We start from the raw sequence: 71,846 nt of genomic DNA on the forward strand, positions 1-71,846 counted from the left end.
TTAAGACATTTTGCTTGGGTAGAAAATCCTGTTTGTGATGTCATTAATGATAAAACATTTGAATGTTTGGACACAAACTTAGTGTCTCAAAGATTTCACACTTAGCATGGCCAGGCATTGACCTCTAAGTAGCATCAATTCCTTGTAGCACCTGCCCTCTTTCCCTTCAGTTGCTATGAGGGAGCAGCTCTTTTATGCAGCACTGAGCATGTCACCAGTCCTTGCTAAATTAGCAGCTGGAACATTCTCAATACATTTAGAAAGGTTACAGCAGGGGCCAACTGGCTGGTGAGCTACCAGTAGACTTTCTAGTTTCTGCAAAAGAAATTTGAAAGAATAAGTGTATAATTGTGTCAGAACAAACATGATATGTGTCTAAGATCAAAGACAGCCAGCTCCCAGGTAACATCTGATTAGCCCTCCGGGAAAAGGCTTTAGCAGTACTTAAGACAAGGACTTTGAGCCCCACTGACATCTGGCTGACAAGGTAAATGGACATACATATTGTAGCTTATTTTAGTGTTACTGTGGTGAGGGAGAAGGACAAAGATATTAATTTCTCCATGAGGATTTTACTGGGAGGTGCAAAGGGCCATGCAGTCTGCTGCCCTAATCTCACTGTTTACAGAAGTTGATATGTGAACCCTATCAAAGCTTGTGAAAGAAAACAAATCCAAATCTCCCTTTCTGCATGCTACAGCCTGTTGTAACTGAGCCCTTCTAGCAGTCTTTCTGGCACTACAGATCCAGAATAGTGTGGGGTGTTGGATGGCATTATTCACATGTCCTACTAGCTTTGAGTAATACTGTGACTCTGTCTAAGTCCATATTGTCCTTGTAAGAGACTAACACATTATTTCCTCATTTTTATTGTTTCAGGTCTTACAGCACACTTTTGCAGCCTTCCTCCTTCATTTTCTTTCCAACCCTTTGTTTTTCATGTGGCTTTCCATGGAGTAATTTGTTTTTTATCAATAATTACTCAGCTGTGATTTGACGATTATTTTACTCCAGTAGTGCATGGGTTTCCTCAAAGAAGCTTAAATTCCATGCCATTGAAATGCTGTACAAAATCCATCTGTGTTGGGCAAACCAACCTTCTGGAAAAGCTCTAGGAGGAAATTATCATCTCTGTACTTGTAGATAAATTGCCACAGAGTTTGTTACTATGCCACAACTAGGAAGGAAGGCAAGAATTAGAGCAAGTCATGAGCATCTCTGTCCCTCTCTTGGGGAATTATGCTGCCACAGAGTTTGTTACTATGCCACAGCTAGAAGGAACGCAAGAATTAGAGCAAGTCATGAGCATCTCTGTCCCTCTCTTGGGGAATTATGATATGGTCCTCAGCAAGCTTGACTGTTCATTTGTGTAACAGTGGGAAATTGCTGTAACACAGGAATCAGTGTGAGAAAGTTCAGTGTGAGATCTTATGAAAGGTATTTATTTACAAAATCTTTAAGCAAGTTGATTTTATGCACTCACACTCGTTCTGCTGTAGAGTTAATTCTCTGACACTCTGACACTTGCATATTCTTGATCACCAACCCATAGAGTCCCAGTGGCCTGGCCAGGATCCCTTGAGCTCACAAAGGAACAGGAATGCTGCTGCCACACCCTCACTACAAGCCCTTGACTAGGGACAACAAAGTGGTTTCTGGACAGATCTGTCATTTCCCCTAGTAGGCATCAGCTGGTATCTTTTACCTCAGAATCCTGTTTACTTTGTTCTCCACAAATGATAGGCCAGGATGCTGCCATTGCCTGTTTTTCCCTGTTTTCAACACGTGTGTTTTCCAGGCAGGACAACAGGAAAGGCATATCTGACGCTGCAGCCTTGGTACCATCCTCCTGGGATCATGATCCTGAGTCTTTTGCTGACAGGTCTCTGTGTTGTGGCTGTTTTCAAAGTGCAGGTCTTTGGCCTTGACATAAACAGAGCAATTCCTTAACTTTTCTGCTGGGAATGGTTTTCTGTGTTAACAAATGTCCATCCTTTTAACCCTTTGTTCTGCTGCGCCTGCTGCTGCTTTCACACATTTTCATTCATTCTTAACTCACATCATCCTTTGCTTTGCTGTTACAGATCACTGCAACTGCTGTAGACAGTCCTGATGCCCTTTTATTAGAATTCATAATCTCTCTAAAATATCTAATTTAATGTCCCCCCACCAGTCTTTGATAGCACGCAGAGGAATGCTCTGTTGAAGTGCAAATGAAGCTTGTAAATATAATATATCATACTTGGTGAAAGAAACTTTAAATCTGGGGACACACACTCTATATCCCCTATATCTGCTGAAGCACAGACTTCTTGAAATGCCAAAATATGTGTGAAATAATGAAAACACTGAGGTGGCCAATATCAACAGCTTTAAAAATAACAAAATATATGCCTGCCAAAATAGGAATGGAAAATTGATAGTCTGTATTTCCCATGATGTGGTGGAAGATTTGAACAGACTGCTCCCACTGATGTCATGAAGTTACTGCGCTAAATTTACTGTTAGAAGGTGAAAACCAAACCATTCCTGGTTTAATATCTTTTTGCTTGTTCCCAGCAATGGAAGTTATAGATTATTGCTGACAGGAGGCAAAATGCTGACTCTGCCTTAAACCTTGAAGCTGAGGTTTGTTAGTGCTGACCAGTGCTGGGTATGAAATCGAGTTAGCAGTCAATGTTAGGTGTGCAGCTATATGACAGCAATTAGACACTTTGAAATGTGTCTAATTGCTGTCATATAGCACAGTGAAGTCACTAATCAGTCTTTTGCAGGTAGTTATTAGAAGCTGATCAACTGAAAACTGACCTGTAGAAGCTTGCATGCCCCTGGATTTTAGTGTTTTTTAGCTACTCACTATTGTTTGAAAGTAGAATCTTAAAACCTATTCTTTTAGTAACCTTTTTCTTCTTTCTGTAACTCAATTAATTTGTGACACTAAGAGGCTAAAATGTGTTTCTGTGTCAGTGACTTGCAGCACAGGCCCAGTTAAATGGGATAGCCTGAAAACTGCAGCTGCATTAAGGGGAGAACAAAATTGCAAATGCATGATGCAGTACCTTAGAGAGAACAGAACTTTACTGATCCAGCAGTTTACCCTATGAGTTCTAATGCAGAGGAATGTTTTCCACGGACAGGTATTTGGACACCCAAGAGGACTGGAAGTTGCAAGGCTGGATTTATTAGAGCTGGAAATAAATTTTGCACAAGCTAGAATTGGCTTTTTTTCCCCCTAGCATTGAGATCTATTAAAAATGGAAGTTTAATGTGGTTAAGATGCCACAGAAGAAAGCAGTGAGAGATGCCACACACTGTCCTACGTACAATCTTAATTCAGAATCCTTGTTCATGATCTAGCATGCAAACACATATCCATGGGGTCTGTGACTGTTTTTGTAACCACACCCTTTTTGTCTTTTTCAGAGCTTGGACTGGTCTCTGGTAAAACATTCACCACAACTGTACAGAAGTGCATGAAAACATGTTTTTTAAAAAATTCATTGTGGAAATTTGAGTCAGAAAAATCAGGACTATCTGTTCCTGCCTCTACCATAGAACTCCTATGTATCAATCTAATTACTCCAATCAAAGTGCTCCTAATTTTCTAATGTCAAATATTTGCATAAGTAGTTCTAGGTAGCTGAAACGCTGAGGACTTCAAAACTGCAGCTGAAGTTTGCTATATGTGTCTATACATATATCCTCAGAAATGGTGCTGGTATTGATATCCAAGCTGGCTCTTTTTCAATTAATTCTGATAAAACTGCAGTTCTACGTACATTTATATACATATAATGCAGAAATGTCTATACACATGAACATAGAATCATAGAATTGCCTGGGTAGGAAGGGACTTTGAAGACCATCTTGTTCCAACCCCCCTGCCATGGGCAGAGACACCTTTCACTACACCAGGTTACTCAGTGTCTATACACATGAACATAGAATTGGGTAGGAAGGGACTTTAAAGACCATCTTGTTCCAACCCCCCTGCCATGGGCAGAGACATCTTTCACTAGACCAGATTACTCAGAACCCCACCCAACCTGATCATAAACACTTCCAGGAATGGGGCATCCACAACTTCTCTGGGCAAACTGTCCCAGTGCCTCACCACCCTCACAGCAAACAATTTTTTCCTAATATCTAATGTAAGCCTACTCTGTCAGTTTGAATCCATTCCCCCTTGTCCTGTCACTACATGCAATCTCCATCTTTCCTGTAAGCTCCCTTCAGGTGCTGAAAAGCCACAATTAGGTCACCCTGAAGCCTTCCCTTCTCCAGGCTGAACAATCCCAATTCTCTCAATCTTTCCTTGTAGATGTGTTCTATCCCTCTAATTATGTTGGTGCCTCCTCTGGACTTGCTCCAGCAGATTCAGATCCTTCCTGCACCGAGGACCCCAGCGCTGGATGCTGTACATGTATGTGTGTGAGCTGCAGGTTTTGCAGAATGAAGACAAGCTAGTTTGGGTACCAGTAGCATTCCTGTGGTAAGCACAACCTTCCCTGTCAGTTATAAACCAATTTCTTCAGGACAGGAACACTGGAACTTGCCAGGTAGCTGGTGAGAAATGTTTGTGCCTTAGTGTTTTCTTCAGCCTTCAGAAGTGCTGGTTACTCTGCAAGTCTTGAAGGCTTTCTCTGTCAACTGAGAATGCCCTACCGAGAGGGAAGAATACAGCCTCATCAGAAAATTGATTAAATGTGTTTGCTTAAGACTCCCGTGTTACAGTAAGATGCCCACAAAATGACCACGGAGAAATAGTTTTATTCAGTGCACTTAAAGTGAAACAAGCAGTAGTTTGGAAAAGGCAATGTAACCACTTGGCCATTACACAGTGAACATGGCAAGTACTGAATTTACTATAAAAGTATCCACCAACCAGACAAGCAGAAAGAAAAAATATGACTCCCCCCTTTCTCCCCCTATCCCAGTGTGAACAAGGTTAAGAAGCATTTGTGCAAATGGATATATTTCTGGCTTGGAGCCAGCTGGGGAGAGAAAGCAATTGCTATAGATAGAATCCCAGAAGGTGTAACAGGAGTTGCAGCAGGCTGTTGGAGGCTGAAGTATGTCAAGAACGAGGTTAGCAATTAGTAATTCCAGAGACTTTATTTAAGTGGAGTCTGATCACAGGTAGCAGACTACACAGAATTCTAAACATGGAAGCAATTGCTGGTGTTCTTTCTACTACTTGAGACAGAAAGTATAAACATTTTTAATTTACTAAGAGTAGAACACTTCAACACACATTTAAGGGTCCTGGCCACTTGAGAGCAGCAGACTTTAAATTCCATAGATGTAGAAGTATCTTTTCCTTGTCATTAAAACTCTCATCTCAGAAGGAACATTATCAGAGGAACTGATCTTGATCAAATATGTATTTTATACATGGCATGTTCAATTTTTTAAAAATCCAAAATTAAGTTTACTTTTCCAATAAAATACTATTGGATTTATTTTGGCACAGGCACACAACATCATCATGCTCTCTATTCACACAGTACATACATCTAGCCTTTATTTTCCATGTAAAGAAATACAGGGACAAGCTTTTGGCCAACCTGCTCTACTACAGTTATTTTGCCTTATCTGTAACTCAGCTGGGCCTGCTCAGCATGACAAACACAACTGTATGTAACAATGATGTGTTTCTGAGGAAGTAATATCTTAACTGCTCCTAAATCACTAATGCTTTGAACATTTCACACATTATTTTACAAATAAAAGGTAAAGTTGGGTACAAACAAAATATACACCATCTAGGATTAGTGAAAGAAAAGATCGTTATGGAGGTGGAGGTGTATACCTGTGAAGCTTACAGCAGGCAAAACCAGCCACACCCCCAAACCTCTGACTTATTTGCCCCTAATAATGGTTAACCGTTTTCAGCAATGTATAATTAAGGATGAATAAAATAACTTTGAGATGGAAACCACATTTCTCAAAGCAGCAGTTTTTGTTAATTGAATTGTTATCTTTCTTGCTGCTTCTTGAGCTGAGGCACCCAGTGGTTTACTACAAAAGGAGCCTGTATACAAATGCCTTCAATTGGTGGTTATTTTCAGGAGAGTTTATGTTCTGCAGAAGAGTAAATTAATCTTTTCCCTTTTGAGATAGTTGCGTATTCAGGCCTCTGTGAATTATGGAAAGTGAATTAGGAGGTGACAACTCTTTGTGAAGTACAATTGCACAAGGTACAAGGAGAAAGGACCAAGAAGATTAAAGTGGCCTCTTTTATAACATATTCTTACAAAACTTCACAAAAAACTTAAAAATGTGTGAAGCCATAATGCATTCTACAGAACAACAGTCAGACACAGGCTATCATAAAGGTTTTTGGAAAGACTACAACCTAACTTAATGAATAACAAATATGCCTAAAAATGAGAAATACTTGTTTTAATAATAAAATACTACTTTAAAGTGGGTCTTTAGGCCTTTGATCTGACTGTCACCCATCTTCTTGTGAAGAATATTCTTCTTCAGATCTACAACCTGACTGTCAGGTTGCCTGCTATTTCAACAGTGTAAGCTCCTCAGTCTCCACAATTAGCAATCATTTCCATACTGTTTGCAAAAGTTAAAATAGTTTATGTTGCAAAGCACTAAATTAGATCTAAAAAAAATATGGACTTTATTCTTGTTTCTGTAGGTCACTGAGATGGGTAATCTGCAAAGTTACCACTCTATTCCTCAGTTTCTTCATCTGTAAAATAGGGATAATTATATTCAGTAGCTTTTAACAAACATTTCAAGATATACATAGTTAAGGATTAAGCAGTGTGGATTATCCCTGATGAGTAACACACAGCTGCTAATACACTGACTTATTCACTTTCATATTAGCATCTTTATTTAAACATTTGCAAAACACTCATTTTGTCAAACAGCAACTGCAAAGAGGCTTTTATCCAGCACAAGTGTAATTAGAATAGTAGAGAAGTGATGAGACTTTGAGCTCAAGACACGATATATCTGGCATTTTAACTTCAAGTAACAGCAGTAGCAAAAAGAGTTTCTAATTCAAGTCTGCCCTCCGCTGGCTTTAGCAGAACACTGCTAATAAATTTTGGATCAATAGTGTCTTTCTGTAATGAAGTGAAGGAACTAAATTAATAGAGGCTGATACATTTATTAATTGACACCTTTATTCATCATTTATACAAATTTTGTAGTAGTAGTTACATGACTTGTAATGTTTTCTAAAGTCTCATCTAGGCTGCCCTGTCACATTCATGTTTTTCAGGATTTCAAAAGCCCATCAGTGTATCATCCATATTAGAGTCGCTGGAACTAAAATACAGCATGGGAGGTATCATTCTGCATGTAGCTTTAAAGAAATTTAAAAGAAAAACTACAGAAAAATATTTTGCTTGATACAATTAATGACTCAGATACTGCTGTATGTATTAGTCAAGTACTAAAAGAGACCAGGATAAATCTGGTCTAGTACTCTGTCACTAGAAGCAGGCTGTCCCCTTAAAATATGAGAGGAAAAAAGAAGACCATTTATTACTGTGTTTATTTTAGAAAGAATTTTCCATCACAAATACCACACACAAATAACTCATCTCTAAACTCAGGACGACTCATTTTCCTTTCTATTTTTAAAGTAGGAAGGTAATGGCGATGTGGGGAACTATCTTATTTATACTTACACAGATTCATCTAGAATGATTTCAACCCTAAGGTGACAAGGGTGTCTGAAATACAAAAATCTGTATAATTATGTGCTGGATGATGTGATTGAACTGAAAAACCTCTGGTTCATACATCTTGTCATCTTCATGCTTCGTTACACATAACAGCATTTAATCTCTTGTGACTGCTACCTACATCTAAAATAAAGGAGTACAATATTGTTTCTTCACATGTGTACTTAATATACACTTGAAAAAAAGGGAAAATATAAAAGTATTACAGAAATGGCATTTTATTTGGACCACTTAAATGCTTGGAAATCAGTGTCAGATTCACAGCTTGTACCAAATGTGCCTAATAGAATTTATAAAGCAGAACACAAGGAATTTTCACGAGTTCCTTGAATGTCCTCTGCATCTGCTAAAATTCTTCCTGAAATGGTTCTCATTCAAAAATGAAAGCTTTAGGAGTCCATTAATGTTTTACAAGAAGCAGCAAAATGCACACAACTAATCTGCTGTTATGGGTTTGGGGTTGGTTGGTTTGTTTGTTGATTTTCCTTTTTGCTTTTTTGTTTTTTTGCTGTAGGCAGGAAGCTATGGAAAAGCTACTGAAATCTCATTAATCACTGTAGTGCCTACTGCTACACATCACCCTCTAAAACTGGACTCCAGCATATAAAATTACTAAAATGCAGTTGTTCTGCACTTCTAGGAGAATAAAGTTTGAGATTTTTAATAATCCTCACTGAAAAGCAGCAGCAGTGATTGAAATACTGATAGGCATTTCCCTGGAAGGTAATTTGTTTTCTGTGCAACAGTGGAAAGAGTCTTAGATGAACTTACAGGCACGTGAATCAGGCTGACAATATATAGAGAAGAGACACTAGTGTGTCTACTTGACAATGTTTTGAAATGAGTAAAATCTAAAAACATTTGTCTGGGCTAAATATGGCATATGACTCCACTAAAATAGACAAAGTATGGACAGAAATTGCGTATGAAAGGCAAAAGGGAAGCATTTTAAGAGACTAAATTCTATTAGTAGAATAGTAAAAACTTCATTAACCATGAGTTGTGCTTCATTTAATCTTGATAGCACCAGATGAGACTTGGAAAGAAAGAAAAGAGCTTTCCTTGATCGCCTTCTGGTATCTAGGAAAAGCCTTAATTACTCTTCATTATGATACTAAATTACTGATTCTAATCTTCCATGTGCTGGAAATCTCAAAGAATTTGCAGTGAAATCTGAACTACTGAGATGCAAAAACTAAAGACAGACACAAACGTTGATACTTTCCTCTGTACTGGCTGAATTTCCAGTTTGTGAAAGGCAGCTCTTGCTGCAGCACCATCTTCAGCAGGAAGCTCAGGCAGCACAGGGCCCTGGCAGGGATGTGTGAGCTGCTCCTCACCTTGCTGGGCATGGTTAGGCCCTGCTGAATTAGGAATATGACAAAAGGTTTGTCCTTAAGTTTCTGAAGTCAATTCACCCAAAGTGAACAATGAAGATAAATTAATACCTATGTTCAGTTTAAATAATTAGGTCAACATTTAGATTTACTACAAATTATTCCATTTGCTCACGTACATGACACATTTCCTTTGTTGAATGGGCAGTCTTATTCAAGATCTGAAGATACACATATTTTTACCTTTCCTTTTATGATCTGGACTCTGTAATTTGCATTACAAGTTGTTAAAAACTATAGTAATGACAGCATTAGATTGTGCTATGCTTTTAATTCTATTGAAATTAAAGCTATACTGAATTAAACTTTAATTTACACTTCAAAAAAAAAATCTGAGTTTCAAGAAATACCCTTCTTGTTTTGGAAGTTAGTTATGACAAAAAAATTATACTTAAGTATATATACAGTAAATGAAATTGCATATAATTTGTTTTACTGGGACTTAAGACAAAACCCAGAACAAACTGGCAAAAAACCCACACAACCTGTTTCATGTCTACCTGGCATATTTCAACTCAGTTCTTCTTTTTGCTTTACTTCATGTTTTCTCTTAGTTTATAACCAGAGTTAATTAGTAGCTTGTTGTATACCTTTATCTTGTAAAATCTGAGCATGCATATGAAAGCTCTACTGTAAATCAGTGAAGCGACTGCTGTGCATCAATCAGTTACATTTTCAAGTATTTCATTGTCAGAAAAAGTTGTTTCAGCAGCACTTTTTTTTGTAGTTGGATGCTAAGCAAGACTATTAACACTCATTGAAGAGAAAAAGCAGAATATAGCTTATAGTTAGAATTATTATTTTTCAAATGCTGCAATACTATGTCCTGTATCAGAGAGAAATATTTCATTTTTCTCTGCAAAGACTTATGTTATCAGTTTCATGGTTGTTTCACTGCTTCACAATTTACTAAGGTTGGAATTGGTATAAAGGCAAGTATGCAAGCAAAGACTTTGGAAAATCAGAATATATTATTTGTTTTCCTCACCTTGTTTAAATCATAGTAAAAATTTGCCTAAAATAAGCATCTTTTAAGTCCTTTAAAATCTTTATATATATGTGTTGTTAAAACAACATATTCTTCAGCAATAAAAATTTATTTGAGATCTGTCTACAAAGAAGAAATTTTACATTAATAAAATACCTTTAGAGGAAAATCCTCCTAGAGTTATCAAAACCTTTGCTGCTCAGCTGCTTAAAAAAGAGCTTACTTAAAAAACAATGAATGAGTAAACATGGGTATTAATTTTGGCCTCAGAAAATCCTTTTATCCATCAGATTTTTGCGTATCATTGATTGTTTATAAGGAATCAGATTATTGTTTTCATCCTTGGCCAAATACTGCAATCACAAAAACATGCATTGAAGAACTGTTGCACTTTTAGCAAAACTATATATGGTAAAAGGTAGCAGCATGTCTAAGTGTAACATTTAATTTTCATTATTAGGCAAAGATGTGCAGAATGGGAAAGTCATGCTTCAAACAACACTATAGTTCTGAAGCAGGTAATATTCAATTTTTAAGCACATCAACAGTTCTTCTCAGAGGTCTCTAAAAGCTTTTGATGAGGTTATTTCAATGCTGTCTCACCTCAGACTGCTGTTTCTCCTTCCCTGGCCTCAGAAGCTGTAATGAAAAATAATGAGATTATAACTCCATGTTACCACTCAGTTTTGGTTTATTTTTAAGTAAATTAATTGTACAGTTACTGTAATAAATATACAAAATTACTACACTTTGCCATTTGTTCCTGCCACTCTGATCATTCTACTAATTTTCAGCAATTTTCAGAAAGCAGCCAAGCCCCACACAGCCACCTGCTCACTATGCCTCACAAACACTGGGATCAGGGAGAAAATCAGAAAAGTGAAAGCCAGAAAACTCATGGGTTGAGATAAAGACAGTTTAACAGGGAAAGCAAAAGCTGTGCACACAAGCAAAGCAAAACAAGGAATTCATTCATTGCTGCCCATGGGCAGGCCATCCCCAGGAGAGCAGAGCCCCATTGCATCCAACAGTTACCTGGGAAGACAAACACCATCACCCCAAATGTCTCCCCTTCCTCCTTCTTCCCCCCACTGTATATACAGACCATGATGTCCCATGGTCTGGAATATCCCTTGGTCAGCTGGGGTCACCTGTCCTGGCTGTGTCTCCTCCCAGCCTCTCATGCACCCCCAGTCTCACCAGCATGGCAGTACAAAAGGCAGAAAAGGCCTTGGCTCTGTGTAAGCCCTGCTCAGCAATAACAAAACTTCTCTATATTATCAACCCTGTGTTCAGCATGAGTAGAAAATACAGCCCCATACCAGCCACCATGAAGAAAATTAACTCTACCCCAGCTGAAACCTCCACAGCGACTGGGAATATCACTTTTCTTGGAAATATCCCATATCAGACAGTGACCAGAGTATATCCAACAAGTATCATACAGGAAGTCATATGAAGATTCTAATTTGGACAGAAAAATTTTATATGCATTACAGCTCTGCTTTCCAAGCATGTTTGGAAACTATGCCAAATGCAAGAACTGAAATATACTCACCCCAAACTAATCCAGGTCTCAATAACATTCAGGAGACATTTTAGAATTCTGGTTGTTTTGCACATGACCTAACTGGACAGCCTAAGTCTTTGCTCTTTTAACTGTAGTACTTTCCATTTCTCTTTGTCTCTGTCTTTTCTTGTCTTTGTGAAATGAAAAGGAACATTTCCCATATCAGTGGTACTGCAGAGAAGCAGGGATTTATTAGACTAAATGAATAGGAATACTAAAATGGAATAGAAGGAACATCATTATTAGGGCACAATAAAAATAGGAAGTTTAGTCGTAACAATGAAGTGAAATAGAATGTCTAGTCATAATATACTACTGTTTTTACTGACATCATAAAGATTCAGCCTGCAGTGGAAAGCTGTTGAAGAGCTCTTCCTTATTTCTTGTGCTATTTATACTGATTTATGGTATAATCCTGAAGTATGAAGAATCCACCACAGTGTCTTTGAAATCTAAGTTCCTCCTAAATAGGGTCAAACTCAAACTTTGTTCCCAAGCAGATGAATTTAATGCAGCTTCTTGTCAGTAAATTGGGGAAATCTCAAAAGAGAGATTGGTAAGTGCATAATGGAGGCCTGCAGGAATTTCCTACAAAGTTCACAGTGATTTTTCACAGACTTCAATGTGTCACTGCACTTTGTCTCCTTCATCGGTCTCTGAGTTGCATGTACTGTTGCACGGCTTTTCTTTGTGGTTTGCTGAGATAAAGCTTTAGAGGTCTGGAATTCTTTAAGCTGAAGGGTACCCTTTGCACTCAAAAAGACATGTTAAAGCCATCTGATCCAGTGACATTATTCCCTGAATCCGACACTTCAGCAATTCAGCCTGTCTATAAGAATCTCAATTCCTTCAGTTACCAATAAAAATGGAAATATTTGGCCATTTTACCATGAGTACAAGTGATATTTATTTGCTGTGAACACACTTGTGGAATTATTGTTAATTGAGTTAATAAAACAGTAGGGATTTATGTTCTTGTTGTCCCAGTTGAAACCTCTGCAATTTTGTTTCTGATTTTATTGTTATTGCTGATCACATGAAGCTATAAGGCAAAAGAAATTCAAAGATTTTTTTTTTTGTAACAAAAGACGTTCAACATCTATGGTATCACTAATTCTCTTCTGTCATTCCAGCAACTGGGGCTCTTGTTCTCTTTAGTTAATAGATACACCATTCCAAGTGGTTTTGTCTTCATTATCAGCCACAAGAAAAAAATCAAATAAAATCAAAATCCTTCACAGAAGCGTTACCACAATAACTTACAAACATGAATACTCACAGCACACCCATAAAATCCTACTTCCATCTTCTCCAGGCAGTCACCTCCACCTTACACTACCCATTTCTTTGGGTATTAGGTTTTCTCCCTTCAAAACAACTCATTGTTTCATGCCCCATCACAGGCACATTTGTTTTTAGAGCATAATTGCCAATTATTTACGTGACTAGCGCTGTCCCATGAACTTGCAGGGGGGATGACTGCTGCTCTCCTTCTCCCTTGTCCGAGTCAGCAGACCACCAAAGGACTGTTGAGCTCTTACACCCTCTAACATCCTGGGTGACACAGGAGCCAAACAAAGTCATGGAAAACTTCTGGAGTCAGCACAACCATTCATTGATTTAGTTTTTGTTTTTTTTTTTATTTTGGTGGAGGTTTTGTGGGTTTGTTGGCTAGCTAGTTGAGGTGTTTTAGTGCAAATATGTTATGTTGGAGAGTTTGAGACTATGGATGTGTGTTATGATGAAGTAAGTGCTCTTCTCCAGTCACAATTCTTCGTTTACAGACATCCTTTCACAGCTTCAGTATGTAACACTATGTAGATCTAGACTGGTAACTATACAGAATCAACACTGGTTTATCTGCATACCAACACATACCCTTGTGCTCTTCCAGCACTGATTTTGTTTGTGTGAAAACTGGCAAAGTAATACTAACTTTCTTGCTATTAATTTCCTGTCTTCTGCAGTTAATGAAATAACCTGCAAGCTTTTAGTCAAACATTCAAATTGGCAGACATGAGAAACGAAGGCTAACATGTTTCTGTGCTCTGAAAATTACTCCTTGACTCAAAGTGTGAAGGGAAGAAGAGAAGATCTGGTACATGTGGCACACTTTGGCGAGTGTCCTTTCTCAAGAACACCCACAATAACATTATATGCACTGTCATGTGATACAGTTAAACCAATTCTCAAAGGAGACAGAGCAACTGTTCAACCCTTCCTATCAGGTGATCTGTACATTCGACCTTCTGAATCCCACTTGCACTAAAATTACAGGAAGGAAAAATACCTTTTGAATTTCATTCCACCACAGTGGGCCATATTTTATTGCCATATTTTGTAAGAGATTATTAACAAGCTGTGTGCTGTAATAAACAGTTGGTTTTGTATGTCTAGAAAGAACAAGCTGTAACAGTAACCACAGTGTGAAAACAGATCTTACTTGGCCTTAACTACAAAGGAAAATCAATTTAATACAAACTGCTGAAAAATAGGTTCCTACAAGTCAAAAAGCCAGGTTCAATGGTTTGAGTTCTCTTTTGAGTGTGACAAGCCATTGCTGATTAATGAATGTGCCTCTTGCACTACACTGGTTCATAAGAGTCAATTTGTAATTTTGAATGTTTGTACAATTCTACTTATGTATACTAATTTGAAAAGTTTGACAAGATATACCAAAAATATTGAAATCCAACACAAACCTATGGATAGAAAGACTTGTCCTCTCAATTTTCAGTTAGAATTCCTAGAATTTCCCCACCAAAGGCATGTTCTTTTGGGAAAGGTGTAGGTTTATAGTCCTATGAACTTCATATTGATGTTCATGTTGAATACAGACAGCACTGGTGCGTAACTTTTCCATAGGGATAAGCTATCCCACAAAATCTAAGCCTCTATTTTACTTGTCAGGTATCATTAAATGTGTGTCAGTCCTTGTGACTAGAAATACTGGTGTATCCCATGTTTAATGTGTTTGGAAGCACAGGGCACTGGGACTGCTGTAGAGCAGGAAAGGCTGTGCATTCTGTAACATGACTGGACTTTTGTGCCATGACCTCACCAAAATATTCTTTCATCCCCCACACTTTCATAATTCAGAGTCCATGGCAAAAGCCAGCCATGGGCTGCCAGAACCCCTCATGCTGCCTGCAGTTTGCTACCTGCCTGTACCTGGAGAGCAAGTAGTGAGCTAAAAGCTCCTGTTTTTATCATCTTGAAATGGCAGAACAGGCACCCATACACTGCAAGAGTAAATGGTATATCTGAATAAATAAGATTTATTATATCCCTGGATTTTTTCTTGTCTCTGAAATGCACTGACTTGCTGTTAGTCTTAATGTGACAAAATGGCTACAGGAGTTCAAGTAACTGCAGTAGAACTTTGCTATAGGTAGCAGACATGATACAGCCTGATGGTGTTAGCTGCTGCAACTGCATTAGTAATAGCAGAACCTGAAGACCTGCATCTGGCTTGGATCAGCAAAAGGCAGGAGGTTACCTGAGAAAGAATGAAAACATGGTAAAAACATGATCAAAATTATTGAGTCAAAGGCCTAGACACTACACAGCAAGATGTCATGTAAGTTGTGTCAAACAAACAGTAGCTTGGTGGTTAGGGCACTGCACAGACAGAGGGCACTTATTTATTAGTTAAAAAACAAAATGCCTCAGTGCTTATCTGGGCTGTGAGGTTTTTAAGGACAACAAGCTCCAAGCGCTGTACTGGCAGTTTTTAGGTATCAGGTCTCTCCCCATATTTCTAGTCAAGTTTTCACTCCCTGAACTCCTGGTTTCCATGGACTGGATATATCACACAGCCTGGTATCAAAGACCACAGAATATCCTGAGTTGGAAGGGACGCACAAGGACCATCGAAGTCCAACTCCTGGCCCTGCACAGGACATGCCAAGAGTCACACCATTTGCCTGAGAGCACTGTCCAAACACTTCTTGAGCTCTGTCAGGTTTGTGCTGTAACCACCTCCCTGGGGAACCTGTTCCAGTGCCCAACCACCCTCTGGGTGAAGAACCTTTTTCTAACATCAAGCCTAAACATTCCTTGACACAGCCTCATGGAGAGCTTCATGGAGAGGCATTTCCAGCTTCCTCCAGGAACACTTTTGCTTATCACTCCATCTGTACCCTTCACTTACCAAAGGCACTTCCTACCCTCCAGAGGCGGCGTGTGAGCAACACCTCGAGAGCTCCGGGGAAGAGCAAGCACAAGAGCGCGGCAGGAGCCGAGGCGGGCAGGGAAGCCCACAGCGCTCGTAGCCCCCGCGGCCCCTCACAGCGGCCAGCCCGCTGGGCCGATCCCGATGCCGCTGCCGATCCCTCAGCCTGCGGCGCTGGAAGGCGGGCGGGACAAGCCCGCTGGGGTCGCGGCGGGCAGAGAACCCCCGGCGGGCCAAGGGCACCCCGCAGCCGCCATTTGCTCGGCCGCCCGAGGGCACGGCCAGCCGCGGTCCCCGCCCCGCAGCCGCGCCATGGGTCCCGCCCAGCGCACGGCGCTGCTACGAGAGCGGCTGCGCTCCTCCTCCTTCTCCTCCTCTTCCTCCTCCTCTCTGCCCCGCCGCCGGGATGCCGAAGCTTAGCAAGGAGGCCAAGCAGCGGCTACAGCAGCTCTTCAAGGGCGGCCAGTTCGCCATCCGCTGGGGCTTCATCCCCGTAGTGCTCTATCTCGGTCAGTGCCGGGCGGGGGACGCGCGGGGGCCCTCGGCGGCCATTGCCGAGGCGGGTCTGGGGCGGCCGGCTCCGATGGCCGCTCTCCGCCCCCCGGCCCGTCCGGACGCTGCCGGGGAGCGGCGGGGCCGAGGGAAGGGCCCGGGGCCCGGGGCCGCCCCGCCGCGCTGCCCCCGCCGCCCGCGGCCATGGCCGCGCATGTGCGCAGGGGAGGGCGGGGTTGCCCTTGGCAGAACTGAGGCGGGGTGGCTTTTTGTTATAGTTGGGTTTTTTTGTTTTTGTGTTTGTATGGTTTTTGTTTGTTTTCCCCTTTTTTTTTTGTAAAGAAGTATTTGATCTTCCCCGCTCTACTCGGCCCTAGCGAGGCCACATCTGGAGTGCTGTGTCGAGATCTGGGCTCCTCAGTACAGGAAAGACGAAGAGCTGCTGGAGAGGGTCCAGCACAAGGCCGTGAAGATGATTAAGGGACTGAAACATCTCTCCTATGAGCAGAGATTGCGGGTGCTGGGCCAGTTTAGTGCAGAGAAGAGAAGGCTGGGAGGGGATGCCATTAAAGCATACAAATATCTTAAAGGCAAATGCCAAGAGATTGGAGCCAGGCTCTTTAATGGTGCCCAGGTACAGGATGGGGAGCAATGGCCATAAACTATAACACAAGAAGTTCCACCTCAGCATGAGGAAGAAGTTTTTCGCGTTGAGGGTGGGAAAGCACTGGAACAGGCTGCACAGGTGGAGTCTCCCGCTCTGGAGACATTCAAAGCCCACCTGGACACGTTCCTGTGTCACCTGCTCTAGGTGACCCTGCCTGGGCAGGGGTGGACTAGGGAATCACCAGAGGTCCCTTCCAACCCTACCAATTCTGTGGTTCTGTAATAAAGAGGTTTTTGACCCTTCTCCTCCCTGGAGGCTAATCCTGTGTGAGTGCCCCTCTGGGGAGTGGGCAGAGCAGGGAAGCAGCCAAACAGCAAATGGGGCTGCCATTTAACCCTGTGTCAGTGACTGGGCTGTGCTTTGTGCTGTAGGGAGTCTGTGGTGAGCAGAACGCTGGGAGCTCTGCTTCATGGCACTGAGGACATTGCCAGCCTCTGGCTGAGATTGACTTTCCAGCAACAGGAATACAGGTTACAGTCTCTCTCCCAAAATAGTATGGCTCCTGTTTCCAAGCTGCAGTGGAATGTTAAGGGGATGCCTTGATGTTGTGCCTGGTGCCAGGATATATTTTCCTTGCTCCTGTCATCAGGCTGGTTTGCCATCACTACTGCAGGGTAGTTCTCCTGCTGAGTTAGAGCTGTGTGCCATCAGCCATCCTTGTTAAAGAGAGGCCGGACACTTTTGTTCACTTTTTTTATAACAGGGGGCCCAGGAAGGCTGATCCCTGCAATTCATTTGGCTTACTTTCTGCCCAAACTATTGAGCCTTTTGGGAAAAGCACCTAAACCAGGCAGGCATCTTTGCACTGAATGCAAACATGAAGGAGGGCTGGGAGCTTGATCCAGTCAAATCTGAGAGGTTATTTTGATTAATTGAAGGGAGGGCAGTGCCTGGTTTGAAGGGCTTTGGTTGTTTATAGGTAATAACCAGGAAAACGTTGGTCTCTTCAGCTGTCACAGAAGTGCTTTAAAAACAACTGCAAGCAAAAGAAGTCACTTCAAAAATGATGGAAAAAAACTAATTAGCATTATTAGGTCTTTAATTGCATTTCCATTTTTAGTTTATAAATTACTTTAAATTTCAGCAGTGTTTTGTGACCTAATTTGTTGTTGAAGTTTTGTTTAGATTTTACGTCCATGACAGTATCTGTGGATGTTGGAAAGATGGTCTTTCTTCTTGGTGACATCAGTGTCACACTAGTGACACTAGTACGTTACATTGGTGACATTAAATAAGTTACTTCAAATTGTATAAAACCACCTTACTGTATTTACAGTTGCGCTAACATCAGGGTGCCTAGTATATTTTTTGTTATGTAGCAGTGAGAAATTTAAATTCTAGTAGTTTAGGTTCATATCTCCAGAAAATAAGTGTGCTGTAGCACATCTACATTGCCTTCTTATAAATTTATCTGCAGTAATGAAAGTATAAGCAGATGGGAAGGGGAAGTGCAGATGCCACCTTGTTTGTCATGGACATGTGGAGGTGGCATGTACCCAAAGTCTGCAGGATTAGAAGAACCTCTTCTCTACTAGGATTACTTTTGAATCTGGGAGGGAAGGTGTGACCCCGTGTGTATCAAATACACACTGAACTAAAAATAGGCAAGGAAATGGTCAGCAAATTTGAGCCTGTAGCTTTCTCTGCAAGGCTTTCTAGCTCAGGGCATGTACGAGGAGCCCAGTATGAGAATGACCCATAACTGCACATTGATGGGGTTTTGTTGTATTTTTTTAAACTTTCTTTGAAGTGGCTGCCCTGGTTTTAAGTCAGTAAATTAGAGCAATGCAGTTATGTCACAGAGTGTGGCTGCAATTGATGAATTTTTAAGCTGTGTTGCTGGACAGTGTGGCAGCCAAAGAACTTAGGTCAGGATGTCTAATAGTCTCAGATCATTCAAGGTTATCTTCAAAGAGCTTTTCCAGTGCCTGTGAAGTTAATGGAAGTTTTTCCATTAACCTTTGTGGCCTGTGTTTCAGGCAACATGACATTAATTATTTATTTTCTGTGAACGAGGGAAATAATATACTTTTCCTGAAACATTCACTTATAGATAGCTAGTGTAGTGTTGAACAGTGCCTGAATTGCATTATTCTGTTTCAAGACTTTTATTTTACAGTCCAGAGAGCAAAGATACTTCATATACTAAACCTTCAGCTGCTTCCTAGTAAACATATACTTTAGTCAGTTGGTATATTTGAGTCACTGGGGGCTGGGGATGAACTCTTTGTAGTTAACTTTCATTTCATTTTCCTGGGTATTAGAAAACAACTTGTTGGTTTGCAAGCTTTAATAGTATGTAACTTTCTCCAAAAAGTGCCAATCAGAATAGAAGATTTGAAGTTAAATTGATTTAACATTTAGCATTCTGTTATGCTAAATTGGGTGAACTGTTACTGAAATACTGCTTTTAAGTTGTGTGTCAGATGTCATTGTAGAATTGCCTGCTAGGCCTCAAGGTGCTTACTCTACACCAGTTTTAGGTGTCTTTGTTGGTAGAGCCCTGCTGGGTTGCTTTCTGAACAGCATTTAACATCTGTGTGTGTAAAAGTATGTGTGTCTTGATCTCTGGCATAGATGACTTCCTTCATCTCACACATTTAGTTGATCCTGAATTTTAGGTCAGGTAAAGATGTAGGTAAGACTTTAAAAAAGAAAAGTGTACACTGGTATTTATTTTCTTTGCTTTCTAACCGTTGTGAGAATGTGCATTTTTTATTCAGGTTAGTGCACAGCTGAATCACAATTCTATGTTCAGTATTTTTTTTTTTCTTATTGCTATGTAATGGGCTGGAATAACCTCACAGAGATTTAACTATGTAGGAATCTGCACATACTTGTTTATTTTTATATATGTATATAATGTATGTTTCACTTCAGGTTTTAAAAGAGGTGCAGATCCTGGAATGCCTGAGCCAACTATCTGGAGGTATGTATTGGTTCCAAATGTACGTACAAACCCAGCGCAGATAGTTACTGGTTTGGGTGTTACCCCTGGCCAGTAACAGTTGTGAATGATGCTTCCATCCCTTGTTTTTTATTTTTGTGGTTCTTGTTTCTTTGGAAATTCACATGACAAGTCAGCAAAGTTCTAGTTCTTGGGAAGATGTTTCTCTTAATCTTGCATAGTTTTTGCTATATGGAACTTCCTGTGTCTTTTGCATGACAGCTGCCCTTCTAATCTGTTGTAGAGCTAGTTTGTGCAAGTTTCTGCACTGAACAATAACTTCTCAGATTTCTAGCACAAATTGAAACCAAAATCCAATCTCCTTCTGCCTTTGCAAATGAGGGAATAACACTGCATAAAAGGTGCATGAAATAAAGGCTGTATCTTTCAGTATTAGTCACTGTCATGAGGCAAAGTGGCTTTGGCTCGTGTTGCCTCTTTCTTGTGGGGCTCTTTGTTATGCTGCAATGTTATGGCATTAGTAATGCTTATGTTCTAGTGACATTTAAGTTTTATTGAAGGGCTTCCACGGGTCTAACTGATTAAAGTTTTGGAGAAAGGGTGGTTCTTCTGTCTTTCAAGAAATGCCTTTGATTACTGTGCAGGACCAGGTATTCCTAAAACAAATAATTGATGTACTGTATTGTTTGCAAAGTCATAGATTAACTCTTTGATTTACATAGTTACAGTGATGGAAATCCCATTTTTAGGATTCAGTGATTCAGTAGAAACAGTAGAAAATATGGGAAAAAAAGTAGTAAGATCATATTATAATTTCAGTGGTATCTACTGTTGTCTTAATAACCAAGTTGCTGCAATTTGCTTGCTGACAGTGTTTCTATGTTTAGCTTCACTGGTGGTTTGAGATTTCTTATTTTGGTGTGCATCTGTACTGTGTAAAAGATGTGGTTTGAGTTTCTATGTTTAGGTGGTTTGAGATTTCTTATTTTGGTGTGCATCTGTACTGTGTAAAAGATGTGTTTTGTACCAGAATATATGTACGTAGATACTATGAACAGATGTTTCGTCTAATCTGAGGCTTACAGATGCTCATTTTTGTGAGCACATGTTGGTGCTCTGCGTCCTTAAATTTTACTTTAAAGGTGGCATTATTGTAATATTTTGGGGGCTAGTGTTTCTTTAATGTACATTTCTAGGGCTGTTCCTCCAGGCTTGTGTTTTACAAATATCGATTTAAAGACAAGTACCTGCTGCAAATCTGACTTTGATTTCCTCCCCCCTCCCCTTTCAGTCTACTTTGGGGATGAAGGCTGTGGTGGTCCTGTTGTAGAGGCAGCCGATGGACAGACAGAGTGTCAGAAGATGCGTACATTCCAGAGGATGAGGCCGACACTTAGACCAGCTGGCTCAATCAGCTTGCTAATGCCATAGGTTGTACATACAACAAAATGAAGTTTATATGGACCTAACTTATTTGCATTACGGTGTACTTAAATAAATACTGTTTGAATGGATGCATATTGTTTTTAAGTCTTTGCATAATATAATGTAGTGGTTTATTTATTACAGAAAGCCGTGGTGGGGGTTTTGTTTTGTTGCGTTTTTTTCCAGAATATGATGATATTTAACTCCCATACTTATCCGTGTTAACAATTGCCTTTTTGGGTAAAGATTCCTCTTTTATCTTCACAGTAACCAGAAAATCAAGCTAATGTTTTAAATACTTCAGTATTCCTCAAAAATTCCTTGCCCAAATGTTGGTAAGCCGCTGTGGATGGTTACTGTGCTGATCCACTTCAGGTTTTTTATCTTCTGGATTCTTTTATCTGTGGATACAGTAAGGATTGAGGGATGTGTATGTTTGTGTTTTCTAGCACAGTCAGATACTAAAAAAGGATACTTTCCTGCTGAACTTGCCTTTAAATGATCCCTGTGTTTTCTGGGATTTAGGATGGGGTGGGAGGACACAACAGTTGAGTGCTCTGTGTGTATGTGTATAATTTGCTCTTACTGTAAGAGAAAGTTACAACTGTATAACTGAAGGAAGAAAACAAGTACACTAAACAAGGTATGTGCTTCATTGTTATGCTGAAGTCTTGCTCTTTGGACCATGGTTCTTTTGGTTTCGATTGGTTTTCTCCCTTTAACACCGAAGTTCAAGCGCTTAAAATGGTGACTGGTTTCTGTTAAATAGAAGCTGTTTTGGGTAGATTGCTCTCCCTTCCAGAACTGTGCAGGGTAGTTTGTGTCTGTGCAGTGGTTTTTTAAAAAAACTGTGTTTATTGGCCCCAAATTATCACTGCAACAAAGGTATTCTAGATTTTGGCATGGCTTTTTTTTTAACTCCACAGATTTTTCAGGCTTTTTTTACATTGATTAAATGTTTAAGAATAAGAGATTCCTCTGTTTTTAATGTGCCACGGCAATTCATGGTAAAATCTTACTGTGTTCAAGGGCTCTGATTGGAGAATCAGAGAGAAATGAACCAAGGGAAAACACTTAAAATTAAGGACAAGAATTGGAAAGAAAAAATGAAAATGTTTATGAGAGCTAATGCAAATGAGGATGTTCTTTAAAATTCCATTAATCATGAAAACTCAGTCAGATGTCATGGAATACTGGCATGGCTAATGCTGATAGACTGCTGACAGTGGAGCAGTGCAAGGGCTGAATGCAGAACAGTGTCTTGTGACCATGTATCCTTTTGCTAGTGCAGCTTTTCTAGTGCCTTTTCTCTTACAGTAACTTGAGACTAATGTAACTGCTCACAGTCTTATATTATGAAAGAAATTAAATTTTTGATTATTTTTATTGACTGATCCTAATGGTAATAGTAATGAAATAATCTGTTGGTAGTGGCTTTAATAGTGATTAGGAACATTTTTCTTCTGTTGAATTTTGTGCAGTACCTGAGATACTCAAATACTAAGAGATACAGTATTCAGTGTGAAGTAACTCGTATTTCTCAATCAGATTTTACATTTCACATGGGTGTACAATACCCAAAATGCAGCAGTGGGTGGATGGACCCAAACACCTGCAGAAGTGTTTTTCATGTGCCCTGTTGTATGTCTGAGATTTGGGGATGTGGTTTGTGGGTGGTAACCGCCACATGGTTGCTCTGGCTGCTTTCCAAGAATTATAGTATTTGGCAAGAGGTAGAGAAATAGGGAAGTGTTTCCTCTTTCATTCAAAGTTTTACAAAAGCAGGCATATGTCAAGCACAGGCCAGATTCTGTGACGTCTCTCTGTGATGCTGAAAGTTTTTCTTAAAAATAGTTGCATTTGAGATTTTTTGCGACTTGGAATTACTGGATAAATATTGCATATGAAATATTTACTTTTAGCACATTGGATGGGAAATTTTTGGTAATTCACTGCTACTGAAGTATGTTTCAGGAAAGTTATTAGCATGGAAATCTTGGGTTTTCAGATTGAGGGGGGGAAAAGGTCTTTTATAGTACCTTCAAGTCAAGTTAAATTGAATGTCAGTATGCTGTATAATGTTTTTTGTTTATGTGTCCGGACTTTCATTCCAAATAGTGTTCTTAGTGAAATTAAAAGGTGAGTGAAACTTCTCCTTAAATGAACATTTCTATTCTTCCCTGGTGGAAAAAAAAAAAAAAAAAAGAAAAGAATAAGTATTAATCATTAAATCTTGGTGATTAATTGTAAGGTAGCAAAAAAAAAAAACCCTCCAATTTTCTTCAAGTTTGAAAGTGAAGAAATCTTTGGTATGGATGTTGTGAAGTTACTTTGCAGTTTTTGTCATTTTCACAAAATTTGGTTGTGTTTTTAAGAGCAGATTAGTGGTTTGGAAAGTTATACATTAAAGAGATTCCTGTGAAGAAGATTAATTTCCTTAAGGAAGGTCAGGAAGTATGCTCATTTCAGCAGTACTGGAGTTTTTTTTGGTGGTGCTAGGAGAAGAGGGCAGGTCTAAGGAGTGGGGTGAAAGAACTCTCATGTTGGTCAAGGCTGGGGACTGTAATTAGGTGTTATTAATTTCAAGTGTTCTAACCTATGATTTTTTCCTTTCTGTTTTTCTCAGTAGAACTTGAGAAAATTTTATTTTACTGTCACATGGGTGACAGAAAAGGGCAAATATGAGTTTTCCTGCTTGACTCTATTGATCTGTCACTGCATCAGTGCCGTCTGCAGCCAGGTGCAGATTATTTTCTGTGATGGGGTTTGTGGTGGAGTGAACTCTTAGTGTTGGAATAAAGCCAGTGAGCATAGTTTACTGAAAAATGGGCTCTGGCTCCCACTTGAGTTGAGCTCAAGGCTACAGTTTAGATGTGTGAAATAAAATCATTGATGCCTTCCTGAGTTTGGTGGAGATTGTACTGACTTTGAGGTATCCTGTTGATCGTAGCCCGGTGATAGGGATTGTTTGGCTTTTTACTTTGTGCCTTCAAAGTGGAGGGATGTGGAGTGTGCTTGTGGTTGCCTCAGTGTTAGGGAAATGCCCCCTGTCACTGGAGCCTGTTGGACCTGGTGCCAAGCAGTTGTGCAAGGGACAGAGAGGGAGGCTTGTGAGTTTGGTGGTTTTCTTGGTCTTGGTGTATGGACTGTGGGTCTCCTGCTTAGAGGGTAGAAAAAGGATGGTCAGTTTTGTGTCATCACTAAAGGCAAAAAAAAAATTGCTTTCAGTATAATTTTGTTCTTAATAATTTAATCTACAAAGAAACCTATATGTGTGCTCCATAAACTTTTCAAGGCCTGGCCAGCTGTGAGGTAAAATTAAGGTGATTGGGAATTTGTAATGGGTTTTTAATTTTGCTACAAATTCCTGGTGTAGAGACAACTGGTACAAAGTAACTGTGCTGTATCTCATAGATGTAAAACAAAGGCTGTGTGGGTTTTCTTTCCTTGAATGAATTCATCAACAAGGCTCCTATTAGCTGAACTATAACATTTAAACACACTCAGTCTTGCAGACTGAATCAATGTTCAGAATTTTGTCACAACAGGTCAGTTTTGGTGAAGTATAAAACTTGTCTTTTGCTGCTTTGTACGGCTGTCTTCCGAAATGGCTGTAGGTGACAAAGAGCTGCTTAAGATCTCATCTTCTTGCATTGTGTGGTAAATGAAGCACACATCTAACATAATGGTTTTTATCAGGAGGATTGCTAAATCAAACTGTATATACCCTGGACGTTTTTGGAAATATTTTCTTACAGTGTTGGAATTTAAGCTATGATGATACTGATGATATTTGGAAATTAGAACTCATTACATCTGTTTTCACCACAGGAGGAGAGACCACATCCTGTTAAATGTCATATGACTTATTTATTTTTTACAAATAACGACTTAATTGCAATTTCTAAATACTTTTCCATGATGGTGTGTGATGCAATAGCCATTTCTTGGTTAATCTTGTGGGTTACATACATTGTTTCTTGGTTGTGGTTGTGTTAATTCAGGATTAGAGGATGGGTTAGCTGGAGGGAATGTTTGTCTGCTGTGTGCAAAAGAATATGGCAGGGCAAATCAAATCTCAGTGTTTTGATTCTGATGGTGAATGTATGTTTGTTTGTTTTAAACATTTTCTCAGGAATGATTTTCTCAGGAAGGAGTGAATCTTAAGATTCTGGTCACTGAATAGAAATCCAGATTGCAAAATTTCTGTCGAGTGTTTTCTGATGACTGCCAAAGTCAGTCATGAACATATAGGAGAATTTGGTTCAATATGTTTAATTACAGAAATTGGTTGATTTTGCTAGTAATTTGTGAAGGTGGTACTTCAAGGTTGAAGCCTGCAGAGGTTGCATTTTTTGGGAGTAAGGAGGTATGTAGGTTTTGGTTTTCCCCTTATCAATAAGAGGAAAGCAGTTCATTGAGAGAGATCTGAAATTATCTAATCATTTGACTTGAAAAGCAAGGACTTAGTCACAAGGCTTCTAGTTATATATATGCTTTTTTTTTTTTGCCAATACCGTGACCATGAGGACTTTGATGTATACTACTGCATACTTATATTTCCATCATTTTTTCTTTGAAATTGAAATTGGAAAATATTATTAGTTACAAATAACAATGGCAAACATAGGGGAAGTTTCCCATCAAGCTAAGCTGACCTATTGGCTCCATACTGCTGAAAAGTAATGCTGTTGCCACGCTTTACTGGTGGTGTAACTCTTCCATCTCTTGTTGCATCAGCTGTTGATAAAATCTGTGGAGGCTCTAGAGATGCATGCAGTCTCATTCAAGTAGTTGTTCTTTCTGCCAAACTTTAGTGTTTACACCAGTACTGGGTAGGGAATGGTACTGCAACCTGGGAAATTGGTCAGATCGAAATGTTTTCCACCTTTTTTTTTCCTTTGGAGTTTCTTACACAGTAAAGTATGGTTAAAAAATAGAAAAATGGTATTTCAGAGACTATCCCTTATGCCCACTCCTCCACTTATCTATTACAGATTACTTTAATATTAGGTTGAATTCTGTCTTTTTGGTTTTTTGGGGGTTGTTTTGGGTTTTTTTCTCTCTTGTCCAGCATTCTGGTGTTACAGCAGTTGCTCTTGGGGATATTTTGTTTCTCATCTTAAACATTGAATACTGTGGGCTGAATACTGTGGGCTTTTCTTGCATACTGTATAATGTATGCATGCTTTTCAACATAGCTTTACCTTTTTCCTTCTTTGGGAATTTAAAATCAGGATGAAGGGAGCTGGTAATCTGTGAAGCATTCCAGAATCTCAGTGTGAAGTTAACAACTAAGGATGAATGGAGAAAAGCTAGCTAGGATGTGCAGGGCAGGGCTGGTCCTGTACAGCAGCAGCCAAAATGCTGCTTTAGTGGGTAATTTTGTATTTTTTTAGGTCATTATTAGGTCTTTTTTTATTTGGGTTGTATTAGTGGGGGGTTTTTTGTTGTTTTGGTTTTTTTGAGTTTTCTTTGCTCAGTGAGTTGGCTGTCAGATAGGAAGAGCTCTCTTCAATAGAAGTGTTGAGGCATTTTTACTGAGTGTAGTTAGGACTGTTCACTTTTTACTGTTGTTCTAGGTTTTTTATGTGTTCGTGCTGGTCTGCCAACTAAAATAAATGCCTTTGTGTGTTTTACTAATGTAAAATAGTCTACACAGCAAATTAGAAAAAGAATGATAAGTTGGTTCATTTGAGAGGCCCTGTAACATGCTCAGCAGTGTTTAGGTCTTCTCTGATTTCATCTCAATTCCCTACTGCAAATATTTGTGTGTCAGAAGCATCAGTGAGTGTTGGTTTCAGCAAGTGGTGCTGATCCTGGGAGCAGTCCCTGAAGTTGCCACTGTGACAGGAGACTGATGGCCAGCAAGGCAGCTGCTGCACTGAAGGACCCTCAGAACTGTGGAGGAGCCACAAATGAAGTAATGGCAGCTCAGTGACACCATCAGGGATAGCACTTTCCTTCAGGAAGGACTTGACAGTTGACCTCCCCACCCAACAAGGGGTAATCTTTGCTCATCCTCTGCACCCTAAAATGTGGCAGCATTTATGTATTTACTAGCACAGACAGACTGGGGTAGCCATTAGCTGAAGGGTGCAGATGGAAGTGTCAGTGCTTGTCTGTCAGTTGTTGCAAGGGATTTCAGCACTCCAATTCTTACATGATTTTTAGTGTTTCAGGAGATCAGTGTGAGTTTGTTTAGATGCAGTGTACATAGTAACTAATGGTGATCTCAGGCACCCCTCTCTACTGGGAGAAGTGAAACCAGGAGATGCCTTTCCTTTTGGTCAGCTTTTTTTTTTTTTCCTTTTTTTTTTTCGTCCCTCTCTGTTCTCACATAGTAGCTAGGTCCACTTTGGTCTTATAGCTGTTATTGGTATCATAAAGGCTGGAAGGGTCTCTAAACAAATGGTCGCTAAAAGAAAATTCCTGTGAAGGTAAGCAGTGAAAAGGCCAAGCCAGGCTTTCCTATGTTTCCTGAGCGTGTGCCAGGACAGTTAAAGTAGGATCTTACATGCTGTTAGAAAACCCATTCACCACAGACATCTTTCAAGATCTCCTTGAGATCTCCTCATTCCTTCTCCAGATGTTGCTCAACTTGAGATGACAATTTTACCATATTGGGCAAAGCTGTGGTTTGTTTTGTTTTGAGCATCTGAGATGAGAGCAGTGGGTGGACTGGTCACTGTTTTGGCATCCCCAGTGGTGGAATGCATATGTGGACAATCAGATCACTCAGAGGAAGAGGAGAGTTTGCTGACATCCTTATCCACATTCCAAGGCATGCCTTTCATCTGCGCATCTTCACCACTGTGCCAGAAGGAAAAGTGAGGGTAATTAATAATGTACCATTTTTAGGGACAAAGCTCGAGGGACTTGTGCTGCCTGCATCCCCTGTGTGGTCTGTGAATTCATCTGAGTTTGGGTATATGAGGTACCTGCACAGCTACAGTGCTGCAGATGATGCAGCCAAGGAAAGTTTCAGTAGTTTGGTACTGAGGCTTAATTCCTCTTCTGTTTTGGTTTTTTCTTTTTTTTCACACAAATATTCAAGAAAATGCATTCATGGTATGTGGCTTGTCCATACTAGTGAAATATAAATTATAAAAGACATGCATGTTGCTGCATTGCTCAGCAGCAATATGTTGATTTATATATTGCTTAAGGAAATAACCTAAATTTCTTTTTTTCTATTTCTTGCGGTAGGGGCCAGAACTGTTTAACCAAACTTGGAAAATTCCCCAGGATGACAGCAATAAAACTAATCAGAGGATAGTATTCATGTCAAAGTGGTTAATGTGGTTGTCTCACCACTTTATTTATTTAAGAGACTATTTGACTTGTAAGAAGATACTTAAAATTTTATTGGGTGTTCCTTATTAAATATAAGGCACTTCTCCATTTGTTTCTCAGGAGCATTGATGGATTATCTTGTTCATTCTTAAGTGCCCTTTTAAGTGCATCTGGTTCCTTTATATCCCATTTTAAGAATTATACAGTAATCAAGTTGTCTACTTGTATACATATGTGCTATGTAGAGAACTGGCCTAATTATACAGAGAAGTTCTTGAAAGTGGTCATTCTGATAATTGCAGGTATTAAAAACTGGATATATTAGAGTGCTTTAGTCTTATTTAAAGTTCACAGGGTTTATACAAGCTTTTTTTAAAAATCAGCTTTTATTTGTCTTAAAAATATAAAAAAGTAATAAATACCATCTCTCAAATATATAAAAACATAAGTTATACAAAAATTTTTCTGGGTTCTGAAAAATTTTTTTTGAATACATATTAAATAAGTTTATATCTGAATAGTACCAGTAGAAAGGAAATAAAATACATAATTTGTTTAAATTATTTCTAAACATTGACAATATAAATAAGAAATATTAAAAACTAATAAATATCTTAAATACAATAAATAAGTTCTTAGAAGGAAATGGGAATGTATGTAGATGCAAACCATTGTTACTATTTCTAGTTCTTAAAACAGAACAACACTGTTATCTGCCACCTGACAGATTTGTAACAAAAGGACTGTGCCTGAACTAAAACATTCAAACACTGAAACTCCTGGTGTTTTTCAAATAGCGCACGGCCCTCACTGTCTTCTCCATAAATGAAGTAAAATCTCGGAGGATGAGTTGGATGGTGATTTTCTCTGTCCAGGCCTTAGTGGACTTCAGCTTTGTGTGGAGGGATTCCTGGGTAGCTGCATCTGGGATGATCACTTCTTCGGGATTGATCACCTGTGGGGAAGACAATATTGGGGGCCTTGGTTAAAGCGCTGTCACTGAGCCTGTTGGAGAGCATCCATCCGTTTGTATTTTCCCATCCATCCGTTTGTATTTTCCCAACCTGCTGCTTCTCCACTCTCTGTACTGCAGACACCAGCCCTCCCTGGGACCCGTGCTTTCCTCCAGCCCTGTTTCTGTGGAGAGGTGTGAGGAATGCTGTTGCCTGCTATGACTGCTGCATGGGAATCTGGGCTATAGTGTTATGGTTTGAGTGCAGCCTCTGGCATGGTGATCCAGCAGGCTCTGAGCAGATCAACACACCCCTCCTGCTCTTTGGCAGTCACATGGTTGGTTAGGTAGGGGGATGCTGATCAGGTCTTAACCTGCACTGCTCTGTTGTGAGTCATAAATTAATTGGCTGATATTGGAGTATTCTCACATTCTGTAACAGATTAACAAGTTTCAAAAGATGTCTAACTCAGTTAGCTGCTTAATTCTTACTTTCCAGGCATTTAGTCACATGTGAGACTAAGTGCCACCACTTTCACTGATGTGTGAGAGCATAACTACAAGATGAGTAAGAGTTATTTATCTAATGAGTTATTTATCTAATACTGACTCACAGCACTGTGCACCCACTACCTAAAGGCCTTTGAAGAACTTGTCCCAAGAAGTGGGACTTCTGAAAATGGAACTTAGATACCCAAATCATGGAGCTGTTTTAGGTGATTTGGAGTCCAAAGTTCTAGCAAGTATCTGCCTAATCCTGTGTTCAGGATCCCTACTACCCTTTAACAAGTGGAAAAAGGATGCAAACCTCCTTCTGGAACATCTTTTTTGTGAGATATAAGGGAGAAATATTCTTCCTATTCAGACTACTTGAGAGTGTGTTCTGATCACATCTGCTTTTCCTGGTATGCCCAGCTCCTTGTGCTCTGTTAAAGTTTGTATCTGGATATCCAGACATGGTGTCATGCTGGTGAATCTATTTAACCACAAGTGGTAGATTCTGGCCTTGCTGTCCTTGCCTTAAAAATAGCAGATTTTTCTCTCACAAAGAAAAATTTACATAGTGAAGATCAAGGCCTTTTCTCAAAAACTCCACAGTTTCTACAAGTGCAGGTTTTGCTTTTGATCACGGTTTTTAATTCTGCCTGTCGCTTTTCCTGGTATGCCCAGCTCCTTGTTATGCTCTGTTGAAGTTTGTATCTGGATATCCAGACATGGTGTCATGCTGGTGGATCTATTTAACCACAAGTGATGGATTCTGGCTTTGCTGTGCTTGCCTTAAATAGCAGATTTTTCTCTCACAAAGAAAAATTTACATAGTGAAGATCAAGGCCTTTTCTCAAAAACTCCACAGTTTCTACAAGTGCAGGTTTTGCTTTTGATCACTGTGTTTAATTCTGCTTGTTTTGATTATCTTGGTCCAAAAAAAAAAAAATCCAAAGCCCTAAACCCAACAAACCTAGTCTCTCTCAGTTATGAAACAAACTTTCTGCAAACTCATGTATCAAGCTGGAAGCCAGTAATCAGTTGCTGTCTTATGACAGGACTATTATTACTATTATTCTCAGTGTGAAAAAAAGCAGTTCAGCTTCCTTTCACATAAAGAATGATGGGCATAAGTAAATATGTTAGGAAAGGTATGGCAAACACACAATACACAATAGGCTTTTCACATGCCAAAAATTGCCTGGGAGGAAATAATGCCCCAAGACTTCTGCAGTCCTTTACCTTAATCAGGCAAATGCTATCCCCAAAGACAAAAGGAAGTGTTCATATTAAGAATTATTAAAATGAGCAAGAACTACAGGAATTAAGTAGAATTTTAAGGTGTGATCTTTCAGAGCTCTCCAAAACATGAAAAATGTCTGTCAGAAATTAATAGCATTTTAGTTTACCAAATCAAGAGAGAAATTGGTATTTTTATGAAAGAAGATTTTTTTGCAAGCAAAATATGTGTTTTTCAGTAGGGAGCTATCTGGTATATTGACAGCAATATCTCAATATACCATACAGCTTGGCTTTATAGTTTGGTTTGGAGAGTTTTAAAAATGAATAATATTGTAAAAATACACTTGGCTTTTTCTTTTCTTTTTTTTTTTTTTCATGTGGGCTTGAAAAAAAAGTTGCTGACTTCTACTTCTCAGTGGGTTCCAACATTAGTACAGGCTGAATTGCAGTTCTGCAATTATAAGCAAGCTGAGAAATCTTACTTCTATCAACCAGTTTCATATATTTGTTCTTAACAATGACGCATTTATGTGGCTTGGAAATTATAACCAATAGTAGAAATTAGGAAGAAGAGTTGTTTAAGAAAAGAAAGCAAAACTTTGTAAGACCTCTAAGTCATAAGGGTAAGATCTGAGCATAAGGAACTGTTACCTGTTTTTTCAAGGAACTGAAACATAGCATCCTCTATTTCACATAGCATCTTCTATTTCTGACTTCACATCAGCATTAAGCCACAAAAATCATCAGAGGAAATTTAAAACCAACTCACCATCTGTCTTATGGTACGTGCCAGGTGCTCTGTACTATAGGATAGCGATTCAACGTTTTGGTTTTCACTAATAAAAGTTTCTTGTATGTATTTGAGGTATGTCTGAAATGTATAAAGTCCACTGGAGATTTTTGTCAAGCATTTATCCTGAAATGAGAGAAAGGTGAGAAAGTCACTTAAGAGTTCAAAGTGCCTTGATCTCAATGCTGTGTGCAGGTTAGCAGATGATGCTCTTATAGTGTGGAGATCTGGCCAAAGCCGGCTAGAGCCGGTACAAATCTTTAGGTCAACTTCCCCAGTTCTTTTGAGCAGGCAAAACCTGCCCCGGGAATACAGGATTAGATGGGGAAGGAGAGCTGTTCCTTGCCTCATTAAAGCCGGCGAGCAGACACCCATCTTCCTCCGTCACCTTGGGGAGGTTGAGGTTGTTGTGGAGGAGCATTTCCATGCTATTCTGGCAGACGGTAAACTTCTCGCACATCTGGGGAGAGACACGGAGAGATTGGGTCGCACCTTGTGGGGCGGCAGCCGCGGCGGGGCCGGGCGTGTTCGCGGGGCGGCCGTACCCACCTCGTGCTGCAGCTGTGCCGCCCGCTCGAGCAGCAGCCGCGCCAGCCGCAGGCTGTCGGGCAGCGCCGCGGAGGGCGGGCGGCCGGCGGCGGCCGGCGCGGGCACGGTCGCAGCCACAGTCCCGGGGAAACTTCATGGTGCGGCTTGTTCTCGGCTCCGGCCCTGGCCCCTTCTCGTCGGCGAGGCTGGCGGGTTGAATGAGCTCCGGGCATCCCTGAACGTGTATTTATTGAGGGGGCTTCGAGATTATTCATGGCTTTGGGAAAATCCGGCATGAGAACACGGGGGGTGTGTGCTCTCGGAGCGTGCCCGGCTTGACAGGGCTGCTCGAGAGCCTGGATTGTGAAACGGGCCGGGGGGGGCAGCCGAAAGCGGCCGGTGGGAACATGAAGTAATCGTGCTCCGTAACTCCTTGAGGGCCGGGCTGCCCGCGCCGCTCCGCCGGCTCACCTGCCCCGCGGGGTCCCGGCCGGGCTGGAGCCCCCCGGTCCGGCTTTCCTCGGAGCCTGCCAGCTCCAGCCGCACAAAAACTCCTGGAAATTATACACGCATACCTGCCTATACACACACATACTTTATGTATGCGATACACTTCCGTGTATTTTAATATTTTAACGTGGTTTAATGTTTTATGGATTTCGTATGGTGTATGTTTATCTCTGTATTTTAGCCATTTTTATTATTTGTATATGTGAAACTAAACGCCCCGGTTTAGGTGCTGGGTAGTGCAAGTCGCAAGTTGCCTCTTTCTGAGTGAGCTACTTGTGGGTAGGATTTAATACATCAAATGTTTTAAATGGACCAAAGCCAGCTCCTACGGGAGGGTGGCTGCAGGAAATGCCACGAAGTTCCCTGTTATCTGCTGCCTTATCTCTGCCTACCTGGTAGCTGTTGCAGGAATTTTAACCTTTCAGAGGGACTCTTCACCCAGGGCAAGTGTGCCTGTTGGGATCAATCTTGTAGAATGCAGGCTGAGTCAAACTGTTTAAGGCGCGCAGACATTGAACTTGTGGAATGTCTTGAACTGATTAACTTTTTTTTTTTTTTGGTGTATGTTTTCTCACATAAGGAAGACCAGAGTCTGCATTGGGAACTCCTAACAGGAGAGTACAGTGTTGAGAGAACAGAACATGTGACATAAGAGAGGTGTTAGAGACAATACAGAAACTGAAAATGCCCCAGATACTTCATTTTCTAAGCACAGCCCGAAAATAGAGCCTCAGGAAAGAAGCAGAGTACTACTGTTTTTTATTTAATGTCTCTTTCTGTCAGTAGCAGAAAAGCCGCTGCAGTAATTTTGCCCAGTGGAGAGATATTAGAGCTGGAATGCAAGTGTGAGAGAGCAGTTTTCAACAGCAGCAATCCATCTCTGTCCAGGTCCCTGAGTGCAGCAGGGGAGATATTGCCAGAACAGTATTTGCTGTAATGTCAGGTCTGTGGCATTAGGCATAGAAGAAAGCATGCCACTAGCAGTACATTTGACTATTATCAATTAAAAGATCCAACTGAAATGTGCTAAAGGATTAAAACAGCCAGGCCAGATGAGCTCAAAGCCTGGAATTTGCTTTTGGATAACCATCAGAGGCAGATACATCAGGGAGGGAACTCCTGCCTACCTCTTTTTCCACTTGCGATAGCACATAGATGTACGTCTCAGGGATTTCCTTCCGCTGCCAGGCGACTCATAGGCTGTTCCCTGCAGACAGTCAAACTTTTCCTTTACCTAACCTAAGTGAAAATACTATTCTTAAAAAGATGAAAACGTGGTAGAAGGCTGTGTTTCCTTAACAATATCTTTTCAGCAAGCATTCTGTAATTTAGTCTTCTCTGTAGCTCTGTAATTCTTAATTTTGTAAACTTATTTTATGAATTTCTCATTGTATTGTGAAAGTCTCTATTCCTTAGAAATTTTTAGAGAGCATTTTTGTGCTGGTCACTGTTATAAAGTCTTGCTGATGTGTGTAGTTGCATCTGCAGAGTGAAATAAAAGCAAGTTTCAGCTGTTCCTCATCTAAAAGTCTCTAAGCCTTCAGTTACTGTTTTTTCATTTTGGAGTTTTGTTTACTTTTTTATATGAATGTCCATGTGACTTTTCAGAAGTACAAAGTATACTTACATGCTCCAGTGAAAGGTGCTCATTAATGCCTTAGGAACTCCATTTGATACTCTAGGACAAAGCATAGCATTCAAAGGAAGAAGGAACTGGAATTTGTACAATAACGTTAGAATACTTCTATTGCTTTGGACAGTTTCTTATGGAAAATCACTTATTTAATTGGTACTGTACATAGAAGAAATACTTTTGCTCTGATCTATCTGTAATAATGGTTAAATTTTGGGGAGGGTTTAAAGAAGATCCACACTGTATTACTAATTAGTTGGCACAGTACTACACTGAATTGCACTGATTCATCAGTAGTCACATTGTTGAAAATTTAATAAGCCTTGAAAAAACAGCACTTGCTCATGAGTTACCTACATATCAGGAGATTCTGGTACTTAAAATGTAGGAGTATTATAACTGAGACTCTGAGGCATAGTTTCTAGGTGCCAAGGAATTTCTTTCCTGCATAGCATCTTTGTAATACTGTAGATTACTGTTCTTGCATCCTTTATTTTCTATTGCACTTCATTTCACTGTACAATTTTTTTCTTTTTCTTTTCATTTATACTGTCAACAAGATGGCTGCATCCTTAGGAAGTATGTAAAATATACTTTTACATACTCCTTAGGAAGTATGTAAAAACTTCCTAAGGTAGGATTTCAGAAATTCTCAGAGTTTAACCAACTTTTTCTTCTGTCTGAGAAATGAGCACTATTCATATTGTTACTACTTCACTATTTACATTGTTACTACTACTGCACATTTCTGTAGGAGCGGAGAGACCATTGCTGAATGTTGTAAAAAAATCTTTCCTCTTCGATTGTCACACATGAAAATTGTTCCAGGTTCCAGTAAAGTTACAGCAAATCAAGGATCGTCCCATGTGTGTTTTCTGGGATCAGTGTGCAACTCACTGACCCATTCTGGAAGAGGTTATTTTTCTTCTAGAATTGCTCTGCCTGGGAGCAAGTCTGTGCCACTTTTGCTATTGACAACCTGGGAGATTTGGAGAGAGAAGCCTGTTTTCAGGAGAGGTGGGTGACACCAACGTAGAAGTGCTATTGCCACTGAAGAATTCAACAAACTGCAGAGCTGTTGTGGTCAAAGCTTGTGTCAGCCATCAGGCAGTTGTCTATAAGGAGCCCCACCATGTGCAGGGACAAAACCCAGTGCCATTGGCAGCAGCAGGAGACTTTGCTTGCTGAGTGTTGTGAGTCAAACATAACTGGCATTCCTACATGGAAAAATAAGGTCTTTCAATGAAGCAGAGTTACTAGGGTTGCAGGAAGTTCCACTCTGATCTGTGTGTTTGGTTTGACTGTCTTTGTCTTTCTAATAATCTCCACTATTTTACAGTAGTAAGAAAACCAGTAATGTTTATTTGGGAATTATGACTTAAAATAGTACTGTTGGTAGTAAGAAAAGAAATACAACTGGAAAATGTGGTGTTCTTCTATAGAAGTGTTAGATTGTGTGTGGAAGAAAATGCCAATTGTCAGAACTGGGATCATGACAATCACTAAGCAAATAACTTCCAAATATTTTGAATGAAGAGGAAAGCTGATGTCTGATTTCCCTGACATATTTTTGGTCAAATTCCTCAAAGCTTGTAACAAGGGAACTCGAATTCCTACAGATCTTGTAAAGAGTGCTTTGTAATGTCAAACCAAGCTGCCCTGTGCTGTATTTGAAGTGAACAGGTTGAGCAGGTCAGTAATACCCTGTGTTCATGTTTCTCATAAGCAAACATTGCTTTGACAAGCTGCATGTCACCAAAGAGCGCTGGTGCACTTGACTAACGGCCGTCGCTTTTGTGGTTTGGCAAGTTCTTTCCTTCTCTGTTGGTTTTTTGCCAAGTAACTTCAAAGTTTTTTGGGGATTTTTTGGTGAAAAGCTTTGGGGATTGCTCATTTTTCTTTCCTAAAGGAAAACTTGCATCATTCTAAAAAAGGCTAAGATGTGTAGTAACGCTTGATTTTTTTTTTCTTGAGTGCATCATATGCAAGTACCATGAATTTCTTTGCCTTAAGCTAGATCAGAGATTTAGAGGAAAAATTTTTACTTACCTTTAAATTATGTCCTGGTTTTCAGCGGCTTTATCTGCTTAATTTCAAGAAGATAAATAATGCTATGGTCTTCTCTAGCCAACTTCCAGCCATGCAGTCCTAGGTGAAAGAGGTCCTAAATATAATGGTTCTTGGGAAATATCTGAATGCTGCAAGGCACATCTAATGCTATGTGTCCTTCAAGTCAAAATGATTGCAGGCATTTTAATTGTGGAATGGGAATGTTGTTGCACCTGACAGTGAAACTAGATTTCCACTAGGAGCACTTTGCTGCTGTGGCTGCGCTGTTAAATGGCATCAGGAAGCAATTTGATGAACTTTTCTCATGGAAGGAAAGCAGCTGTTGCTTTCTGTCCATCACAGCACAGTGTGCTTGGTGAGGTGTATGGTGCCCCTTTTAGGGCTGCTTAAGACACCAGAACAGAGAGCTGGTCAAGTTAGAAATACTGATGGCCTTGGGTCTTTCACAAGCAGTATGCTGTTATCTGGCTTGTTTTGTGAGCATCACCCATGTGGACAACACACTGTTTTGAAGGGATCCCATTTTGTCAGCGTTGTGTTTTGAATTATTATAGGACTGTACTTCTAAAAGAAATCTCTGTCTGTTTTTAAAAATTAATTGACTGTAAGTTCCACTTGTGTTTAAGGAACTTCTCACTTCCCCTTGAGCTTGCTTTCTAAGCATGAAAGATGAAAATTCAAAGAAGTTATATGATAAAGAAGAGTGAGGTATTTCTGTCACCAGAAAAGATGACAGAGCTGAAAAGAGAACACTGAGGAGCCTGAGTGTATGGGAGGTACTGAATGGTGTAAGTATTTATCTTTATTGTTTGCCATTTTTAACATGGTACATTAGATGTAGATTGTGTTTTACAAAGCATTCAAAAGGGGGGTTTTCCCTCCAAGGAACTTGCTCAATGCCAAAGGAAACTGAAGGGTGTCAATATTTGTAATCTCACTCATGAATGCATACCAACTCTAGCTCACCTCACTCTTAAATAAAAGCTCATGTGTTGATCCATGAGACATCTGTAAATCTAACTGTGTTTACCCTTGTCCACGCCCAATGTTTTTGTGCCCATAATCTCATTATCAGACTATAATCTCACTTGGTTTGACATTTAGCTGTGCATTCTCTTGCGTTCTCGTTCTGCTTTTCCTGGTGATTGCCTTTGTGACTTTGTAAATTACCTACACATAAGGCAAGTCACTTAACAAAATTTTTATGTTTTTTTCCTGGAAAGCAGTGGTTTCTCTCTGCAGTGAGAACAGAATCTGCATAGTATCAGTGGTAAAAGCATTGTAACTCCATTGTCGGAATGGAATGAGAAGCAACAGTACATGAGATGTGAAGTTTCAGTACAGTCCTTTTGGGAGATAACTTTTCAATAGCACTTTATATGTGTTGGAAGTTTCTCTTAGCAGGTGGGTAACTGGAAAACCAAAATGCAGAGTGCACCATCAATTAGTGTTGTGTGCTTTCATAAGGGTTTGCTAGCTCAAGGATCCTGTAGTGATGCAGTGAAGCTGCTGTGGAGTTTGCCACTTTGGTCATACCATTTTGTTAAGAAAAACTGAGTATCACTACTCAGAAATTGCCTTGCATGTTGGGGTATTTGAGTCTTTTTCCTTTCTGGGTGAGTTCTAGCAAACTTCTTTATTATTCTAAACTGAATTTGTGAAAGGGAACCTCCTGACCATAGCAGGAGCTCGTTCTAATTGCATGCTTGCACACACATATAGGGTTAATAGATTGTGCTGGATCTGTAATAGTCACTCTTCCCACACTGCTGTTCTTGAAGCAAAAGTGTCCTGGGGGCCAGGTTATCTATAAAGACTTTGGTCCCATCACCAGAGGATCTGAGGTCTAGGTCCAGCTAATTTTTTCCTTCAGATGGCCAGTTAGATGGTCTGATGCTTTTTTGTTTAGATTGCTTAACCAGGATGTGGGAGATGTTGAATCATATCCCTTCCTTATTTAAATGGATTATGAGCCCAGATTTACTCCTTTACAGGAAAGTCTCCCAACTCCCAAGAAGAATATTGGCCAAGATGTTTTCCTACTGCTCCTCTTAAAGTGAACCATTTTCTTTTTGGTCAGAAAGAAAGGATCAGGAGCCTCTGTGCCACCTTAGTGGATTCCAAGGGAAGTTTGCTCAAATATGTAGTACAAAAAATTCAGACCTTGGGCAGAAATAGAAAGTGATTTCCAGGGACACTCTGACCCCAGAGCTGTTGTGTAAGCCTGGGCGGAGGTGAAGGCCTCACTTCCTCCATGGGCTGCTTTTTGAAGGAAGAGCTGGTTCCTATGGTGAAATTGTGGAGGATTGGGTGCTTCCTATGGTGAAATTGAGGAGGATTTGCAGGTCCTCCCTGGCAAAGTGTCCTGGCTACCTGGGAGTTAGACCTGCTTCCTGAGTGGAAAAAGCTCCTCTTCCTGGAGTTTCTTTTGTACTGGTGCAAGAGCTTCTCAAGAGCCACACACCAGCTCTCACATACCCCTTCCTTGGCAGAGGTTCTCTATGTGCCTGGCAGGGGAACACCACAGCTCTGCCCGCTGGGGACAGGCACTGCTCACTAAGAAGTCCCCTGGTATCGCACGTCAAAAATGCAGAATGTTTCCCCACTGATGTTAAATTATGTGTGAGACCAGAAGTTAAAAATAAAAACCAGAAGCGGTCAAGCTGAACTGCTCTGATACGAAACCATCCCCTTCCCCCCAGCCCTTCCCTACAGCTGGTGCTACACCCTGCCCTTCTCTACAGCTGCAGCAACATGTGACAATGGCAGTTTTGGTGTGGAGAGGGAACTTCTTAAAAATCTTTCTTTTTACTTTAGCTAAGCATCATCAACCATCACTCCCTGCTGCTCTTACTTAGATTTTCATTGTGTCTCACAAATGCTCAAATACTGAGATCTCTATGGTCTATCTCTTTCTCATACTCCTTGTCTGGACTTGTCAGTATTTTGAAAGTACCTAGACTTTCAAAACATGCCTACGTGAAGGCATCAAGGGGTACTGTCTTTATTCCCTATGAATACAGGAACAATTGGCAAACATGAACAGAGAGCAAAGGCCTTGGTCAGAATTACAGGCATTTTTCAGGACAGGTAAATTAAACTTTTGTGTTTCATTTTCATTATCTGTTTGCAAGTATGTGCAATTTTTATTGTGGGAAGTTCTATATTTTATATGTTTTGCAAAATAAGTACTTTCTAAAATGTGACATTCTACTATTGTTTTTTAAGTCATATAGAAGACTCCATGGAGACTTCTATGCTGTTACCAATTTCACTTTAAATCTCCCATTTAGCCTGGGCAGCACACAATTATTTAATGAAATATGCTGCTTTCTGCATAACATTTAGCATGTAGTTCGACAACTACTATAAGCTGATACAGAAACAGAATAATACATTAATGTGCTGCCCCCAGGCTTACTTATTATTCAAATTTAGTGTAAAGCTCTTTCAATGAGCCCTGCTAACTCCTGAAAGTGGAGACATGCTATCAAATGGGTACAAATGTGGGGAGGATGCTACTGAGAGAGTATGGCTGCCAGTCTGTAGTCTGACTTCTGCCACGAGTCACTTTTTCTCACCACTTCCCTTGTGTGTCAGCACTGGTGTTTGAGCCATTATGTCAGACTTGGGGGGGAACCTAGCTGGAAAATAAGACACCAAAGGAATTTTATTAGTTTTCATTAGAATCCAGTCTGTGATCTGAGTGACTCTGCCTGCCTGCCTGAACACCTCTGTCAGTATGGTGGAGCAAGATGCAATGTCTGACTCATGGGAGAGTATCAACAACAAATCAATAAAAATCACTGTGTTTTTTTTGTTGAGCATGAAAAATGTTATACCTTGTCTCAAAATAAATGTCACCTCTCACACCTCCAAAGCAGTGCACACTCTTTAAAACAGATTTAAAAGGGAGAAAGTTTTAAGACATTGATGTTGTCATCACTTTTTATTAACAAACAAAACTAGTAGCTAAAGTCAATTTGAATTCATAAGGACTTTTGTCTCCCCACCTGCTTTCAACTCCAGACGATATTTAGGACAAATTATTATTGTTGTTGTTGTTATTATTATTATTATTATTAATCCCTTACTTGTCTTTTTGGTCAACTCTACCCTCTTGCCCACAGAAAGCTATTGCACATATTTTAAACTGTCATAACTCCATTGATTTTAGTAGAACTTCACTTGCCTGATGAAAGAGCAAAGAGAGTCATGCAGCCACATGACCACTGTCAGTGCATGCCATCTGAATGGGTAAGTCCACAGCTGTCAAATTTTTCTGCTAAGCAATGTGATGAGGTTACAAGAGCCTTCAGACAGCAAATTTCAAGAGCTGATAACCCCTGGAAACACAGCTTTTGAAAGGAGCATTGATGTGTGGACATATGGTTTAACTAGAGCTCCCAGTGCTCTTGGGTCTACAGAGAACAAAAGCCTGCAAACAGTCAGGAAAACAAAGCTGACTTTCCTGGCTTATGATGAAGATGGAAAAAATGGTTGGAAGGCTCCTTTAACATTTCTAGAATTCCATTACTTTTTGTTCCACATTTCATGTTTTGTTCCACATTTCCTATTGTGTCTCTATTGAGAAAATTTTTGTAAATAATTTCAGAGAATCAGTCACAGGAGTAATGAAAATATCTGCTTCTCAGAAGAGTGAGATCGGTGTCACAGAGGCAATGTAAAATTACTGTATGAGGATGAAGTCAATGGCAACATTTCTATTGAATTCATTATGAAACTGGCACTGTCTTTTATGTAAAAGAAAAGACAAAGTAGCAAATGGCTCCTACCTTCCCTCCTAAAATCTGTATAATTTGTTCACTCTCTTCGGAGGCTGAGCTCCTTCTCAGCAGGCTTTGAGGAAACTCTTCCAAAAGCAGCACCATCAAAACCAAGGCTAGCATAGTAAGAAATACACTATTTTTTTTTGTGATACCACAAGGAGGAAAATAAGTCAGATGATATCAGAAAAGGAGGAATTACTAGTTGCAAATATTAGATGATATCTGTTTGACATCCTTTGCTTGGCCATTGACGCAGGAGACTTCTTTGCCAGGGGACAAAGTCACTCTGCCTGTTCTGCCACTTCTCCCTTCAAGTTAGTCCCTTAAGCAGTAGTAATCTTGATGTAGCCTGGAGTAACTCTTAGGGAGTGAAGATTAAATGTTTCAAAGTACATGATGGGATCATGGCATTTTATAATTTCAAAATGAAGTCACAGGTTTTCTGTAGTAACAAGCTTTTTATTTGGAAATCGATTTTCTGTGGCCACTTGCCAGAAGTGATACTTATTGTTAAAGATTTTGAAATAGATTACATTTTTTAATTTGGAAAAAAGGTTGTAACACTTCTAATTTGATCAGTAAAGGCCTTTCCCTGAATAGCTCCCCCTGACATCTGTAGGAATCTCTAATCCCACTGTCCCTTGATACTTATGAAGTTTGCTCTTAGTTCCCTACTGATATTGTATGCATTTTTTGTATCCTCAACCCCCTTCCCTGCACCTAGGTTAAGCTTCACCAAATGTGTTTTCCCCGAAATCTCCTTTTGCCTAGGATGTTCCTTTTTGCGGTATTGCATGTGATAGTCTTTCTTTCAGTCTTAAAACAGCATCACACTACAAAGTATAGACAATTTTAGGCTTTGACCTGGACTGAAAAAGCCATGGAATATAATTTTCTCAGATAGCCTCAGATAATATTTATTTTCCTGATAAAGCACCGGTGAAGTCCTTTGGAGCAGCTCGTACACATATTTTGTCTACTGCTCTTTCCTACTGTATTTTTCACTTCTGCTTCTTGCTTCAGCATTTGCAGCCTGTCGTTCTCACCAAGAGTTTATCCTGAACAACAAGGTCACATGAAAAGCATCCTTATACTACTGCAAGCCAAGGCTACTCTGCAGCCTTGCAAAGGAAATATCAGCAAGAGTTTTCATCACCTTCATCTTTTCCCCTTCAGTAATCTGGAATACTTTTAGTAAATCATGAGTTATTTACATGAAATAGAAAATATTTCTTTTTATCTGTGGATGACCTAAAAAATCAGTAGTGGCTCCTGGCATGTCCACATTGTGGGAAAGCTGTGATAGCTGCTCAGATTTTTTGTCTTGACCACAAAGTGAATTAGGAATGCAAATCTAGAATGGGGTTTTCTGGTGCTAAAATGGGGCATATTTAATGAGGTGGGTATTTACAAATTGAATGGATATTAGGTGACCTGTAAGTGATCACTGCAGGGGGTCACTGGCTCATGATGTCCCTTGCTCTGGAGCTCGGTGATGATGTTACACCTCAAACACAAATGTCTAGGGTAAGGGACTGCCAGCATTGCCACAGGGCCTGATTGGCACCCAGTGCTGCCACAAAGCTGATGATTCAGAAGCCACAGGGACAGACTTTCTGAACCACAGCTCCTGACGTCTGTAATGTCATCCTCAGTGACACAGCTGTCCTCTTCCTGATGTAAAAAAGGAACATGCTTTCTTCATCTATGTCTGATACCCCCTCTATGGACAGCCTTGTGCTGCACTGTGCTGTAGTGAGATGTACTCTATGCCAGCTGTAATGAGTAACAGGAATGAGCCGATGCCACAGGTGGTTCCTCCTCTGGGAGGGGAGGGCATTCCCACTCCTTGGGTTCCAGCTTCCTTCACTGATTCACAGCGAAGCTGCTGAGAACTCCATGTGGTGCTTTACAGACTCAAACCAAGGGAAAGCAGCTCCTCTCCCTGCTGTGAGACCCAGAGCACAGTGATCACGCTCCTCCCTGCAGTGGGGAAGCTCTGGCAGAGGGATGGGGTATCCAAGGTAAGTTTTAGTGTGGGATCTGAAAGGAGCCAGGGCAGACTTTGGATGCTTCACATGGCCTGGAATTGTTCCTGACTGTTGAAGTGTCCCTGTTTGCAGATTGATTTCCCCAGCTCCTTTCACAGGGTAATCTTAGGTGTGGAGGAAGAACCGCAAACAGGTGCTAAGGTCCATGTCTCTGAGCCAGCCTAAAGGGATGCTCAGGCCCTTGTCTCTGAGCCAGCCTGTGTGCTGGTGGCTATGGGGTCACACAGCAGTGGATGAGGATGGCTACTGGGCCTTTATCCTCCAACAAAGCTTTTTTAAGGAATGCTGTTTGGAGCCTTCAACTTCAGCACACAAGGAGCTGGCAGATATAATTAACTTCCTTGCCAATTTTGTGCAACATGGCAGGAATATGTTAAATGTTTCCTGAAAATAAATGAAAACTTCAGAAGACTAAGCAATAGAGCACCAGGAGAAAAAACCATGCAATATTCTGGCACATAACAACAGGTTTAGGCCTGTTTTACATAAATAATGTATTTCATTCCCATTACAAAGAACTATTCACATATGAATGGTTTGTGTAATTTCTCTCTGCTGACATAAGACTTTCCAGTCTTTTGCATTTTTTTTATTACTGTTAGTTTACAGTACTGGTAGATTTAATTTTTGACAATTAATGAGATATGGATACAGTTTTTTCCCTAAACAAATAGTGGTACCCATAAAATTTAGCTTTTAAGCTAAGTGTTGTTATCATTGAGCTGCAAAGAAGTTGAGGTTATTGTTATTGGCAGTTTTTCTCATGTGATGCTTTCAGTGCTTTTTAATAAAGGTTTTGTAAAGGACTAAATAGATGAAAGAGTTGGTCTGGTTTGAATTACTAGGATGAAATTTCAGAATTAAGATGCTTGTAATATGTTTTGAGCAGAGGATCAGGGATTTCATTCACAACTCTATTTGAACTTAGAAAATGAAACTGTTTAAATGTAGAATATTACATTACATCTTGTTTAAAAATATATTGCTACAAGGAGATAGAGTTTTGCACTTCAAGAAGTGTTCGGTAAAACTGAGGGGATGCCAACAAAATGCTTATTGTTGACATTCTCCATATTGCAAAACTATTTTAGTTATGGGTATTGTAAAAGCAGTGCTGGTAATTAGGTTGCTGGGAATTGTGGTTGAAAAGGATAATACAATGGGGATAATCATTCTCAGGAAAGAAAGGGATTAGAAGGAAATTGAAATCTCTCCTACTGATGGTTAACTCCTTGTTCATGATTTTGCCTCTTCTCATCATTATTTTTCCAGCTAGTAACTCAAGATGAAACTGCAGAGCTATCACAACATTTTGGATCTCCACAACCTAACAGATAAGCTCTAACCACAGAAATATAGTTGAAGAAATTCCTACCTTCACAGCTATGGACATAGTGCCAACTATTGTACAGTTTGTGTCTTGTTGCATGCTTTTGGGATAATCATAAGTAAATTTGGATCTCAGTTGTTTCATTATCAGTCACAGCCAGCAGAGCTTCACGAGAGGAAAGTCCTTATCAAACCTAATTTCCTTTGTGACAAGGTAACCCACCTGGTTGATCAAAGGAAGCCAGTTGATGTAATCCTTTTGGAATTCAGTAAATCTTTCCACACTGTTTCTCACAGGATCCTTCTGGATGGAATGTCCAGCACACAGGTGGATAAACACATCATGTGATGGGTGAGCAAGTGGCTCATGGGCTGGGCACACAGGGTTGTGGGGAATGGGGCAACATGAGACTGGGGACCTGTCACTAGAGGGGTTCCACAGGGCTCCACCCTCAGCTCTCTGTTCTTCAATGTCTTCATTCTCGACCTGGATGCAGGACTGCAAGTTCACAGCTGATACAAAACTAGGAAGAGCTTCAAAGGCAGGGAAGCCCTGCAGAGAGACCTCAACAAATGAGAGGCCTGGGCAGTCACCAACCACATGAAGTTCAACAAGAGAAGTGCTGGATTCTGCACCTGGGATGGGGCAATCCTGGATGTAAGTACAGTCTGGGGAATGAGAAACTGGAGAGCAGTGTCATGGAAAGGGACCTTGGGGTCCTGGTCGATGGCAAGGTGAACATGACTCAGCAGTGCCCTGGCAGCCAGGAGGGCCAACCCTGTCCTGGGGGGCATCAGGCACAGAATCCTCAGCCAGGCAAGGGAGGGGATTGTCCTGCTCTGCTCTGAGCTGGGGCAGCCTCACCTTGAGTGCTGGGGGAAGTTTTGGATGCCACAATGTAAGAAAGACATTGAACTGTTAGAGAGGCAAAGGAGGGCAGTGCAGATGGTGCAGGGCCTTGAGGGGAAGCTGTGTGAGGAGCAGCTGAGGGCACTTGGGGGACCAGCCTGGAGAAGAGGACACTGAGGGGAGCCCTCAGTGCAGTTACAACTTCCTCATGAGGGGAGAGGGGGCAGATGCTGATATCTTCTCTGTTGTGACCAGCAGCAAGGAATGGCTCAATGCTGTGTCAGGGGAGGTTTAGGGGGAGTATTAGACCCAGAGGGTGTTTGGGCACTGGAATGGACTCCCCAGGGAAGTGTTCACAGCACAAACCTGACAGCGTTCAAGAAGCATTTGAACAATACTCATGGGCACATGGTGTGATTCTTGAGGATGGTGCTGTGCAGGGCCAGGATTTTAACTCAGTGAGCCCTGTGGGTCCCTTCCAACTCAACTGATTCTGTGATTATCTTTCTGGCACTTCTGTTGTTCAAGATGCAGCGAATGTATCATTTTTTTCCCAAGAAAACTCCTGGATTATTGTGAGAAAAAGTGTGCATCTGAATTTGTCGGGGACTGATGCATGAAAGCACAGCTCTGGTAGCAAGTATTCCTAGTTTCAGACCTCTTATGTAAGGACAGTAACACACGTATGAAGAAAAGCAAACCTGGGCCCTTTAGTTAAAAATGTGGGGAGGGGAGTGACCCAGGCAACCTTAAGTGGTGGTTTGCAATAGTACGTAAAGCTCTTAGGAAAATTTTGGATGAAAGGCAATTAGAGGTTGGGAGGTGGATAAGATGGAACATGACTTTGCAATGTTGGATTGTGTCAAGCCAATACACTCACTGAGAAACTATTTCCTACACAAAGGAAACATGTTTCCTTCTTGGGAATTTCAGTTAAGCCTTTTCATGGAGTATTGTGGGATGCAGTGAGGAGGGAGCAGGGAAAAGCAGGGATTAGGTGTGCATGGAGCTGGCTGAAAAGGAGAGAGAACTGCTGAGTGTTAATAAGCAGATAGTGAGAAAAGAATTAATGAGCTGGGTGCTCTCATGGCAGCAAGTATGCTTCATGGAAATAACTGTGGAAGGATGCTGTTGTCTATGGCAGGTGTGCTGCTAAAGTAATCTGGTGAGCTATATCCAGCAGAAAAGGGAGAATTTTACTGCTTTAATTCAAAGGCATTTGTGAGATTTCACTTCAATTTTGCATATGCTTCTGATTGCTCTATGTCAAACATAGAGCAATGAACTTTCAAACATGAACTATAACTGAAGGATGCCAATAGTGGTCAGAGGGATGGAGGGCTTTGTGCTGGAAAGGACGTGGGAAGTAGATACTGTGTTTAGTCCAGTGAAAGAAAGCCTCAGAGGGGACCAAGACCGCTTCTTATTAGCAGTGTAAGTACCAGAGAGGGTGCCAACAAATTGATGGGACTAATCTAGCCATGAACAGAAATGTGTCTTTTTCAAGTAGGAAAGTGCTTCCTAGTCATGGAACAAATTTTCTTACCAGAAAAGTGTTATACAGTGGGACTGGTCAAACACTGGCAAAAGTGCCCAGAGGCTGCTGAATCTCCATCTTTGGAGCTGTATGAAACTTGATTGGATAAGACATTTAGCATCTTGATCATGCTTCAAAATAGGTATTTCAGTAACGAGATGGCCTAGCTGGCCTCCAGGGGTGCCTCCTACCTGAGTGATCCCATGCTGCATTAGAACAAAAATGTTCCCAGATACCTTCCACAGCACATGAGGGAGAAGCAAAAGGCCTCAATACAGGTTCCACAAAGTGCAGAGTATTTTACTGGAGAGTAGAGAATGGCCAAGTAATGAAAAAAAAAAAAAAGGTGATGAGTGCTGAAAAAAAATCTAATATTTCAATAAAACAGAGTACAGCTGAGGCAGAATTCAGGTATAGAAAAGGAGTGGAGGGAAAAGGAAAGAATCAAAAGAGAATTAAAGGAAAGGAGAAAGACAAAGTCAGGAGATGCTCAGATTTGCTAAAGAGTTCTGCAAAATTGAATTTGCTTGGTAAGTCCAGTAGTTCAACCTCTCCTAAATAATTTAGAAAGTGAAATGAAGTAGGGAAGCAGATTGGCCTGGAATTACAGAGCTTACAAAAGATGGGGCTGTAGCCGAGACAGAGACAGCAACAACATTTTTACTCAGCCCTCTCTCCCTAACTCCTCATCTTCTCCAGTAAGGCTACATGAGCTGATAGGACCATCTCTAGGAGAAAGAGGCAATTGTTTCTTCAGGCCCATCCATTCCTGAGACCAGCAGGAAAAATCCATTTCTTGTTTGTTACTCAGTTTTTTACCAGTGTCATTCCACTGAAATAAATGCAGGCAATTTGGCTTTTAGTCCATTAGACATGCCACTAACACAGGAACACATGTGCAAGGACTGGGCTGATACTTTTCTGAGCTAAATTGAAATATTTTAATTTGAGGCCCAGGAAAATTTTTTAATTACTTTTTTTTTTTAACATTGAAGTATCAGGCAAAAAATAAACATACAAGTGGAAACATGAGTAATTTAAAAGATATTTTTATGTGAAAAGCTATCTTATTCACTGCATTTTTTTGTATCTGAAAGGAAAAATTTCATGTGTTTTTGGTAATTGGATTGAACTACAACTGTTATTTTTCATGGTAAAGAGGTACTAAGGCTTGGCTTATCCTAAACTCTGGACCCAAAATATAAGTATAAACTTTCATTGACTCATTATGCAATTTTCCATGTACAGGCAAGCAAGTCTTGGCCTCTGTGAGGTGCAGGACAGCTGTACATGCAAGATATGTATGGTTCTACATCCTCTCCCCCAGCTTTTCTCTGATTTTGCATTATTTCAGCCTTGCACCAAGAGCCAGGGCACAGCTCTCAATCTCCTGGTGCCCTGCAGTGTGGTGCCTCTCAGTGCCCATCCTGGGGGCTGGGTGGCTCAGCAGGTTTCTGGCAGCACACACACCAGTACTCTGCTCTCAGCCTGCCTTGGGAGCTCTGCACACATCACCTGTGTGTGAGCAAGTACAGGGGCTGCTTGCTGAGGTGGCAGATGCCCTGCTTTCCCAGCACAGCCATGTGTGTTCCACAGCAGGGACACACTTCTGAGAACTGAAACAGAAACTTCCTTCCCCGGGGAAAAAAAAAACCACCAAGAAACAAAACACATTTCTAATTGTTTGGAAGTGCTCTGTATTCATTGCTCAGAGGCAGACAACAGCGGATGGACAGGTTTCTCCCCAGTGACTCAAGGACTTCCGTGGCTCGTTTGCTGAAGGAAGATGTGTCATGCTGGGGAAAGCATTACGTCATTCTGGGGAACACATCACCCACTTTTGAATGTATTGCCTGGCACCCGAGGATGTGACAACAGAGAAATGTGATCACTAGCCAAGAGAGGCCAAGTGAAAACTGAAATGTGTCTGTGCTTGTATGGAAGAGGGATTCTCAGATATTTTCTTTCACTTCTCTTATACTCAAGTTTCCCTTTTCCATTATAGTCAAAAAGGAGAAACTGTCTCAAAAGCAATTGCCTCAATCAGCTGCAGATATGTGCTTCTGACAGTGTCTTTATACTGCATGTCTCCTGTCAGGACACACTGTCTTTCTTACCACAACTATAGTGAGTAGGATTGATACTCTGAGTGGATGAAAATTTGCTTTGCAGCCTTGTCTAAACTCTGTGGTCTGTGAGAATCACCTCTTGAATACATCCTTGCTACTATGCCTTCTAATATCTCCTTTCAGCTTTATCTAATATCTCCGTTCAGCTCCTTTCAGTCACACATTGTTTGGATCTATCTCCTGCAGTGTGGTTTCTGTGCCTATCTCCTGTTTTGGATCCCAAAGACTTTTCCTTACCCGATCCATCTTTTCTGGTGGACAATCTGTCTGTGGCTTGACTGTCTCAGTGGAGATGCAATGTCACTTGAAGGCAGTGCTACTGCAGCACACCCAAAAAACAGTGGAAAGAAAGCTGTGCTATATCCAGGATGCCAAGGGCTCCTCTGCAGGAACTTGAATCCAGTGCTGGACCTGACTACCAGTGCCTGCAAAGACCAGGGCCACCTCAGGAGGTAAGGGTCATGGCTGGTGCGCTACGGAGAAGAAGAGAGAGGGAGGTGTTTCTTTTGAACTTAGGGTGTATGGAGGCAGCAAAGATGGGAAGTGACTGTGGAGCTGTTGGGAAGAGAGGTCACAGGGACAGGCAGAGGGTTTTTTTCAAGAACTATATGAAAAATCAGTCATTGGCAGCACCACCAGCCTCTTGTGGACTGTATGGTGGATGGATCTCAGGGACCCCAGGCACATCTGACAAGAAGGGATAAATTTATACAGATGGCAGTTGTATTCCAGATGTTCACTCACTGTAGGGAGAGGCCAATATTGCTCAGGACAAGGAGAGATTTAAATACTGAGGGAAAGAAAATGAATGAAATTAATCAATGGCAGGCTGCATCTCTACTGGTGAAGGTACTGGAGGCTGCCAGGGGGTGTCCCTGGACAAGGACACTCAGACTTCTGTGTTACCAGAATATACGTGTCCCCACTTCAGCCTAAGACAAATATCACTCTCCAAAACAGTTTTTGGGCATGGTTTGGGAGTTAAGACCAATCCATGGCCACTCCTAAGAGGTAGTTTGTGAGCGCCCAATCTAGTTTGGAAGGTGAGAGACTTTAACAATGTGAATATGAGCTTCAGTGCCTGAAAATGGTTTTAGTCACAATTCAGTAGTAATGCTGAATATTTAGTAAAGTTTCTGGCACATAAATCAGAGCAAGAAAGTCCTGGCCAAACTGCCTAAGAAATAGGAAATCCTGGGCATGAAGTTCTTACAAGCTGGCGGCAGAGTGGTTGGAAAGTGTCCGAGCAGAAAAGGACCTCGGGGTGCTGGCTGACAGAAGCTGAGCAAGAGCCAGGGTGTGCCCAGGTGGCCAAGAAGGCCAATGGCAGCCTGGTGTGTGTCAGCAACAGAGTGACCAGCAGGACCAGGGCAGTGATTGTCCCTCTGTACTTGGCACTGGTGAGGCCACACCTTGAGTCCTGTGTTCAGTTCTGAGCCCTTCAAGAAGGAGATTGTGGGGCTGGAGCTTGTGCAGAGAAGGGCAACAAAACTGGTGAGGGGTCTGGAGCACAAGTCCTGTGAGGAGCAGCTAAGGGAGCTAGGATTGTTTAGCCTGGAGAAAAGGAAACTCAGGGGGGACCTTATCACTCTCTACAAGTGCCTGAAAGGTGATTGTAGCCAGATGAGGGTTGGCCTCTTCTCCCAGGCAACCAGTGACAGGAGGAGAGGATATGGTCTTAAGCTGCAGTAGGGGAGGTTTAGGTTGGAAATTAGGAAGAATTTCTTCCCATAAAGAGTGATTGGGCATTGGAGTGGGTTGCTCAGGAAGGTGGTGGAGTCACTGTCCCTGGAGGTGTTTAAGGAAGGACTGGATGTGGCACTTAGTGTCATGGTCTAGTTGACATGGACGTGTTTGGTCAAAAGCTGAACTTGATGATGTCAGGGCCTTTTCCAACTAAATTGATTTTATAATTCTCTGATTCTGTTGAGCCAATTTACTGCACCAAGTGATGACTTCTTTGGATCCTACCTTGTAATTACCCAGAGCTAGATTTCTATTTACCTCCTTTGCCATGCACTGCCACAGCCTTTCTTTATTTTTCTGACCAGTTGTGCCAAATACAGCTGGTACTCACAGCTTTCCAAGGGCACAGTGTAGCAAGGACCCATAGCCCAGGCTCAGTACTGGAATACACAGCCTATGTTTGGAACACAGTGCTGGCACCTGCCTTTCTTATGCACCCCAGCAGAGACATGGTTACATCACCCCAAGACACAGGTGAATCCTCCACTGTGTCACCTCCTGCTTCTGTTGTGTTGCCTCATGCTTAGATTGGAGACATTAAAGTCTTTATTGTTGGAAAAACAATGCTGTTGGAAAAACACCAGTGGTCTCTGGCAGGTTGGTCCTTTCTTTTGCTTTAGAAAGAAACACTTCTCAGGGGAAGCAGTGTCATGCAGGAAGGATGCAGGACACTCTTCCTGCACAGGAAGGCAGGGGACAGTGTAGATCTTGGAACTTGGCTGCACAGGGCCTTTTCAGGACTGTCAGGTCTGACATGGCACAGAGGGAAGAAGTTCTTTACCAAAATTCCCTTGTGAAAGGGGGCCAGTTGACATGCCATTGCCAGATGTGGAAGTTGGAATGAGTGTTACAGCTGTTCGGTCAGCTTTGCTGCCTCGATTTCTGATTGACAGGTGTTATAAAAGTAGCACCAGTTGCTTCAATGTAGTTACCTGGGTTGGAAGCATAGGCCTAAGGTTAGGGAAACTTCTACTTCAATACAGCAATTAAATACACACAGTAGGTGAAATATATGCCTAAAATTCATTGAAATTGTATTTGTGCTTTAAATGTTTCTTTGATACTGCTTAATCCAGTCACCATTTCATTTATTACCTTATGAAATCCTTTTCTCTGGATTAAGCTAGTATCACAGGCCTGTAATTTAAGGTCCAAACTTCACACCTGAATGTCTAAAAATATCAAATTACCTATTACAAACCCAAGTTAAACAACTTGGCTGCTGCACACAGTGAAGGAGCAGCAGGGAAAAAAAGAAAGAAAAATTATTAGGAGATATGTTTGCCCTCCAGCTGGACTATGTTCTTGTAAAAGCGATAATCTGCGTCAAAGTGATCTAAACAGAGCAACCAGCAAAGGAAATTAAAACTGTCATTCTTTGACATAGGATACTGCTTGATAAGAATGCAGAACAGCTGTAAACTAAATGAGCCACACAATACGGCATTTTTCATGGCATCCTTTACACGGACTCCACAATAATGTTACCAGCCTATGGTACTTGTCTGGCAATTAATATTTGTGTTGGTAACTTATTTTTGCCATGTTTTCTTCATATTTTGTTAAAGAAAACAGGATAAGCTGTAATTTGTAGCTGCTTTTGGAATGTGAATAGTTTTCTAAGTCTTCTGACAAAAGTAAACACAGTTTCCAGGCTTAAATCCTAAAAATCAAAAAGCTGAAACAGACTTACTAGTTTTTTTGCATGAATGGTTTTAGAGAACAAGTTTTGCTTATTTTATATATATATATATATATATATGCACATATATAAACATTAAATGGCAGTTAATACATATTTTAAAAAATGAAATTGAAAGAAAAGATAAAACTCTGTCAAACAATTCAGTCAAACCCTATTCTCATTTTGTCCTGGCTGCTTACGTAATTTTAGAAAATATCTTGGCATGGGGAGAAGCTAAAGCTTTCCCATTTTAAACTGCTTTATCTTTCATCCATTTTCAGTCATTTCAGGCAAGTTTACTGGAACCACTTCCTGGGATTTCTTTGATTTGCGACAACACATCCCTCTGACCTTCACTCTGCACAAAAGACCCACTTCAGGCCCAGCACTGAATGGGTCTTACCTTGAAAAAGAATTTCATTGCCTTCTCTTTTGGACTTGAAGATGCAAATAACATGCAAGGAGCTACCATGCAAGTTAGATAAAGAAATCCTCTTTTTACTACTGCTCCAAGATGGGAAGAAAATACCCATCCATGCCTTAGGAGAGAAGAGCAGTGGAAGTACAGGCTGCTGCCCCAGCCTGGGTGTGCGGAGCTACCAAAGGGGTTCTCGGGGTGAGCCTGCCTAGAGATGGGAAAAGCAAGAGGATCCTCACCTCTGTTCTTCCCTCTCCACTAGACCTTCCTCAGGTAAACTCACCACCTTTCTGCTTTATTTCTCAGCCTCTGAAAGAAAGGAACTCAATCAGCTGATCCCATTTGTCCACTTCTGTTGTGTCTTGCAGGTGGTTTCACAGCATGAGCCTTATCAGGAGGATACAATAGCACTATTGCCAGTCACACCATGCATTAAACAAACATCCCAAGGAGCAAGGACACTAAATATATAATATGGTTTTCATTTCCTATATTTTGCTTTACTGGGGCATAATTAGCTGTTATTTAAACTCCTGTCTATGGACACAAGGCTTGACAATTGCTTCTTTATTATAATTATTAGTAGTATTACTATTAGTGAAAGTCCAGACCACTTTAAGGACTCCAAAAATGTTATAGCTTTAATAACACATGTTGAAATCCTCAGCAAATTTGTGGGACCTCATGAGGCTCTAAAATGAGTGAAATAAATGCTTACCCTCCATGTGTTTGCAGTCATTTTCCCTGAAGATAAATTGCCTAAAGAGGAAAACATAAGGCAGTTAAAACTTCTGGCTTATTTCAGAATAAAATTACAGGGAACATTACTGTCAAAGCAAAGTTAAACATCCTGTCAAGCTTGTGTAAGGACCTCAGGTCCTATTTCAACTGGGGAAACATCTTTGCTGTCATTAGTCCAGTATAGCTGGGTTTTGCTCTGTAAAATGTCAAATGTTTCTCTTCTCTTTCTGCCATTCACAGTACTAATACATGGTAAGGATAGATGAAAGTTACACAACATTCAAGAACTGAAAATATCTCAAGAAAATATAATTCTTCTTGGCTGCATTCAGAGTCTTTGGTTGTCTGAGGAGGCTGGGATTCTCCATTCCCTAATGTTCCTGGTGTCTTTGAGAATGAATGAACTAGTAGGGAGAGATTTTCAAAAGCACAATTGCAGCCATGTGGCCATCTGCCATGGTTTTTACAACTCATCTTGACTGGATTTCAGAAGACAAGGTGCTTCCTTTGCTCTTCTCCATGCTGATGCTCAGGCTGATGTGGTAGCTCTGGTAGTAAGAACCATGAGCACTCTCCTTGGCACAGTCTCACAAACCTCACAGATGAGAAGGTGAGACTCTTGTCCAGGAGTGTGGGTGATCTGCCCTCAGGGCAAGACCAGGAGCTGACTGGAAGCCTGAACTCACCACTGTCCTTTTTACATTTGAGCTTTATGATATGCTACTTTGCTGTTGTGCCCTTTTGCCAGTGTCCTTCCCCAGCTGGACTACAAACTCATTCTACAGGTATTGTTGTCATGCTTAGGAAAGACCTCAAAGACTTGACCCTCACATCACATTGTGAAATAAAAGACTAGAGCTACTCAGGACAACTCATATACACTCACCTCCATGTCACCCTCCAGAAGGCTCTGAGTTGGCTTGTCAGTCTTCTCTTCCCATCCGGCATATTTTTTTGAGTTTATGAATAGCCACTTTTATCAGCAAGCCTGTGAGATATGTGACATACAGCAGCCTTGTGTGACAGAGAAGACCATACAGGGACATGGATTCCAAGCTACCTGTCAGACAAAAGTCTGTGTAGAGTTGTTTAGGGTTTTTCTGGGTTCTTTTGTTGTTTCTTTGGTATTTTCTTGCAGTTTCTGTTGAAGTTTTGGGGAGCAGTGTCATACCTTTGGATCAAAGCAAAGGCAGTGCAAGTCAGTCAGTAGACTGGTGAATAGCCTATTAAATTTTTCTTAGATTAAATTTTGATGTGTGTTCAACCAACAGTAAGCTCACAACAAAGAGAAACACACGGTGAGGTATTGATTTCAGATAAAACAATTTCCAGATCTGGTTCATGCCTGTGCTGCTGCTGGAGAGGAGGCAAAAGAGCAGGGGAAGAAGATGAATAGGGAATAAGCAATGTGGTACAGGAAGGATTACTGCCATACTTTTCTGGTTTGGCAAGGATCTTTCCTTAACACATGGTAAGCTATGACCTGTGTTGTAACCAGCCCTGAAGAAGGGGTTACTTTTCAGGGCAGACTCGTAAGAGAAGCTACGTGCAGCTTGGAGCTTGCGTGCACAGCCATCCCCAGGAGAGACACCAGTGAAGTCATGGTGGTCCTCGGATGACCTCTGGCAGTCTCGGCTGGAAACTGTGTTGCTCAGGCAGATTAGAAACGGGGCCTGAGCCAGGCGCCTGACTTAGCTACATCTGTGACTATGCACGCCTAGTGCTTGCGAAGCTGAATTTAACTCATGCCTCTAATTTCATCTGTAGGGAATGCTGACACTTCCCACAGACAGTTTTTTGGCTCATGGTTTGTCAGTGGCCCAACACCAACAGGGTGTTCTAAGATGTCGCCAGGGTTTGTCAGCAGAATTTTCAGGAGAAAAACCCACCTTCATTGCCCATTTTAATTTCAGAAAATACCGGACTGCTGAGCAATGAGGCTTGAAAGAGAAATACAGCAACAAGGAAAGTGATTGTTCACGATGACGGATGAAAATGACATTGCAAATCTCAGCTTGAGTTTCATGGACTTGCAGTAAATCCATTAATATATCCAGTAAATAAGAGACCTCATTTTTTGCGTATTACACTATTTCAAATTCATGACAACATCATTTTGTCTTCACCAAATTCTACCTTTTCATGATGTCTGTCACACAAAGGATCCAGAAACAGCTTGCAATTAGCCAGGTCTATGCTGTGACTTGGTCATGTAATCACAGCTGCCTCAATGTCACTTTGTGTCACCTTTCTCTTTTCTGCTATTTAGTTACATTTAGGATTTATTTAGGCTCTTTATTTTACTTAGGTTCCCTTTCCTGTTTACCTGCTGCCTATTGTCTGCATCTTGGGTTATAAAATCAGGGTAGGGGGTTGGGGGAGTGGAAGTTCTGGTAAGTTTTATAACTTCACATTGAGTTAGAGATTTGACATTTGCTTCTGGTTGGAGTCTTCAGAACTGTTGTGTAACATCAAACAGTGAAAAGAGAACCACTGTACATTCATCTGAAGGATTTGGCCAAATTAACCTTTCCTAAAATGAGAGCAGGACAGGCTAAAATTCTGAAAAACTCCTTTAACTCATGAGTTGGTACTCAGGTACCATTCACTGTTCTGCAGCACTGCTTAAGGGAATCACATGGGAGAGAGCTTTTGGATAGCATCTTATCCTCATAATGTCTTTCTTGGGGATGAATCTTATTCCTATATTTCTTTTCACTCCATGAGGTGGAAAGTCAAGTTAGGCAATCATCTTGGAAACACACTCCATTGCTTTGGTGCCCTTTCTCTATTTCTCTGAAAAGATAACATATGATTTATTAAAGGGTACATCCTCTTTTTGGAGGTGTCTTTCCCTAAAACCATCACATAGTATAAGGCTGTGGTGCCAGAATATCTTCCTCCCATTTTCTTTTTTTCCATGGAAAAGCTGGTGATTTGGTTTGTGTCACCATGAATTCAAATTACGGTATGTGTTAGAGAGCTCACCTGTGTTTCACAATCCTGTTTCGCTTAGCATACAATAGGAGCTGCTGTAAAAAGATCAGTGCCAAAAAGCACTTCCCAAAAAGGGCAACAATGTCATCTGTACTTCCATTTCTCCTGTGCAATCTAAATCCAGCCCAACTACACAAGGAGATATGATATCTCTTTATAAGCAATCACTGCATACCGAGATGCTCAGATTGCTAAATGAAGGCAGGAAGGGTGAAGGCAGCAGCCCAAAGCCCAGATTTTCCTGACTCACTGCTGTGTCCCGGCTGTGTTCTCCAGCTGCTTCCACGCAAGTAACATTTTCTGCTGAGTCACAGCATGACAAGGCATTTTTCTCTCCTGATTAATCCCTTCTCTAAGAGCAAATCTGCTTCTGATTTGTGCTCTCTCCTACCCTGAGCAAAGTGCCTGGGTCATGGCAAAAGCAGATCTTTCTCCTTTTTATATCACTTCTCCCTTTTTCCTGGCTATTGCTCACACCTTGCTTTATCTCTGGAGTATGGGAATAACCACAGCTGTCTTAGGGAATTGCCACTTATCCCACTTACTGTCCATCTTATTAACCAACCTCTGCCAGAGAATGCCTGTAAATGCTCTTTATGGGGATTTTCTTTGGCACAAACTGCTGTGGTAGCACAGAACTTGTAATACTCCCTGCTGCCTTTGCAGCTCTTGCTGTATGTTGCAACAGCTTGCACAGCCACTTTCCACACACTGTCACTGGCTAAATCATTCTTGGCATCAGTGGATAAGCTTTCCAGAACCTGCAACCCGGCCCTGACTAAGCCAGGACAGGAATCTGGATCCTGGGCTATGTTTTCTCACTGAAGTGTTTTGAAACATTTTGATTTGACATCTCTGGGCTGACCTCACTTGGGCCACTGAGGAGCACACTGACCTCCCAAGTCAGGGAGCTGGAGGCACCTGTTTTCAGCAACAGGAAACAGTATGTGCTGAAGCAGGTTGGGTCCAAAAGTAAACTGTGAGGTTCAAATCCTGCTTTTAGTAAACCAGGTGCTGATATGGATCAGTGATTTATTGTTCTATTTATCATGTGTTTCAGAGAGCAAAATACTGGGTTTTTATCTTTTTTGGATAAGACTCCGTGGAAAGCTCATCCAGTGAAATCTGTGAGCTCTCCTGTAATAAGGTAAATCCATGAGCTTTCCTGTAATAAAATAACATAGATAAAGTGATAGAAAATAGATATTTGTAAGGCACACAAAGGCACCACAGTTTGGCCAAATATTTCAGACAGGAGGCCTGTGGTTGTGGAAGGTGTAATTTCTGTCACTGGAGAGAGAAGGCAAGGTTGTTTTCAGGGCTTGATTAAAATTTTTTAAAATGCAGAGCAGTACAAGTAGGAAATCATAGGGGAAAGTGTTTGCATGCAAGTTGGAGAGCTGTCACAATATAACTGTATTTGAAACATATTCTTTAATTTCCTTTATACAAAAAAATTGTGTCATAATGGCCCTTTTGTCATATTCCCATGCTCTCTCCAGATGGTCAGTCCTGACACAAGGAACAGCTGTCACAACACTGCTACCAACAGAAAGTTAAGATGGATGGATATCTGGATGTGAGTTGAATCTACTGTATCTGAGGTCTGCAGTAAGGTTAGCAGGACAGAAAGGTGGGGGAAATGTGAATGAAATTTGGTAATTGTCATGAAATTTTCAATTATCCTAAATATGAACAGAAGAAGGGAAAAAATGATTTTTTTCCACTTTAGATTACCTTGCCAAACGTTGGATGTCAGAGTATCAGAGAAATGTAGTATCATTTAGGCTGGAAAAGACTTTTAAGATCATTAAGTCCAAGGATTAACCCAGCTTCCAAGTCCACCACTAAACTATGTCCTCAAGTGCCACATCTACATGTCTTTTAAATACCTCCAGGTGTGGTGACTCAACTACTTCCCTGCACAACCTGTTCCAATGCCTCACAACCTTTTTGGTGAAGAAATATTACCTAATGTCCAATCTAAACCTCCCCTGGTGCAGCTTGTTGCTATCTCCTCTTTTCTTGTCACTTGTTACTTGGGGGAAGAGACCAACACCTACCTCAGTTCAACCTCCTTTCAGGCAGTTGTAGAGAGCAATAAGCTCTCCCTGAGTCTCTGAGTGTTCAGGCTAAACAGCCCCAGCTCCCTCAGTCACTCCTTCTAAAGACTTGTGCTCCAGACCCTTCCCCAGCTCTGTTGCCCTTCTCTGAATACTCTCCAGCACCTCCATGTCTTTCTTGTAGAAAGGAGTTTGTCATGGTTTGAGGCTGGCTTAACCTACGAGAGTCCAAAACTGAGCCCAGGATTTGAGGTGTGATCTCACCAGTGCCAAGTACAGGGGGAAATTAAAATCGCTGCCCTGGTCCTGCTGGCCACACTCTTGCTGATACAGGCCAGGATGCCACTGGCCTTCTTGGCCACCTGGGCACACTGACAATGCATGTTCAGCCACTGCCAGCCAGCACCACCAAGTCCTTTTCTGCCAGGCAGCTTTCCAGCCACTCTGCCCCAGCCTGTAGCACTGTCTGGGGTTGCTGTGACCCAAGAGCAGGACTCAGCACTTCACCCTGTTATGTCACACCCTTGGCCTTGGCCCACTGATCCAGCCTGTCCTGATCCCCCTGCAGAGCCTCCCTGCCCTCTGCAGATCAACACTCCTGCCCAGCTTGGTGTCCGTGAGCTTGCTGAGGAGGCACTCAATCCCCTCATCCAGATCACTGATAAAGATCTGGAGCAGGGCTTGTCTCAACACTAAACCCTGGGGAACTGCTTGTGATCAGCCATCCAATAAACCTCAAGAAACAACAACTTCAAAGCAAAGAACTGGAAGGTATCACTGGAAGAGGTGTGTTACACGAACAGAAGTTCCCCAGACAGCCTGGTATTTCAGCAAGATCTACTGCTGCTGCTGCTGCAGAGGCTTGCACAGTTCTGCTGAAAGTGCTGCTGTTGCTTTCACATCCTGTTAGATTTCAGGAAACTTTGCTCAATCTCCCTGAAAGTGATTGACGTGGTTTCAGTCTCATTACTTTGCATATATTTGTCCTGTTTCAGAGAAAAAAGTGAATAAGAATGTCTCTCCCTTGACCAGAAACCAGAAGTACCTGCAGAGAGTGAAACTGAAAAGACAAAAAGGCTTGCAGCTGGCTAAAATGCTGGAGGCTCTCACTGTATTTCCTGGGAAGCCAGTGAAGAGAGAAAAGGGAATGTTATCTCCTTAAATCCATTCCTAATTTCCTAGGCTCTATGAGCTGATTTTCCACAGGCTGAAAATGACTCACCAAATAACTCACCCAAAGGTGTTCAGTGCCTCTTGAGAGCTGTGGCTAGAGAATGTAACATTGGGCCCTTAAAGGGAAAATGCCAAGAGAGTACAGCAGTGGCTGCTCGCAGAGCAAGGGCAAGAGCCTCTGCTCACAGCTTTCCAGGATTGTGCAGGGTCCTCTCCCACTTCCTTTTTCTGTGAAGGACACCATGATGAACTTCCCCTGCGTGAAGAAACAGTGATGCCTGGCTGACTCTATGGCTGCTAGCTGTAGGGATATTACAATAATTAATCAAACTGGCAGTCTCCAGTAGGTTATCTACAGCTGGTCCCTTCATTGTACAGGCAGGGAATTGAAAATGCAAGCTCTTTTGTCTATAGACGCAAAATGAATTAGTATCAAAGTCCACATGAAAATTCTTGAGGACAAATGCAAATTTCAAATGCCCGCATTACCACTTAGATGCATAATCAAAATTATTGAACTGATGTTTTGTAGGCACATGTCTTTACTGATAATTTAAACCATGTGACAATTTAAATTCCCATGTCTGAATGTAGAATTAAAGGTAAGAAAACCTTATGCCTAATGACAAAATGCAATGACCAATGACCCTGAACTCAAGGGTAATCCACTGCCTACTTTCTAGAGATGGCATTACAATGACCAGGGTTTCTTAAAGAAAGAGCCATACCCTCGATGAATCTGCAGATTTTGCTGTGGTAGCATAGGCTAAAAAAGAGCCCAGACAGCTCTAATGAGAAAAGCAGCAGAGCATATTGCAGTTAGATAGCAGGCTTTTCTCAGCATCACCCAGAGCAGGACTCATTAAAATTGCATTCTTTACAAAAACACTCTTAATATTGACTCTGTTATAATTGACCAACAGGCATGTGGTTTAATTCACATTAAACATGTGAAAACTGTGATAGATGTTTTGTCATAGCACTAAATATTGTGCTCCATTCTCCCAGCTTCAGGGTTTGCTACAAGCCACAATTGTTCCCTACAATTTTTAAAAGATCCTGAGCTTTGTGAATTTTCTCTGGTAACATAGCCTGTATCTCCAACTAGTGGGATTGTAATAAGCTTCCAGGTATTGCAGGCTAGAACAGAAGTGTCCATGGCACTCTCTGAAAGAAGTTATATGAATTACAACTGGAAAATATTTAGCCTATATTGCAGTTCACTATCACATTCCTCCCTGTAGTTGTGTGTTCAGAAGTCTATCACCACAAGTCTAATCTTTCTTCTACTTTGTTTTTAATAATGGTTATTTTTGCTGAAATGTAACAGGGTTACAGGCACCATGCAAAACTGGACAAGACCCTACAAGTGTTTCGGGTTTGTCTGGAAGAACATGGAACATGGCTGTTTCCCATGAGTGTTAGTGATTGCTTCATCCCAGAATCACTTCCAACTTCCCTCTTATCTAATTACCATGTACCACACAATGTAACCACAGCTTTTTAGATTGGTTTTGGGGCTTTGGGCCTTTCAGCTAGGAAAGTTTTATTTCTTCATATTTTCCCCAAAGCTGTCATTTTTCCTAATTTCCTGATGCATGCAGGAGTGCTGTGTTTTAGCACTGGCTGACTGTCGTGGTTTCACCCTAGCCAGCAGCCAAGCCCCATGCAGCTGTTCTCTCATTGCCCTACCATTTGGATCAAGGAGAGAAGCAGAAGTGTAAAACCCAGAGAACTCATGAGTTGAGATAAAGACAGTTTAATAGGGAAAGCAAAAGCTGTGCACACAAGCAAAGCAAAACAAGGAATTAATTCATTGCTACCCATAGGCAGGCCATCCCCAGAAGAGCAGGGCCTCATCACATCTAACAGTTACTTGGGAAGACAAACACCATCACCCCAAATGTCTCCCCTTCCTCCTTCTTCCCCCCACTGTATATACAGACCATGATGTCCCATGGTCTGGAATATCCCTTTGGTCAGCTGGGGTCACCTGTCCTGGCTGTGTCTCCTCCCAACCTCTCTTGCATCCCAGGATCCCACAACAAGATGGCAGTACAAAAGGCAGAAAAGGGCTGTGTAAGCCCTGCTCAGCAATAACAAAACTTCTCTATATTATCATCTCTGTGTTCAGCACACACCCAAAGCCCTATACCTGCCATTGTGAAGGAAATTACCCCAGCTTAAACTGACCTTGTGTCACACTGCTGGTCTTTGCTGCTGAAACATCATCACTTCTGTCCTTAATGGATAATTCTAACTGAGAAAACCTTCTTCAAGAGTTAGTTGAAAAATTAATTTAGTGAAGAAGATTCTAAGGTGATAACAGAAGATGCTTGTACCCCGTCACTGGAAAGTGGTGTAAAACTCCCCCAGTTCACAATGAAACTCACCAAGGGTTTTGACAGCTCTGCATACATCAGCAAGAGAAATTTCTGAGTGAAACTGGCCTGGCTCACTGCCATCTCTTTGGAAGTTGATGCTGTTGCTCTATTTCCTTGGAATCAGTGAGATCACAGCCTCTAATCACTGCAGCTTCCCAGCTGGAGGAAAGGACCTAGTCACTAAACCTTTTATAAATATTTAACTTAATATCAGTTAAAAGGAAAAACAAATTGCATGCACCAACACCCCATGTGAATTAGGATGCACTTTTGCAGCAGGGGTCCAAAATCTGTATGCCCTTGCCATATCTCCCTCTTTGACCACTTCTTTTTTTTTGGTGGTGATGGTCTCAGTGCCCTTAAGATGGTAACTAAACAGTTAATGAACTTAATTCAACCTTAATGAATCAAGCTTTTGTATTAGATTACTTATGTCAAAGAACACAACTCTGGCAATCTGGATTTCAGTTTTGCAAATTTCATGGCACCACAGTCAGTGAATCCTCAGAAAACATGTTTTCAATGACCCTTCAGAAACCATGTTTTCAATAACCTCCTGAATTATGCTGGTTACCCTTGTAGGAAAGACATTTTCCTCTAGAAAAGGTGCCTTTGAATGCTTTTCTGAAAATGATGGTGGAGCAGAAGCATTATATTCCTGGGTCACTGGATCCCTAAACAAGCAAGTCTTTCCACTTCTGAATGTGTTGTGGTGTTTGTCTGCAATAGATTAAACCCAGGTATTTCTACTTACTGCAGCAGACATTGAGGGTAGGTGGCTAGTTTGGCACACAGAAGGCAGACGGGTAGTGAGAAGTCAGGAAGGGAATACGTTTCTCCATCAGGGTTTTAGTGGAACAAGTCATGGACCAAGGTAGCAAGGTGGCCTGGAAAGGCTACCAAGCATTCCTGGTATCCTCATCCCATCTAAGTCTCAGCTACAGAGACAAGAAAATGCTCCTTAATAATGTTCAGAGGCTAACTCATTCCCTTTCTTTGTGCACTGTCTTTTTTCCAGCCTTCTTTTTCTTGTATGCCAGAATCAAATGAAATTGTCTCTCTTTGTTTTCCAAAGGTTTACAGGGGCAATGGATGCTCTGAACTTTGTCTCTGACTTACTGCATTTCTCTGGGCTGTGCTCTAAAGGAAAATACAGACAGCAGGGGCATATGTGTGTGTGAATCACAGAATAAATTAGGTTGGAAAAGACTTCTGAGGTCATCAAGTTCAGCCTTGATGATGACCAAACACCACTGTGCCAGGTAGACCATGGCACAGAGTGCCACATCCAGTCTTTCTTTAAACACCTGCAGGGACAGTGACTCCACTGCCTCCTTGAGCAACCCACTCCAATGCCCAATCACTCTTTCTGGGAAGAAATTCTTCCTAATTTCCAACCTAAACCTTCCCTAGTGCAGCTTAAGACTGTATTCTCTCCTCATGCCTGGGAGAAGAGGTCTCACCTGGCTGTAGCCTCCTTTAAGGCACTTGTAGAGAGCAATAAGACCTCCTTTTCTCCAGGCTAAACAACCCCAGCTCCCTCAGTCAATTCTCATAAGATTTGTCATCCAGACCCTTCACCAGCTTTGTTGCTGCTCTCTGAACTCTGGATTGAACTTGTCACTGGGCTGAATAATCCAGTTGTACTCTGACTCTACCTTTATTTTTTCTTATACTGCCCCAAACATTGATGTAAAAGTGACATCACGTTGTGTGTGGAGCTACCTGTTGTTCCACCATGATTCATGTGCCTGTTCTGCTCGGGCCACACTGCCTTTGTCAGACTGTGAAGTCACAGCTATTTCCCAGGAACAGCTTAATTCAACTTCTAGCAGATCTGCATGTACTATCTGTTGGAAGTCTGACTCATCCATTTCTTTGGCAAAAAACCCAACAAACTCCACTGCTTTAGAAAATGGACAATTGAAAAATGTCTCCTCTCTTTAGAAGGAGAAAACCAAAACCCATCGACAGCTGGTGAGTGATATTGTTGCCAAACTATTCCATTACTATGAGATAAAATAGCACAAGAATCACTCTTGGGATGACCGTGGAAAAAATAATGACATTATAATTAAGCACATTTTCAACATGGAATGCAATATTAGTCAGCTTTAAGCATGCTGCCTGCTCTGGAAGGGGAGTTCAGCACTTTTTACAGGGAAATGAGGGGGCTGAGAACCTACATGTTCACATCCTTAATCTGTGGGCTGGCCAGGAGAGGAGCACACTGACTCTCTTTGACCTCTACTTAGTAAGGGTAAAAACCTGCCAGTCTTTGTCTTGGAGGCGTTGGGAACGGAAGTTATTGGAAATTGAAGGTGGTAGCAGAACGGTTCCACCAGGATTTTGTTTCAGTTCAGGTCTGACCCTTGCCATACATCTTATGTTTAATAAAATGGTAGCAGAAGGGTTCCACCAGGATTTTGGCAGTAAATGTAATGAGTGAGGTAATTGCATGAAATAGTTCTCTTGAGCATCTTCTGGCTATATGTTCACGACAGAATGAGATTCAGTAGAAAATGCATAACTTTCCTAGAAATCTGTGGAGTTAATTGAGCACTTGTCCTAAACTCAATATTGCAATGATTATTTCAAAAGCTTAGGTATAGCAGGATCCAGCTATCTAAAATATCAAACTTGTTTCAGTTCAGGTCTGACCCTTGCCATACATCTTATGTTTAATAAATGCCGCTAGAACAGAATGTCAGCACTGTACCTGTCTTTCCATCAGACAGGGAACGGAGGAGCACATGCCAACTTCCCCTTTGCTGGGATTTGCAGTCACTCTTTGGTACTAACAGTATTTGTATTGACTTTCATGAACAAAATGAAGGGGTAGGAAATGCACTGAAGACTAAACTGTCTGTGGAAGACTGTCATGCAAAGACTGCCAAGACCAGCAGCCATCTTCGTGTATGGCCTCCACGTATTTTACTTATTCCTCTGCTACAGAGCTGGGCAAATGGTTCTTGTTTAGCAGCTCAATTTCCTTTCCCCACCAAATGTGTATTTTCTCCAGAATGTCTTGCTGATGCTACATCTCCTGGGAAGGCAGGCAAATTTTCTGGAGGACAGCCATGAGATACTCCCACGACTGGGCTCTGCAGCACTCCTGGCCTGAGAGAAGGGCACGAGAAGCTGGGGGAGGTGGTAGCAGTGGGGCTGGGGTGGGAGGGGAGGCTGTAAAAGGCAGCAGTAGATTAAATACTTGGGGTTCCAGCCCCGGTCTGGGGAAACACTGAAGCATCTGCAAGGTGCTGAGTGTTTTAGCTGTACCATGGTTATCCTGGGTAGCCTTTTAGGACCATCTAGAGTACAAGGAACATAAAATGGTCTCTGATAAAATGCAAAAACAAGCTATATAACAAATTAATCACTTAGTTTCAAAAATTACTCTTTTTTGTTGGTGGTTTTTTTTTTTTTCAGAGGAAAACAGCTTGGAGGAAAACTTTAAAAAAAATACATTAATCAGTTTTTCAGAACATTTTGCATTTCTTAGGAATGGCGTGGGTTTTTTGGATCAGCAGAGGAAGGTTTCAAAAATAGCAACATGAACTCCTACTACATTTCTAGCACTTAATCAGTAGTCTTATGCCAGGAAGAATTCTTTTTATCAAACTTACATGGAATCCTCTCTGCCTGCTGATTGATAATTGCCTAGGAAATACTAAGAATAAAGAAAATTTTCAGAGTCCTATTTAAATAGCAGAACTCATGGCTGACCAAAATAGTTGAAACATTTTCCTTATGTTAAGGTATTTATCAGTTATTTTTGTGTATCTTGTGCAACACTGCCAGGCATGTTTTTAGAAAGAGTCTTGATTGTATAAATTTGCTTTAACATCTTGGGAATTCTCTGGCTGCTGATTTTGATGGGCAAGAAGTACACAACTGACACTTAGTCTTTGTGCAAAGTCTTGTTTTGTGTTTCAACATTAGATTCACTGTTTAATAAACCTGCTATTCTTCTTTCTGCTCCAACAACCACAAAAATCCTATGACGACTCTTGAATAAGACACCCTGGCTGATACACTATGTTAAGGAAGTATGATACTGTATATAAGAAATGCAACTTGCAGTTCACATTTTTAAAACAGGTTTTGTGTGTTAGAGTTTGTGTAGTACTAGTAGCCAATCTAGATATACTGTAAAGATCTTCAGCTCAATCCCTGAAATTCTTACTAGACCAGCTGTGTTCTGACTCTGTTAAGAAAATTACTTAGGAAGCAACAGACAGAGAAGAAGGGGTGGATTCAGCTGCTTTTTGAGAAAGTGTAGTATCTAGTTAGTCTGGGAAGTTATGCAAAGACCAGTCCAAGACAGACGTGATTGCTGTGAATTGTGCTGCTTGCTACCTACGTTTCACATTAGAGCATACGCTATTGGGCTTGTTCACCAAAGTGTAAAATTAATAGCTTGTGCAATCCATGCAATTTGTTCCTTTCAAATTCCCTCCCTTCAAGTCTTGATGATAGTGTGTTCCAGTAAATCAACAGCGGAGGGTTTTTTTTCCTTCCTGGTATTTGTCTGAAGCGTCAAATAATGTTATTTTAACCCTTAAAAATTGGAAGTAACCAATAGTAGTTGGACACATCTCTCATTACAAAGCTGGCAGACAAGCCTGTGAAATCCCACACTCGTAGCTCTGCCAAGGGGAAAGGGAAAGCAGAATGAGGGCAGGGGAGCCACCGCTGTACTGTAGAGCTGGCTGGTGAGAGGTGCGTCAGCAGAGTGATTCTCACTTGACACAAGTCAGAGGCTATGAGGGGGGCATGTAAAAGCAATTAAATTTGTATATCCTCAGGGCTTTGTTCACTGCTGGAAATTACATGCAAAAGGAAAAAGCAGATTTGGAATGAGCTCTGGGGGGACTTTTTTGGAAAGTATCGTGGTGCTACAACCACCTTTACAGGAAGAGATATCCCCAAAGGTTGATTTGTTTCTGTGAAATGGTCTTGACCCTTTTAAAAACAATGAAGCACTCTTGAAAAAAAAATTCTTTTAATTTTTAAAAAACCCCTTTTTTTATTCTTGTTTAGGTTTAGTCCTTTGAAGATTTTAAAACATAATTTCCCCTGAAGTATTTTATAATCATTTAGGTACAAGTTATACACTGCATATTAAGGCTACAGCAGCTGCAGTTCAAGGTTTAAGACTTAAAGGAGGATTTCCAAAATGACCCTCCTCCTTACTGAACCCTAAACCTAATCCTGAGACACATGTTTAGTTCAAAATGAAAAATAAATGAAAGACCTTTGTTTAGTGAACTAGGCAAGACACATTAATTCCCATTTTTCCTCAAAGACGTTTTTTCCTTGGAAGATTCTCCTCAAAGTTATCACCAGTAAGAAGGATTTAGGCATGGTCCTTTTGTTACCTTCTGTAATAAAGAAGGTGAACCTCTGGCAGTGTCTTATCTATGGAGCCCCTGTAGGCCACTGATAATAGCCAGGCTTTAGAGGCTTAAACAACAGTGGTGGTTTTTATTTTGCAGATACCTAGAGCTGAAGTCATTGCAGTATTCAGTATATTTATGGAGAAACTGTGATGTCTGAAGGAATGGAGACTGTATCAGAAGGGAGAAAGACCTGATTTCTCTACTATTAATTTATTTGTGTAGTTGAAGCTGTCTATAACACATTTGATTTCACAAATAAGAAAGCAGTACTGAATTAAAACAATGAAACATTTAATGAAAAATATGTGTAGTTTTTGGTTCAGTCTATGTAAAGCTCCAGGAAAACTTCTTTGAATTAAATTTTTCCATAGGAATTATATGAATGGCATAATTTCCCTCATATAAATTAATATTTCTGAGGTTTTAGAAGGCTGTGGTAGAAAGCCTGATGTGGCTAGCACCTCTCCACCGTTTCAGGTGTAGAAAATTTCAGGAAAGACACAGGTGGCAGTAGGTGAGAGAGGGATCAGCTATTGAGCAAACAGTGAGAGGGCTGAGCAGGTGTTCCCTTCCCTGAGCAGCACTCATCCTGGACTGTGCAGGAGGTGAGAATGCACTAGGGAATACAGCTCATATCCTGAAAATAATGGCAGCCTCACGATGTATAAACCCAGGAGGAGACAGCATCACACAGGCCTGCTGGCACAGTTCTAACCCACCTTTCTTTAAGTGGTATGTAATACCACTGAGAGTAGACATGGTCTTGGTGTGGATGGACCTTGATCATCTCTACAAAGTACTTTTTGAAGGGTGCATGCACAGGTGATTTCACTTGAATCAAAATGCCTTTTCAATTAAAGACAATTCTTTTTTAAAAACAGCAGTAATACTGGTTTTCCTTTCCTTTTTAATGTACATAAAAAAACCCCTGGTATTTTCATTGAAATGCATTCTTTTTTTTAAATTTTTTTTTTTTAATTTCATACCTTAACTCTATAAAACAGGCTGGCCAAGATTTTCCCCATTTAGTCTAAGATCTCTTAGATGACTCTGAGACCAGGCTTTGGAAGGTCTCATGCTGAAGGGACAGAGATGTTGATTCATTGTCCAAGACCTTTCATCTTTTCTTTGAGGCCAAAATTTAACCAGCTAGTGGAGTTGAAAAGCTGGGAAACAGAAAACTGTGAAAGCAAAAACAATCTAGCTCCAAAAGTCATAGTTATTCAAATTTCGCTTTGCAGGGTCAGTCTTTACTTTCTCCATTACCATCTCACCATCATGTATTTTTCTAGAACAAACAGGCCCTATAGTTCTCTTCTGGGGACTCCATTCATTTCAAAGTAAACCTAAAGTTTGGAGAGCAATTTATTAAGAAATTATCATGTGTACTCTTCTTGTCATGGCATGTTACATGTAATTTTAAAAAATCTTAACAAAATCAGTTTATTTTTCAATCTCTCGTCATGATTTTTAGCTGGTTTTTGTTACCAATGACAATGCAGCACAGACAATTGTCATAAATGTGTTTTAAAAGGAAAATCACTATTCATGAATAGGGTAAAGACAAATATTTTTCTTTGCATGATTTGCACTGGGGTAGTCTGCCTGATGGCAGGGGATTCAAAGGGGCACCTCCAGCAGGTTTGTGTGCTCTTTAAATCTCTTCCCGTTAGGAGTCAGTGTCATGGCAAGGTAGAAAAATAAACTACAGTTATTATTTTTGCTGCTCATCTTTTAAACAGATGACATCAAAGCAAGGGGAAGTAGGAACTGTCCCACATTAGTCAATCTTGTACCTCAACAAAAAAAGCTTTATTCTATTGCAATAGTAAAGCAGTGGGATTTGCTAAACGCTTTTGCTCTTACCACACACAAATGAATGGTGTTGCAAAAGGTAGGGCAGAAATTCCGAAAGATGGATATCCTGTTTCACTTGGGACAAGGAAAAACATGTTCATAAAAGAAAATGAAAGCAACTTACGTGGTGATTAATTCTGCAGTTTGTTGAAGAAAGCAATAGTGAAATAAAACCACAAGTTAACCTGAGAAAAAGAACCTCCAATTTCTGCCTGGTGTTTTGTTTTTGTTAAGATTTCTTATTCTATAAGGATTTTTAAAAATGCTCAGTATCTTGTTATATACCTAATTGCTGCACTCAGTTACACACTGACTTGACAGACTACTCCATCTCTAAGACTCTCCTACTCATTGTTGGATTTCTTTCTAAGAACTTTTTCTGTCCTAAATTTTATGCCTTTTTAATTGACTGAGTACATTTGATTAAAAAGAAATTGTTTTAAAGTGCTTTTTCCTCTATTTTGAACAGTGGCATAATACATTGAGATAAGTTTTCTAGTCTGGTGAATATAGGACTTTTTGAATTGCCCTTCTGAGGCATTACTTTGACAGATCAGCCTTTGTTAGAGGAAGAGTGTCTGTCTGCATCAGGGCAAAAATGGCACCCAGTGTGTGGATGTGAAGCTTGTGCAGATAGATACTGGGCTTGGTGTGTGCTGGTACTAAGGATATTCCCCTGTGTGGCAAAGTCATGATGTTGTGACCTTGCTCCTCTGCTGTTTCCAATGCCTGACCTGCATCATGTGTGTGCTTTGTCTGCATGGTCTTCACAGAGCTTAGTGCAGGACCTTTTTCTGGTACCCTTATCCTCGCTGAGTTCTGCTACTACAAAACCACAACACCAGCAGAGAAGCAGAATGGCCACTACCACTTCAAACACTCCAGGTATTTTCCAGGTATATTCTTATCAGAGATCTTATTATATCATAAAGTTAAAGAATGTTAAATTGTTAAAATGGACCTTAAAGATCATCTAGTCCTAACCCCCACCTCCATGGGCAGGGACACCTCTCACCAGACCAGGTTTTTCAAGGCTTTATCCAGCCTGACTTTGAACACTGCCAGGGTTTGGGCACCACAACTTCTCAGGGCACTCTGTTCCAGTGCCTCACCACCCTCACATGAGAAAAATTCATCCTAATATTTAACTTGAATTTGTTCTCTTTCAATTTACACCCATGATTCCTTGTCCTATCACTACAGTGTCTGGTGAAGAGTCCCCTCTCCAGGTTTCCTGTAGTTCCCTTCAGATGCTGGAAAGCTGCTGTGAAGTGTCCATGAAAACTTCTTTTTTTTTTTCTCCAGGCTGAGCAGCCCCAACTTTCTCAACCTGTCTTGGAGGGGAAGGTGCTTCCAGCTGTATCAGCTTCCCCATGAAGCATTAATAGTGGGTTTCATCAGGCTTGGCAACTTCTCAGTAACATTCTTGACCCAGACTCCCAGAAGCCAAAGCACCTCCCTTGAAAGCGGGTCAGGCCAACAGATGAGTACCCAATACATTATACATACATCATATTTATTAATTACACGTATGCCAATACATAAAACATGCAACGTGACAAGAATATTTACGATATTTGCATGATTGTAAATTAGCTGTAACAATAATTAGTGTATATTTTAAAAGTATGTATTTTAACAAACCATTTCCTCTTTCTACTGTAACCACATATTCTGCAATTGTGAGTATGGTTTCAGGGGTGGCATTTTATGAAACTTTTCATGGAATTATGAAACTGGTACTGGAATAATTTTAATTTGGGAATTTCCCTAAACATCAGAGCCTACATCAGATCCCAGTAAAACCCACTGAAAAATTAGCATACAGTTGTAGAGGAAAGAATGG

The 71,846-nt window shown here is 40.9% G+C and overlaps 2 protein-coding genes and 1 non-coding gene across 3 annotated transcripts; 1 reads left to right on the plus strand and 2 right to left on the minus strand.

Moving 5' to 3' along the window:
- Nucleotides 1-10,367: 10,367 nt before the first annotated feature.
- Nucleotides 10,368-10,455, minus strand: LOC120504469. The gene has a single exon (XR_005628036.1). It is a non-coding gene; the product is annotated as a small nucleolar RNA SNORD93 (small nucleolar RNA).
- A 5,730-nt stretch (nt 10,456-16,185) lies between these two features.
- On the plus strand, nt 16,186-21,431 carry TOMM7 (translocase of outer mitochondrial membrane 7). Its single transcript, XM_039707110.1, has 3 exons — nt 16,186-16,359; nt 19,890-19,938; nt 21,209-21,431. The coding sequence occupies exons 1-3, from the start codon at nt 16,257-16,259 to the stop codon at nt 21,222-21,224; spliced, it is 168 nt and encodes a 55-aa protein (XP_039563044.1). The 5' UTR covers nt 16,186-16,256; the 3' UTR covers nt 21,225-21,431.
- A 140-nt stretch (nt 21,432-21,571) lies between these two features.
- IL6 (interleukin 6) lies at nt 21,572-32,720 on the minus strand. The gene is made up of 3 exons (XM_039707123.1): nt 32,455-32,720; nt 32,088-32,234; nt 21,572-29,593 (listed from the first exon to the last, which is right to left on the minus strand). The coding sequence occupies exons 1-3, from the start codon at nt 32,566-32,568 to the stop codon at nt 29,402-29,404; spliced, it is 453 nt and encodes a 150-aa protein (XP_039563057.1). The 5' UTR covers nt 32,569-32,720; the 3' UTR covers nt 21,572-29,401.
- Between the last annotated feature and the right edge of the window lie 39,126 nt (nt 32,721-71,846).

Source organism: Passer montanus, unplaced genomic scaffold (assembly GCF_014805655.1).
Source record: "Passer montanus isolate IOZ18808 unplaced genomic scaffold, ASM1480565v1 scaffold10, whole genome shotgun sequence".
In the NCBI taxonomy this organism is placed as follows: domain Eukaryota; kingdom Metazoa; phylum Chordata; class Aves; order Passeriformes; family Passeridae; genus Passer; species Passer montanus.

What these genes read in the sequence shown, in the direction of transcription:
- TOMM7 (XM_039707110.1), top strand. Translation starts at nt 16,257, where the DNA reads ATGCCGAAGCTTAGCAAGGAGGCCAAGCAGCGGCTACAGCAGCTCTTC. An exon ending in CCCCGTAGTGCTCTATCTCG is followed by an intron (nt 16,360 to 19,889) that starts GTCAGTGCCGGG and finishes GTTTCACTTCAG; the next exon opens with GTTTTAAAAGAGGTGCAGAT.
- IL6 (XM_039707123.1), bottom strand. Translation starts at nt 32,568, where the DNA reads ATGTGCGAGAAGTTTACCGTCTGCCAGAATAGCATGGAAATGCTCCTC. An exon ending in TGCTCGCCGGCTTTAATGAG is followed by an intron (nt 32,235 to 32,454) that starts GCAAGGAACAGC and finishes CTCTCATTTCAG; the next exon opens with GATAAATGCTTGACAAAAAT. An exon ending in CACGTACCATAAGACAGATG is followed by an intron (nt 29,594 to 32,087) that starts GTGAGTTGGTTT and finishes TCTTCCCCACAG; the next exon opens with GTGATCAATCCCGAAGAAGT.